Source organism: Dipodomys spectabilis, unplaced genomic scaffold (assembly GCF_019054845.1).
Source record: "Dipodomys spectabilis isolate Male_0828 unplaced genomic scaffold, ASM1905484v1 ptg000141l, whole genome shotgun sequence".
NCBI lineage: Eukaryota > Metazoa > Chordata > Mammalia > Rodentia > Heteromyidae > Dipodomys > Dipodomys spectabilis.
In genome coordinates, this window is record NW_024870818.1 from 2,454,517 (window position 1) to 2,526,605 (window position 72,089).

The window sequence follows — 72,089 nt, forward strand, 5'->3', positions numbered from 1 at the left end:
ATATAATATATATATATATACACACACATATATATGTGTTTCTTTTTACTGTTATGTAAGAATCAATTGAATCAATTCAAGTCTCATGAGAGTTGTAGATTTTAAGGTTTATCTTTGTAACGAAGTAACCTCAGCTTTTTCAGTTTATCATAAATATAACTTAGATTTAACTATCTGTTTATATACCTGGTGATTTTATTTATACCTGGTAAATTTACTGGGTATTTTTTTTAACCATACTTTTTGTTTTGTACTGTCTGAAGTACCTCAATTTTGGGGAGTTTATCTTTGTTTTGTTTTGTTTTTTTTGTTTTATTTTGGGTCGGTCGTGGGGCCTGAACTCTGGGCCTGGGCGCTGTCCCTCAGCTCTTCAGCTCAAGGCTAGCGCTCTACCACTTGAGCCACAGCGCCACTTCCGGCTTTTTTCTTTTTGCTTATGTGGTGCTGAGGAATCGAACCCAGGGCCTCATGCATGCAAGGCAAGCGCTCTACCACTGAGCCACCTTTCCGGCCCAGGGAGTTTATCTTTGAAAAAGAAATTATTTCCAGTTACCAGTGACTCATTCCTGTAATCCTAGCTACTTAACAGGCTAAGATTCTAGGATTGTTGTCCAAAGCCAACCCGGGCAGGAAAGTCCATGAGACTCATCTCCAATTAACCACAAAAAGTAAGAATTGGAGCTGGGCTCAAGTGGTAGAGCACTAACCTTGAGCACAAAAGCTCAGGGACAGTGCCCAGGCGCAGAGTTCAAGCCTCAGGACTGGCAAAAAAAAAAAAAAAAAGATTATTTGATAATACATCTCTCTCATGGACTTTCCTGCCAAGGCTCCACTTTCAGCTTATTTTTGGCAGTAAATTAGAGATAAGAGCCTCATGGACTTTCCTACCTGGACTGGACTGGCTTTGAAGCACAATCCTCAGATCTCAGCCTCTTGAGTAGCTAGGATTACAGGTATGAGCCACTGGCACCCAACTAGGTTTTCGTCTGTTTGTATCTTTTTGGTGCCAGTCCTGAGGCTTAAATTCAGAGTCTGAGCTTGCTAGGCAAGAGGACAATTAGTTAAGTCTTTTTCTTTTTTCAGGTAGGGTCTTATGACCTTCATTCTTCGTCCTAAGGCCTCCCACATAGGTGGAATGACAGATGTGAGCAACCATACGAGCTTGTTGGTTGAGATGAGGATCTTACTAACTTTTGGACCCTCTGGCCTTCAACAATAATTTTCCCAATCTCTGCTGTGATTATAGAGAAAAGCTAGGGTGTTTTTTGTCTTTTTTATATTTTAAGCTTCTTTTTTTTTTTTTTTGGTTCCGGTCATGGGGCCTGAACTCTGGGCCTGGGTGCTGTCCCTCAGCTCTTCAGTTCAAGGCTAGCACTCTACCACTTGAACCACAGCACCACTTCCGGCTTTTTTCTTTTTGCTTATGTGGTGCTGAGGAATCGAACTCAGGGCCTCATGCATACAAGGCAAGCACTCTACCACTGAGCCACCTTCCCAGCCCTATTTTAAGCTTCTTAATGTCTTCTCTGCCACTAAAAACACCAAACACACACACACACCTGAATTTTCTTTGTCAAGCAAAGGTTCTAAGCCCCATGGTAGACTGACTAAAAGGCCACAAACAACAAGAAAAATGAAAGAACAAGTCCTATCACGTACAACCAGCGTTCTACCACTTGAGCCACAGCACCACTTCCAGTTTTCTGAGTGGTTTATTGGAGATAAGAGTCTCATGGACGTTCCTGCCCAGGCTGGCTTTGAACCATGATCCTCAGATCTCAGCCTCCTGAGTAGCTTGGATTACAGGTGTGAGCCACCAGTGCCCAGCTTTTATGGGTTTTTGCCTGGATGTCCCGCACAAAGGCCAAGAGGTTATCCAGGATGTGCTCTTCATAAGCTGGACCTCCTTTTTTTTTTTTTTAAAGGTTTATAATTTATAAGGAAAGCCAGTGCTCCTACTGTCCTTGGGGGTAGGACCATGGAGGACACTGATGCAGTTTTCTAGTATGGCCACAAGATGGAGTCCTTAGAGAGCTACTTAGACTGGTGATTAGCTTGGGAGTGTTTTGTTTATCTGCAAAATAAGGGACCTCACACTTAGACTGGTGCTCTGCCACTTGAGCTACAGTGCCAGTTTATTGGCACAAACGTACATATGCAGTTCAGTCTGGCTTTGAATTCATGAGTCTCTTGCCTCAGGCTCCCAAGTGTTGAGGTTTAAATTGAGCACTGCTAGCAACTTTGAGTTTTTAAAATCTTATCCCTTGTGGGAGGAAAAGTTAGTAGCTCTCCTTTAACATCATTAAACTCAGTAAGCCTCATTTTTTAAAAATTACTTTTAAGTAAAAAGAGCTCATCATTAGCTACTCAGGAGGCGGAGATCTAAAGATCACAATTCGAAGCTAGCCCAGGCAGTACAGTTCATGGAGCTGTGCCTCAAGTGGTAGAGTGCTGGCTTTGAGCATAAAAGCTCAGCTGTAGTGCCCAGGCCCTGAGTCAAGCCCCAGGACCAGCACACACACACACACACACACTCCATATAACATTTCCACACAGGTTTCTGCTGGTGAGAATACACTGTTTAAGCCAGGTCCTGGTGGCTCATGCCTGTAATCCTAGCTACTCAGGAGGCTGAGATCTGAGGATCACATTTCAAAGCCAGCACAGGAGTCCCTTGAGACTCTTATCTCCAATTAAACACCAGAAATCTGGAAGTGATACTGTAACTCAAGTGTCAGAGTGCTAACCTTGAGTGAAAGGAGTTTAGGGACAGTGCCCAGGCCCAGAGTTCAAGGCCTAGGACTGGCAACAAATAACAAAAACAAAAACAAAACACATTACTTTAAATCAAAGACTCAATTTATCCTCTCATATGTCAATCCTAAGTAACCAGAAGTCCAAACATGAGTTTACATCTCCCTTGTTCAAGGGCCTGCTATGAGCGGTGGGTTGAGGAAAGTGTAATTTCTTTTTGATCCAGCTCCACCCCAACTTTTAACTTGGCTTTCAGACCTCTCAGGGCTGTAGGCTGGGAGATGGGAGAGGTCCAGGAGCATTTTTACCTGATGGCACCTTAGTAAGATGGCTTCCTGTTCCTCCAGGCTTGGAGATGTTAAAAGTTGATTTTCTCATAGTGTTCTCTTTTGAGCTCCCTGCTGATTCCTCCTGAGACCCTTTGAGTTGTAGTCCAGCTGTTTCTGTGCTCTCTCCACATATCTAAGCAGTTCAGCCTGTTCTCAACCAATATTTCATTGCTTCTCTAGATGGTCTTATTGGTAGTTGGCTAAGACAACTCCATTATTTATATTTCTACCACCTGACCTTTCTAGATGTGGCTTGAATTGGGCCTGTGGCACACTCATCTGATTCCCCATGAACCTGGAGCCTATCCTGAACAAGTGAAAGCCACTCTTCCCTGCTCTCGATGTCGCTCATGAGCCTAACCCTTGCCTCTGCATTTCCTGAGTAAGGGCAGGATACCCATCTGCTTCCCCCCATCCCCAGAACTATAGATCTTGATAGTTCCCCAGGGGCTCTGGGTGAACCCCTTCTAAAGCAAATTCTAACTAGGGTGCAAGGCTGAGGAACAGGCTCCAACAGCAAATCCACCTTAGAAATAAAGTAATTCTGAAACCAGTTAAAATTTGTACAGCTTATTCATTCATTTACTTTTGATGGCCATAGGGCTTAACCTCAGGGCCTAGGTGCCATTCCTAAGCTCTTTTTTACTCAAGGATAGCATACTACCACTTTGAACCATAACACCACTTCCAGTATTTGAGGGGTTAATTGGAGATAAGAGTCTCATGGGAGCTTTTCTGTTCAGGCTGGCTTCAAACCATGATCCTCAGATCTCAGCCTCCTAAGTAGCTAGGATTAAAGGCATTGTGAGCCACCAGTGCTTGGCTTGTAGTTTATTTGAGCCAAAACACAGTTCACAAATTGGGCCCTTTCTGACACCTAGAGCAGATTTTAAGAATTTCTACCAAAAACAGACAACATCTGTAGACAAATGAAAGTGAGACACCGAGGACATCTTTAATTGGCTATAACCTAGAGAGCCAGTCAGAGGTTACAGCTTAGCTAGTTCATTGCTTACAGCCTAATCAGTTAACTGCAGCCAGCTAAGTTCAGTTTACTGGATTAAATGCTATGTTGGTTTATACAGGTGTTCAAATTCAGTCTGCATGCACAGTTTCCTACAAAATTGTAATACCCTTTCCACTTAGCCTGAGAAAAGGTAGACCCCATCCCACTCCATCCACTAAGAATGTAAGGAGACAGAAATCAATTTTTTTTTTTTTTTTTGGATCCGGTTGTGGGACCTGAACTCGGCCTGGGCGCTGTCCCTCAGCTCTTCAGCTCAAGGCTAGCGCTCTACCACTTGAGCCACAGTGCCACTTCCGGCTTTTTTCTTTTTGCTTATCTGGTGCTGAGGAATCGAACCCAGGACCTCATGCATGCAAGGCAAGCACTCTACCACTGAGCCACCTTCCCAGCCCCTCAATTATTTTTTTAAATTTATTATTAGTGGCTGGGAAGGTGGCTCAGTGGTAGAGTGGTTGCCTTGCATGTATGAGGACCTAGGTTCGATTCCTCAGCACGACATAAGCAGAAAAAGCCGGAAGTGGGGCTAAGGCTCAAGTGGTAGAGTGCTAGTCTACAGCTAAAGAGCTGAGAGACAGCACCCAGGCTCAGAGTTCAGGCCCCACGACCGACCAAAAAAAAAAAATTATTATTAAGTACTTGTACAAAGAAGTTCACAGTTCCAGGGCTGGGAAGGTGGCTCAGTGGTAGAGTGCTTGCCTTGCATGCATGAGGCCCAGGGTTCGATTCCTCAGCCACCCATAAGCAGAAAAAGCCAGAAGTGGGCTGGGAAGGTGGCTCAAGTGGTAGAGCGCTAGCCTTGAGCTGAAGAGCTGAGGGACAGCGCCCAGGCTCAGAGTTCAGGCCCCACGACCGGAGCCCCCCCCCCAAAAAAAAGTTCATAGTTCCATAAGTCAAGTTAGAAGTACAATACACCCTGATCAATATCACCCCTTTGATGTTCCCCTCCATTATTCCCCCTCCTATCCCTACCCTGAAATTATTTTTTTCATAATGAGCATTGAGTACTGACAGAAAATGACATGAACTAGAAACACTCATCTCCCTGCTTGACATCCACTTCTTGAAAAATGCCAGAGCTGCCCTTGCTTCAGACTTTACTGACTCATCTTCCCATCCTCTCTCCCTCCCTCCCCACGCATGCCCTGTGGCTGTACAAGAGATAACCTGTGAATTTAGGGTCATACTGTGTTGACAAGATGCTGTTGAAGCCCCCTTTCCTGGAACTCAAGATGAGATTGCGTCTCCTCTCCATCTCTGCACAGAGCTCCTTCCCTTGTTCCCATCCTGTCCCCCTCCCATGACAAACTTCCCCAGACCCCTCATCCCCCTGACTTTACTCTCTGTGCCTACAAAAAGAGACATTAATTGTAAGGGAATTGTGCCATTTCTTCTCCAGCTGGACTGAAGAAGAATGGTTGCCCTTCTCAGGGTGAATCCACTAGACCTGTTGGCCTATGAGTTTCTTTCTGCCCTTGAAATAGTTCCTTAATATTTCCTAACATTTGGTGCTGAAACCTGGAACTCAAAACCCAGAGCTAACTATTTCCTTACATTTGGTCCCGAAAGCCAGGACTGAAACTATTTCCTAACAAATATAATGACTGCATTTGCTCCCCCTTTTTCCTTCCAAGAAACCAATTATTTTAACTCAGGATTTGACATAAAGAATGGCTATCTACACACTGAAGAACTGAAAAGGCCAAAAGAGAACCAGCCCTTGAGGGAAGTCAAGGCATCCCCTTGGCGAGGGAACAGCAGAGCTGGAACTGCTTCACTGTGGGCGCTTTTCTCTGGTCTACAGAGCTAACACAGGCCTCTGTGCTCACGTGACTAGGCCGGATCAGTGACAGGTAGAAAACTCAATTGAAATCTGCTGCTGTGACAACGATGGGTTCTGTCGAAGAGCAGCAGTGTTGTTAAGGTCATGGTGACATAAGCAGGAAGCAGACAGGAGAAAGCCCTTCTCCCACGAACCCTGTTACCTCCCTCACCGGAAGCAATGTTGGCAAGGAAGAAATGTGGTTTGTGGGGTTCCCACCCTATGGAAGGTGTGTCTGAAGTGGAGAAACCATAGTTTAAGGATGAGCAGTACCTTTCCCTTTTTGTGACAATCCTCCTCCTCCTGAGTGCTGGGACTATTACAGGTGTCCTAGCTGTCCTTTATTTCTCCAGGGAGACTCTTACTTCCAGTTAACCACTAAAAAACCGGAAGTTGAGTCCTGGCTCAAATTGTAGCCTTCAGCAAAAAAAAGCTCAGGAACAGTGCCCAGGCCTTGAGTTTAAGCCCCAGTATTGTTACAGAGAGGGAAAGAGAAACTGCCTTGTTTGTTTTTTCATTTCTTGGCAGAACTAGGGCTGAACTCAGGGCCTGATCTGCTTGAGCCATACCCGCAGTCCCAGATGGGAAATTTGTTTGATTTGTTGAAGTATGGCATGATGGGGTAGGGAAGCGGAGGTGAAAGGAGAGAATAGGATAACTCCTCAGTTGCTGGCCTGAAAACTGAGTTGTGATGAGAAAGGGTAGTGGATGAGGTCAGTTGCCAGCAAATTCCAACCAGAGTCTGAGGAGCTTCCTTGGGCCGGTGCCTACCTCGTCCATTCGCTAAGATGGGGAAGGCAAACAGGAATGAGTGTGCTAGTCTTGACTAAAATTGTTAACAGTCAAAGGAGAAAATAAGCATGTAAGTGATTGAATACAAAGCATATAAGGCCTGTGATAAATGCCTCATTCCAGCACACTAGCCATTCCTTCTTTCTAGAACTGTTCCATATTGCCCTGGAGTAAGAGCCAGTCACCATTTATGACAGAATTGCTGTTTAAAAAAAAGAAAACAACAGCAATGAAAAAAAAATGTATAATCCTGAGATGACTTGTATGACATGATGCCTGCTTTCGTTTTTCTTTCTTGTTCCTTATTTCTTGTTCTTTAGGAGACAGAATTCCACTATTTAGGCCAAGGTAGCTCAAACTTGATATCCTCCTGCTTCAAGTTCCCAAGTGCTGAGATTACAGGTGTGTGCTACCACACCTTACTTGCCTGGCTTTGATTTCTCATTTAATCCGTTACCCTATCATTCTCATACTTTATATAGCCACCCCATGCTACAATAGCTTTTAAAAAATAGTTTCAAGCTGGGTGCTGGTGGCTCATGCCTGTAATCCTAGCTACTCAAGAGCCTGAGATCTGAGGATCTTGGTTCAAAGCCAGACCAGCTAGGAAAGTCTGTGAGTCTCTTACCTCCACTTAACTACCAGAAAACTGGATGTGGTGCTTTGGCTCAAAGTGGTAGAGCACTAGCCTTGAGCAAAAGAGCCCAGGGAAAGGACCTAGGCTGGAGTTCAAGCCCCATGCCTGACAAAAATGTTTTAAATTACTTTACGTGTCTATTTAAAATTTGTTCCAGCTTGATAAGCCATCTGCATCCATGGAAATTTCTCCATGAAGCTCTGTGAACAGACAGAACATCTGAGACACTGATGTCTATTAATTTACTAGTGTAAATTATATTTCTAGATGTATGTCTTAACTGGAGATAAAGAAGTATATGAAAAATGAAGAAATAAAATTTATATTCATTTTCTCCTGTCTTAAAAGATTATTCACTGCTTTTCAGTTGAGTGACTTTGGACAAATTAATTAGCTTTCAATTTCCTGTTAGTCAAATGGCAATTATAACAATTCTGACCTCACTGGTTCTGAGGATTAAATGGGATAATCTGTGTAAACTACTTTGCACAGTGCATGGCACGTGGTAAATCAAGCCTCAGTCACAGTTCTACACATTATCTACACAAAAAGACATGAAGACTGTCTGTAAATACAATCATGGAGTGATCTCCAAGATATAGTGTGAAAAAAAAAAACAAAGTCCAAAAGAGCATATAGCATATGCAACCGTACTTTAAAAAATACATGCATACGCTTACTTTTTTTTTTTTCTTTCTGACGATCGTGGGGGCCTGGGTGTTATCCCTGAGCTCTTTTGCTCAAGGCTAGCGCTCTACCACTTGGAGCCACAACATCACTTCCTGTTTTCTGGTGGTTAATTAGAGATAAGAATTGCTTGGACTCTCCTGTCCAGGCTGGCTTCCAACTGAGATCAGATCTCATCCTCCTGAGTAACTAGGATTATAGGCGTGAGCCACCAGTGCTGGGCTCAGCTTTCCTTTTTTTTAAGTTAAAGCAGCACTAGAGCTTGAACTCAAACTTCATACTTGCTAGGTAGGTTCTCTACCACAATACACTTTTACAAACCAAATTATCATTTTTTTTTTTTTTTTTGGGTCCGGTCATGGGGCCTGAACTCTGGGCCTGGGCGCTGTCCCTCAGCTCTTCAGCTCAAGGCTAGCACTCTACCACTTGAGCCACAGCACCATTTCCGGCTTTTTTCTTTTTGCTTATGTGGTGCTGAGGAATCGAACCCAGGGCCTCGGGCATGCAAGGCAAGCGCTCTACCACTGAGCCACCTTCCCAGCCCAAAATTACATATTTTTGATAGCAGAATTGTTCTGTGATCATTGGGTACGGTAGAATGCTAAAGCAATAAATCTGTTGTTACCAGGGGCAATGAAATCCAGAATTCCTGTTGTGAGAGAATAGAGATATGTATAGAAGACAGAAAAGCACAAGTACCCTGTAGTCCTAGCTGCTCAAGAGGCTAAGATCTTAGGATGACTATTTGAAACCAGCTGAGGAGGAAAAGTCTGAGACTCCAATCTCCAGTTAAACACCACAACTTGAGTTGTGACTCAAATGGTAGAGCACTAGCCCTGAGAAAAATTAAAGCTAAGGGACAGTGCCCAAAGCCTTGAGTTCAAGCCTCAGTATAGGTACAGAAACAAAAGCCATCATCATCAACAACAACAACAAGTAAAAACCCTACAGCCCAAATTTTGTTTGGAAATCTTAGTGCAAATTCAGAATGCATCTCTTGGCTTTTTCTATGGAAAGACCTAGAAACAATGGCCACACCTCTACCTTCTAGATCATGATCTCAATAACTATTTCCTATTAGAAAACAAAAACAGAAGTCCTTGAGGGAAAAATTCATTGAGTCATTACTGAGCAAAAATTATATGATGTGAACCTGGAAGATCTTGTCAGATTAGAGATGGAAACTTTCAAAGATGCCAGGGGTTGTGCCAGAAGGATTTGGGAGCCAACCTGAAAGCCTCTCCTGGGCTGGAGACTGGATGATTCCAGCATCAATAAGGATAAAAACTGCAAGGGATTCAGTAAAACACATCAAGTATATTTAAAAGAAAATGTTGGAGGATGCTAGGAAGAAAACTTGGCTGGGAAGGTGGCTTAGTGGTAGAGTGCTTGCCTTGCCTGCATAAGGCCCTGGGTTCGATTCCTCAGTACCACATAAGCAGGAAAAGTTGGAAGTGGCGCTGTGGCTCAAGTGGTAGAGCGCTAGCCTTGAGATGAAGAGCTGAGGGACAGTGGCCAGGACCAGAATCCAGGCCCCACAACCAACAAAAAACCCTAAACAAACAAAAAAACTTATTTGGAAAACTGGTAGATGAACCATACTACTAGGTACAAATAGGAGATGGTGAATGGTGTTTTCTCTTTAAGGACTGATGATATTAGACTATCTCTTTTATAACCATATAAGTATTATGGGACCTAGGTGTTGGTCATAATAGACTACCATGCACAAAGCACTTCCTGCTGGAAGGTTGCAAAAAATAGTGAACCTGAGCCTAAAAGAGCCTTTGGTTATAATCAGCAATTTATTGGAATCTGAAGGAGAAAAGAGAGCAGCTATAATTGGCAAAATCTAGACCGTGAGGGATTCTCTAGGCCAAATGCCCTGCTGAATTCAATAAAAAAATTATTTTTGGAATTTTTGTTTGTTTTTGTTTTGTTTTTTGTTTTGGCCAGTCATGGGGCCTGAACTCTAGGCCTGGGTGCTTTCCCTCACCTCTTCAGCTCAAAGCTAGTGCTCTACCACACAAGCCATAGCGCCACTTCTGGCTTTTTCCACTTATGTGGTGCTGAGGAATCGAAAACCCAAGGCCTCATGCATGCAAGGCAAGCACTCTACCACTGAGCCACCTTCCCAGCCCTCAATAAAAATTTTTTAAAGGGCTTGATGATTTAGGAAATGTATAGCTTAATTGCAGATTTGGATTTTTTTTTTTTTGAGGCAGAGTCTCTTTTTTGAGACAAGGATAGCCTTAAGCTTGAGATTTCTGCCATATCCTTGGATATGCTGTGATTATAGACACCATGCATAGCTCGGTTTCTGATTTTTTTTCCTAAATTTATTCCAAATGCCATAGTCTGAGCCCTTTCCAGCTTTTCTCATATATTCCCTCTAGGTCCCTGATTCTTATGAAAAGTTTTAACTTATCACATCCAAAATAATCCAGGTTTCCAGGCCTCTTTGGTGATGGGATCTCTTACTTTCCCGGCTGGTTTCAAACTCCTGAACTCAATTCATTCTCCTACCTCAGCTCCTGCAGTGCTGGAGCAGAGACACATGCCACTGAGTTGGCTTAAACTGAAACGTAAGGTTTAAAACTTCTTAAGGAAGTGGAGATTTGAACTCAGAATATGTTTGCTTATATTCAATAAGAATCATTACTTTATAGATATAAAAACTTGGGAGCATATATATATATATATATATATATATATTTTTTTTTTTTTTTTTCTGGTTGTGGGGATTGAACTCATGGCCTAGGCATTGTCCCTGAGTTCTTTTGCTCAAGGACAGCACCACTTCTGGTTTTTGAGTGGTTAATTGGAGATAAGAGTGTCACAGTAACTTTTCTACCTGGGCTGGCTTCAAACTGCAGTCCTCAGATCTCAGCCTCCTGGATAGCTAGGATTACAGGTGTAAGCCCCAGTGGAGCCTCTCTCCTCTCTCTCTCTCTCTCTCTCTCTCTCTCTCTCTCTCTCTCTCTCTCTCTCTCTCCCCTCTTTCTTTTTTAAAGAGTTCTTAGCAGTTAAAATGTATAGTAAAATAATTATGGACAAAATTATATGATAGATGGTAGATGAAATTTGTTTCAAAATAATGCAACAGATGATAGGAGTGGTATTATACACCTATCATCCCAGTACTGGGGAAGCTGGGCAGGAAGATTGTGAGTCTGAAGCTAGTCTGTTCTACATAGACTATGACTAGAACTTTCAGACACATTTACATAGCATTCTATTCTTTTCTTTTTGGTCTGTTGTAGGGCTTGATCTCAGGCTCTGGATGCTGTCCCTGAGCTCTTTTGCTCAAGGCTGTTGCTCTACCACTTTAAGTCATAGCATCACTTCCAGTTTTCTGGTGATTAATTGAAGATAAGAGTCTCATGGACTTTCCTGCCCAGGCTGGCTTTGAACCATGATCCTTAGATTTTAGCCTCCCGAGAAGCTAGGATTACAGGCATAAGACACCAGCATCCAGCTGTTCTTATGGAAATGAAAATCTAGATTTAATTAATAATTCAGACAACTAAAAAATGTCCCCTTAGCCGGGCACTGGTGGCTCATACTTGTAACCCTAGCTACTCAGGAGGCTGAGATCTGAGGATCACGGTTCAAAGCCAGCTGGGCAGGAAAGTCCATGAGACTCTTACCTCCAATAAACCACTAGAAAACCGGAAGTGGTAGAGTGCTTGCCTTGAGCTGAATTGCTGAGGGACAGCACCCAAGCCCAGAGTTGAAGCCCCACGACCGACAAAAAAAAATAAAGTCCCCTTTAAGTTAGATGCTAATTGTTTTTCTATAATGTCTTATGTCATTGATTGCTATAAGAAATTAAGTTGCTAACGTCTTCACTTTTTTTTTCTTTTTAAAAATTTTATGAAGCCTCAGACACTGTCCTGGCTGTAATATAGCCAAGAAGACTATTTAATTATCTGGTATTACTACTTCTCATTCAGAACCTCAGACTTCGTTCTCTTCTAGATGGAGAGCTTCTGTTTCCTCCTTTATTGCTGCAGTCAGCCTGTCTGGTCCCCAGCTTGCTCCTGGAATTGTTCATCCACTCTGCTTTCCCTGTTTTTGCTCATGTAGGTGACAAACAGGATGTCCTTTTAGGCTGCGCACAGCAAGCATCCAATAACCACTTACTGAATTAGATCAAGCCAGGGAAGACTGGGTGGCTGCCAGAGGAAAGCGAATAATTAAACTTGTTAAATCATTAACCTTAATTTTAGACACATCCCTTAAGCTCTTGAGTGTGGTTTGGGAATTCATACCTGAGTTCCAAATGGTTGAAGTTGTCAGGAATCCAGCTGCTAAATAGAAGTAGGGTTCTATTATATATTAAAGTGTATGTTTGCAAGCATGAATAATTGTGGCCAATTTGTAAAGAAGGAAGAATAAAAGTAGCAAACTGATAAAGGAATCCTATTTTTACATCTATAATAAAGAAGAGCCCTTATAGATGTTACTGTGTAAATATTGTCTTTGAAATTTGATGTTATTTGTTGAAAGTCAATTTTTTAAAAAAAGAAAACTATTTTATCTAAAACAAGAATTACATAAGTTGTGTGAAAGCAAAAAAATCTTAATTTCATTGTGTTAAACTGTGTTAACCATTAAATATCACTAAGCTTTATGAGACACATTTTAAGGTATCTGTAGTAGTCATCTCAAACCCAAATATAGTTTTGCTTAGGCACAAAGCCTTGAAGTCATAGTAGAGACATGTTGGTCTCATCTCATATCCAATTCATGCACAAATCCAGTTCTACGTTCCACATCTACCCAGAATCGATCTCACTGCCTCCACTGCTGTGCCCCCAACCCAGGCCCTCCACTTTGTATCACCCTCTCATCTCCTGCCCTGCTTCCACCACTGTCTGATCTCTCTCCAGGAGCTGGAGGGAGTATTTACAGAAGACAGTCAAATCCTATAGTCTTGGTCTCCTTATCTACATATCCTGGCTCTGGCCTACCTTTCAGAACTCATTTCTTCCATTCTACCATTTTTCTCCAATCACATAGAACTTCTTGCTTCCCTTTAAACACAATAAATATGTGTTGAATGAAATACAGTAGCTGCTAAGTAAGTAAATTATATATTAATCATAATCAGTTAAAATTAGTATAGGTGGTTTTGCTAGCCCAGTGGTTCTCAATCTTGGTATCAGAATCATGCAGAGAGTTTGTTAAAACTCAGATGGGCCAGGTGTTAGTGGCTCACACCTATAATCTTGATTACTCAGGATGCAGATATCTGAGGATTGTGGTTCAAAGCCAGCCTGGGCAGAAAAGTCTGTGAGACTCTTATCTCAAACTAACCAGCAAAAAAGCCAGAAGCAGAGTTGTGGTTTAAGTGGCAAAGCACCTTGAGTGAAAAAGCTAAGGGATAGCACTCAGAGCCTGAGTTCAAGCTCCAGGACTGGCACAAAACCCAAACAAACAAAAACCCCTCAGATGGTTGAGTCTTGCTTCTAGAGTGTTTGATTCAATAGGTCTGGGATATGACATAGGCATGTACTTCGGTTGGATGATTGTAGCTTGGAAACCTAATTGGACATTCTAAGCAAAATATTGGCAACTTTTGGCCTACTGTTCTGTTCCTGTGTGTGAGTGAAAAAATTATAGTAGACCCCATTCTCAGAGGATATGTTTCAAGGTCCCCAATGGATGCCTGAAACTACAGATAGTACTACTCCCACACTTACTGGTTGTTTCTTATCTATACTTGCTAATGTTTTTCTTTTTCAAAAACTTTAGGGGTTTGTAAGATGGCTCAGTGGTAGAGTGCTTGCCTTGAGCTGAAGAGCTGAGGGACAGTGCCCAGGCCCAGAGTTCAGACCCCATGACTGACCAAAAAAAAAAAAAAAAAATTGTCCGGGTGCTGGTAGTTCATGCCTGTAATCCTAGCTACTCAGGAGGCTGAGATCTGAGGATCATGGTTCAAAGCCAGCCAGGGCAGGAAAGTCTGTGAGACTCTTATCTCCAATAAGCTACCAGAAAACTGGAAGTGGTGCTGTGGCTCAAGTGGTAAGAGCGTTGGCCTTGAGCTGAAGAACTGAGGGACAGCGCCCAGGCCCAGAGTTCTAGCCCATGATGGGCAAAAAAAAAAAAGAATAAAAAATTTTAAATTGTTGTTATAAAGGTGATGTACAGCAGGATAAAAATTTACAAATTAGATGTGATGTTCATAACTAATAAAATGAATAGGGGCTGGGAAGGTGGCTCAGAGGTATAGCGCTTGCCTTGCATGCCTGTGGCCCTGGGTTCGATTCTTCAGCACCACATAAGCAGAAAAAAAAAAGCCAGAAGTGGTGCGGTGGCTCAAGTGGTAGAGCACTAGCCTTGAGCTGAAGAGCTGAGGGACAGCACCTAGGCCCAGAGTTCAGGCCCCAGGACCGGACCCAAAAAAAAAAAAAAAGAAGAACTATCACAATATACTAATATAAAAAAATGTTAAACTTACATATTAGCCAGGATTGGTGGCACATGTCAATAATCCCAACCCTTGGCAGGCTAAGATCACAAATTTGAGGCCATCCTGGGGTACATAGTGAAGCCCTTTATTTCTTGAGATTGTTTTTGTTTTTTGCCAGTCCTGGGGCTTGATCTCAGGACTTGGGCACTGCCCCTGAGCTTCTTTTGCTGAAGGTTAGTACTCTACAACTTGAGCCACAGTGCCACTTATGGCTTTTTCTGTTCCTGTAGTACTGAAGAATCGAACCCAGGGCTTCATGCATTCTGGGCAAGCACTCTACCATGAAGCCACATTCCCAGCCCAAAGCCCTTTAGATCTAAAAATTTCCATTTAGTATTTTTTGGGGTAGCAATTGATCATGATAACTATGATAACTGGAACGTAGGAGAGAAAAATCATGGGTAAGTGGGTATTGCTGGTGTCCTAAGCAGAGGACTGCTTTTACACAGGGTCGCAACAAAACAGGTCTGACAACTTCCCCTAAATACAAAAGGGAAAAGTAAGTGTGAAAGGAAAGAAGAGCAGGAAAGGAAGTGACCAGTACAGGGGACTAGTATCGTCAGCCTATTTTGGGAGTGAGGATTGGCTAACAAGACCTCCAAGATTATAGTAGGAATGTGGCATGATTCAGGTAGTCTTGGTTAACTATACTCTAGCTGATCATTATCTCAGCACTGATTGGGCCAAAGCTTGTCATAAGAAAGTCACTGTTGCCGGGCGCTGGTGGCTCACGCCTGTAATCCTAGCTACTCAGGAGGCTGAGATCTGAGGATCCCGGTTCAAAGCCAGCCCGGGCAGGAGAGACCGTGAGACTCCTATCTCCAATAGACCACCAGAAAACCGGAAGTGGCGCTGTAGCTCAAGTGGTAGAGCGCTCGCCTTGAGCTGAAGAGCTAAGGGACAGCGCCCAGGCCCAGAGTTCAAGCCCCAGGACCGACAAAAAAAAAAAAAAAGAAAAAAAAAAGAAAGTCACTGTTACATAGACTGGGTGCCAGAGGGGTAATTTTCAACACTGGTCACAAGATGTTTATTTATCAGACCTATAGTTCCTGCAATCCGAGGTGACTGTAGGAGAATGGCTCAGAAAGGACAATTCAGGATGAAGGCTGAGATGTTAAGCCTTTCATTCTGTTTTTAATGACTCATTGGGCATCTGTAGACCCAGGTGAAGAGACAGTGCTTATAGCAAAATAGCTTCTTCATTCTTCTTCTAGAGGGACTTTTATAATTGCAGAATATCCCAGGACCTTTTCTTTTCTTTTTGACATTTAGCCACAGGGTGGCTCTATAACTCTAGAAATTATTCCACTGCCCCCTAATTAAAGCATCGTTTGTTATTTGGAGAGGTTTCAAGGCATTTCTTTTTAAAGAAGTTTACAAGACCAGCAGTTTGTTGTCCACACCAGGTCAGCTGCTGCAAGGGACATACTGGTGTTTTTCTCAGCAGCATGCACTGTTGGAAGTTACTACTGTTACTCCAGTTGGAAATGACACCTGAAAGCAGATTTGTAAGCATAGGTATTATATCAGAGATGGGACACAGTGGTATATGCCAGTATCACAGTTATGTGGAGGCTGAGGCAAGAGGATAGAAAATTCAAGGCCAGCCTGGGTTACATAGTGAGACCTCATCTCAAAACAGACTGGAAAACAGATGGACAAAAATCTCCAAAAAGGCTGAGGATGTAGCTCAGTGGTAAAGCATTTGCTTAGTATACCTATGGCCTTAGGTCCACTCCCCAGTGCTACAAAAAATAGCAAAGTCATATGTCAAAGAAAGATGTCTTTTTAACCACCCAAAAAGGAATCATACTCAGTCATGACCCCATTTCATCTTGCAGGCTGTTTATCAGCCAGAGGGTTTCCTGCACCCTACCTGACTGCTGATTTTCACCTTCATTTTCCACTTTTCTTCTCCAGTTCTTTGGAGGAATTCATATTGGCCTGACATTGCCTGGCATGTGTCCTTAATACTTCATTTCCTTCCTCCTTCCCTCCTTTCTTTTTTCCTTTCTTTTTCTTTCTTCTTTCTTTCTTTTCATTCTCTTTCTTCCCTCCCTTCCTCCCTCCCTCCCTTCTTCCCTCCCTCCCTCCCTTCTTCCCTCCCTCCCTCCCTCCCTCCCTTCCTTCCTTCCTTCCTTCCCTTCTTTCCTTCCTTCCTTCCTTCCTTTCTATCTTTCTTTCCCTTTTCCTTCCATCCTTTCTTTTCTTTCTTCCTTTTTGATAAGTATTACCACAAGAAGTACACATATCAACTTGCATCGACTCAAAACCAAAGAACAGAGCTCAAGTGTACATTCATCAGAGCTCCCAGTATAGCATGCCACGGGGGCTCTTAGTGGAGGATAGCATGAAGTAATACTAACTGACTAGTGGATTTGTGTGTGTGTGTGTGTGTGTGTGTATGAGTGAAGGTACTGGGGCATGAACTCAAGGCGTTGTGTTCTTGCCTTTTCACTACAACTTGAGCCACACCTCCATTTCTGACTTTTTTTGGGGGGAGGGGTCCAGTCATGGGACCTGAACTCTGGGCCTGGGCACTGTCCCTCAACTCTTCAGCTCAAGGCTAGTGCTCTACCACTTGAGCCACAGAGCCACTTCCGGCTTTTTTCCTTTTGCTTATGTGGTGCTGAGGAATGGAACCCAGGGCCTCAGGCAAGGCAAGCGCTCTACCACTGAGCCACCTTCCCAGCCCCTATTTCTGACTTTTTGCTAGTTAGTTGGACATAAGAGCCCACAAACGTTTCTGTCTGGACTGGTTCAAACTGTGATTCTCAGATCTCAGCCTCCTGAGTAGTTAGGACTAAAGGCCTGAGCCACTGTGCCTGGCTAGATATTATTTAAAAAATAGTGTTCTTTCTTCAGTGTGTAATTTTTCCTGTGAACAATACTGTCTGCTTTTCATAGAACAATACTGCATGGTATACTTTCATTGCACAAAAGAGCAGATGGCAGGAAATTGACAGTAGGGAAGTTGAAAGGCACCGAAGCAGATAGTAGAGAAGGCACTTATGTTATGGAAAGTAGCTTGCCCCTTGCAGCCTTGGCTGCACATTAAAATAATCTGGAGGTTTTTTTTTGTTTGTTTGTTGTTTTAGTGGTGGTCCTGGGGCTTGAACTCAGGGCTTGGGCATTGTCCTTAAGCTACTTTTGTTCAAGGTTAGTACTCTATCACTTTGAGTCACAGCTCTACTTATGGTTATTTCTGTGAGTAACTGGAGATGAGTCTCAGGGACATTTTTGCCTGGGCTGGCTTTGAACTGCGGTCCTCAGATCTCAGCCTTCTGAGTAGCTAGGATTACTGGTATGAGACTCCAGTGGCATTTTTGTAAAATGCCAATATTCAGGTACCAGCCTACGCTTTTTGGATAGAGGATATTTTTGAAGCAGGATGATTGTAATGAGACTTCGAGGCTGAGAACCACTGGTTAGAGCTTTCTATTCTGCACTACTTATTCCTGTGAATGTGGCCTTCTCCTTCCTTCACAGGTGTCCTTTGATGCTTGCAAACAAAGCAGCCACAGAGCTATTTCCAGTTGGCATCTGTGACAGGAGGTCAGCTTCTCAGTCAAAGCCTGTATCTCCAAAAAGAATTAGAGTATGGCTCAACTGGTAAACCACCAGCCTACCAAGTGCACAGCCCTGAGTTTAAATCCTATACTGCAAATAAAATGATAAGGTAAGATAATATTGGATAATAATTGACAAAATAAAGTTGGGAATTCTTCTTAATGGAACCATGAGTGTCAGAAAGATGAAAAATGAATATGATAATTCTGTAATGTTCACATGATTAAAAAAAGAGCAAAAATAACCGAGTATGAACTGTGTTGCAATCTGGTTTGGAGTAGGATGTCCTCCTTGGTAGCCTGACCATAAACAAGAGCTGATTCTCACCAGGTGCCCGTCACTCCCGTCTGTAATCCTAGCTAGTCAGGAGGCTGAGATCTGAGGATCGAGGTTCAAAGCCAACTGGGAAGAAAAAAGTCTGTGAGACTCCTCTGTCCAATTAACCAGCAACAAGACGGAAGTGGGGCTGTGACTCAACCCTGTGTAAAAAGGCAAGCAAGAGCTTAGGCCCTGAGTTCAAAACTGGCACAAAACCAAAACAAAGCAATAAACAAAGAGCTGAGTCTCCTCAGATGACGTCATTTACACTCATGCTAGGTAGAAACTTTGGGGAAATTACTTAGAAAGGAATTTTCTAGCAAAGACTATGACCCACAAATGCTGAAACCTAGGCCTGAATTTCTCAAATAGTCATATACCTAAGTATTAGCAGAGAGTTTATTAAATGCAGAATTCCTTAGGCCCACCCACAGGGCCACTGACCCAGCCATGATCAATTTTGACCTCATTCTGGAACTCAGGGTAGCTTTAGAAATACTTAAAAACATCAGAAATGTTATTTGGTTGGGGTATAGTCCGGTATGGAGATTTTCTTCAAAGCTTCCAGAATAGTCTACAATGTAACCAACCATTGGTAGCCACTAGCAAGAAAGTGCTCTGTGGAGCCAGACCTGGTGGTACACTTGTGTAATCCCAGCGTTTAGAAGACTTGGGCAGGAACATCTGGAGTTCAAGATCCAGCCTAGGCTATGTAGCAAAACTCTGCCTCAAAAATAAAAGGCTATTCTGGACTTTTCCTCTTGGAAAGTCTTGCTTTCTGATTTTCTTTTACATTCCATGAGTTGAGGAGAAGAGACTTAGAATTCATGGACTATCTAGTCCAGCCCCCTCAAAGTAAGATGAGGAAACCAAGGCTGATGAAGTGAAGGCAGCAACCCATGGACACAGCTAATGTGAAGCTGGCCCCTTATCAAGTTGTCTGTTGGGAAAGAGAAGGGAGTTTGCATGAAGTCTGTGCTATAAAACATTAGAATTGGGATTGATGGTGCTGTTACTTAGTCTCTTAAAGCTCTTTAAACTTCCCAATTGATTTCTAACTTCATATGGCTTCCATAGTTAAAATGTGACTGTGAGGACCTAGGGGAAATTGCTCGTGGTCTTGCCAGGCCACAGACTTTCTAAAAGTAGGCAAGCTCTTGTCACTGACTATCATTCTCAAAGGCAGCTGATGGAGAGCTGAGTTTCTGGGAAAGTATCTTAGCCATTTATTGTTTTCTGTGCCACCTGGAAAGTGCTTGGATCAGGGCTCCCTGGACAGCTTCTCAGCTAGCAATGGTTGAGGAAGAGGCCTGACAAATGACCACTGGTGCTGTGTGGTGCAAGGTCTGTGTAGTTAGGGAGAACCTAGCATGTTGGTGAATATATATTGTTATCCTAAGACTCAACAATGTCCTGACAGTCTTGACACCTCATTTTGTAGAAAAAGGTTCATCTTGTTGAGAACAAAACTGATAACAGAAAACCACCGAGCCATTTCTGCCATTAGATTTTAGCCATCTGACAGCACCCCTTCCATGGCCGTGTCTGTGTGAGTAGGGCTCCTTTGTCCATGCTCATCTTGTCTACTTGGCGCTCATTGTGTGCATATTATGTCAGAAGAATGTGACATAAACTGTTTAAGGATTCAGCCAATCCAAGAGAGCAGGTGTATCTTTTCCTGGAACTTGGAAGCCTTGCCAGGTACTCTCTGCAAACAGAAATTAGCTTGGTGTTTAAATGGAACATTAATAATGCATTATGAAATGATAAATTTGTTGTCCTCTACCAGTATTTAAAAACATGCTTGAACATAGGGTACCCATAAGCTCCCTCTTGTAATCTTTGCTATTTGAGAGGTCAAGATCTGGAAGATAGCAGTTTGAGGCCAGCCTGGACAGAAAAGTCTATGACTAGGTTAACAGAGGGAAACTAGACATGGCAGCACATGCCTGTCACCCCTGTGATGATGAGAAGCCTGAAACAGGCAGACTGCGGTCCAGGCATACACCTGGGAAGGAATAAGACCCTATCTCAAAGCTTCCATTCTGTGTAAAACAGAACTGAAGTTGTAGCTGAGCAGTAGAGCACCTGCCTAGTAAGGATGAAGCCCTCAGCTCAAACTCCAGTACTATTAACAAGTAAAAAACTCCACATATTTGATTTTGGAATTAGAAATATACGTTCTATAGGAAGAAGCTCATTATTTCAAAGACCTACTCAATTTTGACTGCTACAATAAAAAGAACTTTACCTTCTGAAAAGGAAAACCCAAAATCTATAATCAGTTTGTATATAACTGGATGAGAGAAAACCCTGCTCAAGTCTCAAAAATGTCCAATTTTAAGGGCTGGGAAGGTGGCTCAGTGGTAGAGCGCTTGCCTCACATGCATGAGGCCCTGGGTTCGATTCCTCAGCACCACATAAGCAAAAAGGAAAAAAAAAAGCTGGAAGTGAGGCACTGTGGCTCAAGTGGTAGAACGCTAGCCTTGAGCTGAAGAGCTGAGGGACAGCGCCCAGGCCCAGAGTTTAGGCCCCACGACTGGAACCAAAAAAAAAAAAAAAGTCCAATTTTAATTCAAGAAAAGAATACAGCTTTATATTTACTCAGTCTTTATGCTGGGAATAGTAAGAAGGTTATAGAAATCACCTCTGTTTCTATACTGATTGCACAGTCTTGTTTCTTTCCTGCTGTGATAAACTGTAGTAGGGCGACTCCTGAAGTTGTAGTTGTCTGAAGGCTTGACTGGACACACACAACCTTCTTCCAAGATGGCACACCCACGTGGCTTCCAAGTTGTTGTTGGCTTTTGATAAAGGCCTAAGAACCTCCCCAGAACAACCTCTTCAATAAACTTCCTGAATTCTCTCAATATGTCCAGTAGTGGTGAATCATGCCTGTTATCCTAGTACTTAGCTATGCCAGAGGCTAAGATCTGGAAGAGAATCATGTCAGAGTCAGCCTAGGCAGAAAAGTCCCAAATAACCAGTGAAAAGTTAGATTGGAGGTGTGGCACAAGTGGTAGAATGCCAGATAAATAAGCAAGCTGATCATGTATGAGACACTGGGTTCAAACTCCAGTACCACCCCCTTCCCCCGCAAAATGGATACTGACCTCCTGTGAAGTGATTCATGCGTAAGCAAGATAGCACTACATACAGGCATGCGCACGTGCACGCGCACACGCTCCCCCCCCCCCCCCCCCCCCACACACACAGTATATCAGATGCCGCAAAGTGCCTGACAACAAACCTGGGTGCTTTGTCACACCACTTCACACGAGAAGAGAAGCTGACTAGCTAGGAAGGTCCTCTTGATCATAACATTTTTGCCTCTGAGACACATTATTATATACCCTTAACAGGTCGAAAACCTTACCAATTTCACAGGGCAGACAAACTCAACATGCTTTGTTTGAATGTAAGTTAGACCTTTTAATTGCTGCTCACCTCCACAGTCCAGGGCTGTCATTTACAACCATAAAGGTGGTGTACTGCTCAACTCCTGGGCATGCCATTCATATAGAATGTGGCGCAATTGTGCCTCTTGCAGCTACTTAGCGTGGCCACTCCACTAATGTTAGCAGAATCAGTTTCCTGGTTCAGACCATATTTCCCTTTTGTTGTTGCTCGTTCCAATTCTGGGGGCTTGAACTCAGGGCCTAAGCACTTACCCTTAGCTTTTTCACTCAAGTCTGGTGCTCGACCACTGGATCCATAGCTCCACTGCCAGCTATTTGGTGGCTAATTAGAGATAAGAGGTTCATGATCTTTCCTGTCCAGGCTGGCCTTGAACTTGGATCCTCAGATCTCAATCACCTGAGTAACTAAGATTACAGGCATGAGGCATATATGAGCCACTGGCACCTGGCCAGACCATACTTAACTTAGCACATGCTATAGATCCATAGACCTTCATCAATTCTATGTGCTTCAGCAAAAGGCCAATTTTTGAGGTCTTTTGACACTAAACTTTTCTTTAAAGTTTGGCTGGATCTTCCAACTTTTCATGAGATGTGTGGCCTCCAGGCAGAATACAGGTGTAGTTAATTCCTGGCTACCCTGTGTGAATCAGGAAACAAATGCAGGGTCATTGTCACTTTGAATGAAACAGTCTCCTGAGGATGATTTCCTTAAGGAACACATTACTTCTCTCTCCTGGCTTTTGCTTCCCATTAATACATAACTGCTTCCTTACTTTAACAGTCTGAGTTCAGAAGGGGCTTGTCGGTCAGGTCAGACTCGTTAGCAAAGCTTTGTAAGGCCACTTACTACATCTGAACCCGAAGAGGGGGCTAGATACTCTGGAATGGTAAAGAATTTATGTGAGAATATCTGATCTCCAATTTAGCAAGGCAAGTGAGGGGGTGTACTTTAAAGGGTTTGTTTTCTTTTGTCCTGGTGTGGGAAGAGGGGAGAATTTCCTTCACATATGGGAGTAGACCAAGTTGCCCTCACATTCAAAAGAATGGAATTTGCTTACCCAGAGCATTTGTGATTATTCAAGGCTTCTCTAGGGAGATGGTCAGTCTCTGTCAAGGACATCATGGGCCTCCTCATGTCACTTCTGTGTTCTTGTGGCTAAGGTCCTGGCTGGCTGCACTTTTTGCTGGGATCAGAGACAATCTCCAATATCATGCTTCCCCTTCCATTTTGGAGCAGGAGGGATTTAATATTTCCCTTCTTATGTGCACCTTCACTCACTGAGAGTCTCAAGCCAAGGACCTGCCAGTCAGGACTGTAAGGTTGGCAGGCAGACAGAACCTGACACCTACCCATATCTTCAATCTTCTCTGAGTGATGGCTAAGGACCGAGCACAGAACAAGAGAGTTAAGTCCCCTTGTGGAAGATAGTGTGTGGCTGGAGGGGTCTGCAGTCTGGATTGGCACTTGGAAAAGAGGCAGTTGTGAGTGGAAAACTTTTTATGAAGCAAGGACATCCAGTGCATCTCCTACAGGGGCCCCCCAGGCCACTGTTCAGTTGCTTTTTCGAACACAATGTTAAGCAACAGACATATTCCTATACACGCAGGCACAGATGAGCAGAGGCTCACAAGTTGAGACAAATCTTCCTCTCTGTTTCTCCAGGGGTAAAAGGCTCAAACACACTTGTAATACTTGTTGGGCTCAGGCCAAAAAGGATTCAGGCTGGTCAGAAACCTTTCTAGCTACTGTGTCTGGTTTAAGAGCCAACTGTGGCACAGCACAGTCCACATGTCAGGTGCTTTTCTGAATACGTAACATCTATGAACTTGCTTCATTCTCACAAGAGCCTATGGCATTGCCAGTTATCATATTTTAGCTGGAAGAGGCTGGGGAATGGAGAGATAAAGGTCACACATAAGTAAGTAGCAGAGATGGAACATGCTCCTCCTGGCCACAGGATTTATACTGTTCATGGAATTAACTGAAAGTTCTTTTGAGCAGGCTTCTGACCCGACAGACCTGTGCTCTTCCTAATCTAGTCACTTGCATGGAGGTAGCTTGAACAAGTGGACTTGCTGTCCTTGAAAAACTGTCTCACTGAGTACTAGTCCTGCCTCCAAACACTCCATATGGGAGAATACAACCATCCTCCAGGGGAAAAAATCCAGAGTTTTTTTGTCATCAGCCCCAGCTGTGCAAATTCTCCTATCTTGTATGCGTTAGCCAGAAACAAAAACCAGTTCTACGTGGTATAAAGAGCTGGAAATGTCCACGTCAGAACAAGGATCAGCTTCTTCAAAACCCCAGGGTTTAAAAACTGCAGCTTCCAGTATGAGCTTGCAGAATAATCCAATCCTAAGAGGCTCTAGACTCCCTAATTGGGGTGGAATGTAGTGTCATTGAAAACAAGATTACAAAAGAGAATAGCTATGGTAGTGACTATGATAGAAGCATGAGCAACTGCCCACCTGCAGGGACTTTCCCAGTAATTCTATGGCCTCTGGGCTTTCTTCATTACTTCTGCTTTGTGCTTGGCTTACCATAGGACTCAGTTAAGGCCTGTCAACTTATCTGTTCTGACAAGCCTTAATTTTATGGATGTATGTGTCAAAACCATACTTTTTTCAAGAGTTTTGTTAATGAGGAGTGGGAAGGATATGGGTAGCTTGATGTTCACTAGCTGGGGGTAGAGGCTACAGATAACTTGGTGACCCAGGCCCCAAGAAGTTTCGCCTACCTCAGTGAGACAGCCCTGCCTCAGGGGCTCATGCTGGTTGGAAAGAGCAAGAAAAACTCAACTCAGTCACTTTAGGCCATCCCTTCGGAGAGCAATAGCTCTATTGAGTCATCCCTCTTCCACCATAAGACGAATCAAGGACAGGCAGGTCCCCATAGAAATATTATATTCTCCTTTGAGGACTGTGCTACATTTTAAGGCAAGTGTCATATGTACAAAACATCAGAGAGGGACAATGTTTATGAAAAATGTTACAGAATGACAGGGGAAACATTTCAGACAATTGCAGCACAATTGTTCCCAGTCAGAACCCTTGGTCTACTGACATCTATGTGGACTGAGAAACAGGGAGACATGGCACCTTTTCCCTCTTCCAGCCACACTGAAGTACCCTTCTCTGGACCACAGCAGCACTTCCTTTAATACAGGCCACTGGTTGGGATGCAAGAGCTCAACCAGTGGGTCTCATTGCCAGCTCTGAATTCCAAGCTTTGTAAAATTCATATTTAGAAATGGAAAAATCAGAATACTAAAGACATACTGCTTGTAGTTTAGTTCTCCTCTATCCAAACTTAAGCTTGTTTGGATTAGAGGTGAAACTTCACACACATACTTACATGTATGTGAATATATACATTATTTTATGTATACATATATATACATGGAAAAAAAAGTTAGCAAAGTCTGAAAAATAGTGTCTATTTGCAGTTGGTATGCAACAATGTGATTGTCTACTCTTTAAGGTATTTGCTTAAGCTCTGGCCAGTGGTAGAAGGTTCTGTTAAGCTCCTGGCCCTCAGGCCTCACAGGATACTGGAGTAGGATTTAGCTGGCTAGAAGAGCTGGGTCCTCCCACTGCCAGGTCAGCTCTGGGCCTTATGGCTCCTCCTCACCCCTTTCAACTCAGGCACAGCCCTTCTCCCCACATTTAAAAATGGTCTCTCCCCTCTTTATACCACCTTTACAATAACCATACATTTTTTTTAAAAAAGGTCTCACCCATCGGCACACACATCCTAAAGGTGTTTCCCCTGTCTGTAGGGCCAGGTGACATACAACAGGGATAATAAGAAAATGAATGAGATGGTGCACTGTGGACTTTAATGGCCTATGTGGGCTGTGTGGCAAAAATAGTGCTTGGACCTGGAGGTCACAGCAAAGTCGGATACATAGAGATGTGATGGAAGGTAAGGAAGAGGGTGTATTGGATGCTATCAAATGATTCATAAAGAATGAATGGCCCAATGAGTTCTGATTCATAAAGAGAACAGAGCCCCATTCAGGAAAGCTGCCCTTACTACAAGCCGCCACTTACATAAAGATAAGCACATAGCAAGCTGGGTGCCAGTAGCTCACATCTGTAACTCTAGCTACTTCGGAGGCTGAGATCAGGAGGTGGAAGTTCATGGTCTAGCAGTTCTGCCAGGAGGGCAGAAAAGCTTGCAAGACCCCTTTTCAACAGATAGCTAGTTGAATGCAGTGGTACATGCCTGTCATCCTCGCTAAGACAAGAAGCCTACAGTAGTCAGATCCCAGGCCAGGCCAGCATTTGGAAAGAAAGCGAGACAACTCAAAAATAATCAGCACAAAAAAATAGGGCTGGAGGTGTAGCTCAAGTGGTAGAATGCCTGTCTAGCCATGTGAAGCCCTGAATTCAAACCTCAGTACTGAATTAAAAAAAAAAAAAAAAAAGGAAGTGTATGGTAAGGTTGTCCTTTTCACAGATTTGCAGTTTGCCTCACCAGATCTCTCTGAGGTAGGTAAGAGGCAGGTGACATCGGCATAAGACTTGCTGCAGGTCATACCATAAACATTATCAACAGCCTCACTAAGTAAAATAGCAGATTTCAAGTTCTAAAGGCTTCCTCCCCACCCCCACTAGACTAACACTGGTATACCTGGTGCTGGAGGCATGTGGACCATTTCATTAATAAACTTCTTAATGAAAGGAGTCCACATTGGTGGAAATCAGCTAAAGCTCAGGAGTCTGGGAATGGGGCACCATATTTAGTACATGGGTTCCTTTTGAAAGGGTTGTTTTTGTAATTTTGTTTTAGCATGTGTTTTAAGGATTCTCATCAAATTATAATAGATTCATACACCCACATAGGTCATGTAACCTCATCATCTCTCCTCAGAAGATGTGGTCTTCTGGCCAAATCCTAGTGGTTGGACATAAAGGTGAAATGTTAGCAGAGTCTAGGGCCCAGAAGTAGACAAGTACTCCAGGACTGGGAAGGGAATGAGGACAACAGTGTGTATCTTTCCCAAGTGAGCAATCCCCTCTGGACCTCAGAACTTAAATGGTTTACTTAATGCTCCTGACTGTAGACCCAGCTGTGCTGATGCCAACCAGAGTATTTCTAAAGACATTGACAGCACTTCTGGTCCTCTAGAAGCCACAAACATTTAGCTGGAATACAATCCTTTAAATACCCGAGTCCCAGCTCAGCAAATTCCAGTCAAGGCTGAGAATTTGGTCATTTCTCCAATGACTACTTTTCGGGAGACAATAGGACAGGTGAACGAAAATCCCCAGGGTTTGCCCAGAAAGCACCTGATGCAGAGCTGCTGGGGCAATAGAGAATACATGTGGGCTTTCTCCATCTCTACCCACAGACTCCCACCAGCCCAGAATCCTTCTACGTGGGCAGCTCAAGGAGGTATTTCCACACAGAGCCTTGGGGCATCCACAGCTATGCGTGGACATGGAAGAAGCCAAATGTCAGAGTGTCCTGGTCCTTGGTCACCAGTTCCCACTAGGGAGCCCAACGCCTGGGCTGAAAAGTCATCATTAAACTGGTGACTGGGCCACAGAATTGCTCAGGAGACGCAAAGTCCACGAAGGCTGTGCCTATGTCTAAGTGGGCTGGCTAACCGGGCCCTCGGCCCAGCTCCTTCACAGCACTGACTCTTTGGATTCCAGTTCTGGGGCACTGGCTCCAGGGCCAGCGGGGTTCTGGTGTGTCACCAGAGGCGAAGTCTCCTCCTCAGCCTTGCAATTGGGGATGGCTTCTACCTTCACTTCTCTCAGCTCCTGCTCGTCCTTCTTCATTGCCTTCTGATTCAGGTGGTGGAGGATGCCGGCTCCCAGGGCATCCCCCTCTACATTCACCACGGTGGTGGTCCTGTCCCTGGCAGGGAAAGAAAGCGGTAGGTGTCATGTTCAAGGCCATCAGGAAAAGAGCTGGGAGGAGCAAGGCTTTGTCTCAGGCGATGGCCATGGGGAAGTTGTGACTGGAGGGATTTTGTTTCCTGGAAGGCATGTCACTAAGAGACTTGCCCTAAACTGATTTTCTTTGAACAATCTTTTACTCTCATAAAAATATATAAAAGTGGTGCACACGAGAATCCAATGTATAACCTACAAAATTAAGAAGAGTGAGGGAAAGAATGGGGAGGGGAGGGATGCGTGAGGAAAAAGGGTGACAGTGATCAAGATAAATTACGTGCATAATTTTTTTGTGAAATGGCAACTCCTTTGTACAACCACTTAAAAATTAAAAAATGTAGAAGCCTGGTGCCAGTGGGTCATGCCTGTAATCCTAGCTACTCAGGAGGCTGAGATCTGAGGATCATAGTTTGAAGCCAGCCCAGGCAGGAAAGTCTATGAGACTTTTACCTCCAGTTAACCACCAGAGAGCAAAAAGTAGAGATGTGGCACTACCCTTGAGCAGAAAAAGCTAAGGGATAGCTCTCAGGTCCAGAGTTCAAGCTCCAGTATGGGTCACATATGAGTATGTGCGCATACATATATGTGCATATGCATATGCACACACACTAGACCTTTGTTGATAGAAAATTTGAAGGAAGAAGATACAAGCTAATGCATATTTCACAACTCTGAGAGTTCTTTGTGGTGTTTCTCTATGCCAGTGAACATCATCATATCATATTGTATGTAACTGGAGAAGAAAGTAGATGTAGTTTGGCATCCAGCTCTCTTCTCCTTGGCATTCTCATTTTGGCCATGCTTCACTCCATGACACTAATCTCCCATGCATTCATTCTATGGCTCTGGAAAAGCATCACCTCACAGAAAGCCTTTCCTGGTCTTTCCAGAAGCTTTCTTGCTGCAAGTTAGCCCAATGGCCACTCCTGTCCCTAGAGCTTGGAGATAGTACTGTGCCTTTTTTTTTTCTGGGCCTGAGTGCTGTCCCTGAGCCTTTGTTCTCAAGGCTACTTACTCTTCTACCACGTAAGCCACAACTCCACATCTGGTGTTTTGTGGTTAATTGGGGATAGAGTTTCATGGATTTTCCTGCCCTGGACTGCCTTTGAACTGTGATCCTCAGATCTCAGCCTCCTCATAGGTTGAGCCACTGGTACCCAGCTGTACTGTGCCTTTTAAAAGAAAAGAGAGATAATGAACTCTTCCTAAAGGATGCCAGAGGGCTGAAGCCATTGCAATGAGACTGGATGCTCTGGGTAGCTGCGGGGACCCTATTTCCCTCCCAGCTAAGCACTCCACACACAAGGGACATGAGGGGTAGGAAAGACATAAGCATATAATACAGCTCTGATCCGGTCTAAGCTGCCAGCTTAGGGACAGAGTTCCCTCTGATAAGGTGTCTGGACAATAGGAGTCTCTATGGGATACTTCACCCTTATTTCTCTAAGGGGCCCCCAGGATTCGGAGTAGTCCCTTTGGATACAGGTCAACCCATGGCAACAATGAGATGTACAAGACGTTATGTCGATAAACAAACTTTACCCTTTAAACCATTCTTAACCCAAAAGCCTAGTGCCAGGCACCTTGGTTCAGGTTCTCTCCTGTCTGGTTGTGACTAGCCCCACAGGAATGCCTTCTTTGCTAAATAGTTATTGAATGCTCTCCTCTCTGTCCAGGATCTGTGCCCTGGGCCCAGCAGAACACAACACAGAAGAGTTCACATTATATAGCTGCTGCATAGAAAAGCTAGGACTTGAGTCCAGGTGCTGTGTTCCAGGGCTTATCTCATACCTATATGTTCTGCTGTGTGAACATCACTACTTCAGGTGGTCTTCACTATATATGGGTGTTATTTATACCTGCAAATGTATCACAAGACTCAAGGAATCAGCATCCAGAAACTCTTCTGCACCATCCCAGGAGGCCTGGAGTTGTTGGTCTGGATCACCTCTTTGCCTAACTTTGCTTCTCCTGAGCCTGAGGCCCAGTCATTCCCATTAGCAGAGCTCGTTCTCTCTTTGTACGGAAATCATCCTTCAGACATAGCCAGAGTAGGGACAACCACTTTCAAGTGATCACTGCTCTGATTACTTAGGATTCCGTGCAGCCAACAATCATAGGCCTTTCACCCCTGCGTCTAGGATGAGGGCCTTGACCCTGGCAAGTTTTCAGTAATAGTACCTCATCATCACTCATGAATGTTCACAGACACTTGAGCTCCATATTGCTTAATGTTTCCTGTCTACAAATCTGGCCCTGCCAGCTCAGTCTAGGCTTCTTCACAAGGCAGAGGTGTTTTAAGTTTGTCCTCATGCCCCAGGCTTAGCAGAGTGTCAAGCACCTAAGGAACTCAATAAGACTTTCTTTCTCAGTGTCCTCAGAATTTTCTACTCACACAATCCAGTCCACAGCAAGGATCAGAGAGAGGTCATGAGTGGGCAGCCCGATGGCCTCCAGGATAATGGCGATAGTGAGGACCCCTCCAGCTGGCACACCTGCTGCTCCAACGCTGGATGCCGTGGCCGTCACGCTAGGGGATGGCAAAGCAATGTCAGGCACTCTCACAGAGCACAACTGGGGCAGAGGGAGCACAGAGACATGCAGCCAGGCTTAGAAATGAAAACTACTCTACCATCGATTCTAGGGACTCAGGAGACAGACTGTACTCTCCCACATACAGTCATCCCGCCAGATCCTCAGATTCAACCAACGATGGGTAAAAAATATTTTAAAAATGTGTCTTAACTGAACATGTACAGACTTTTCCCTCTTGTCTTTGTGCCCTAAGAATGCAGTGTCACAACTATTTACATATCATTTAACTATAGCAGGTGTTACAGATAATCTAGAGAGGATTTAGAGGACATGGGAAAATGTGAGTCGCTTATATGCAAATGTATAAGGGACTTCAGAATGGGAGGACAGGGAGCTCCTGGAATCAATGCCCCCAAGATAAGAAGGATGATGGTAATGAATGCACACTGTCTGCATTTACAAATGAGACCCAGAATTGTGGTGAGATTGGCTTTTCAAAGGAAATCACAAGCCAGGTGCAGTTATCCAAGCCACTCAGATTCTGAGATTGGGAGAGCAGAGTTAGACTCAACCAATACACTGGGCAGGGTAGTTTGCTCCTGTTAACTCAGCTATGCAAGAAGTATAAACAGGAGTATCCCATGTCTGGACATCTTAAGACAAAAAAAAGCAAGACCCTATTGAAAAACTAAAACAAGCAAGAAAGGAAGGGAGGAACCTCAGGTTTTGAGCCAGGCCTAAAGATGAGGGAAAGAACACCAAGCTTACAGAATTGTGAAAATCTGTCCTGCATTCAGCTCAAAGTTGTTGAGCTGGGCGATGAAGACTGCAGCCACACACTGGAAAATGGCTGCTCCATCCATGTTCACAGTGGCCCCAATGGGGAGGATGAACCTGCTGATGCTCTTGTCCACACCATTGTTTTCTTCAATGCACTTTATCATAGAAGGCAGGGTTGCTGAACTAGAAATGGAAAAATAAAACACCGTCAACCCTCAGAGTAGCCTCTTCTCAGACTCTGGGACTGAGGGGTTAGCAGCATTTGAGTTCCTATTTTTCCTTGAAATATGGGGAAACCCAGAATTGTTTCAAAGTTTCTAGTGTAACAGGAGGCTTTAATAATTCCCAAATTATTCACAATTTGACTTTCTGGATTTAGATGTTGTTGATTTACCTGTTCTAAATTTCTCAAGATCCAATGTAGCCTCAGGGTAAAATGCTCCCCAACTAAAGCCTGGTAGTGCACCTGCCACTAGGCTGCCCGGTTCTATACCGATGTGGCTCAGAGCAGCTAAGGCCACCCCAAGCCCACTCACCTGGAGCAGGTAGCAAATGCTGTCGCAAATGGTGTGAGGAGGCCCAGGAGGAATTTGAATGGGTTTTTGCGTGTGAAAGCAAAATAAACTAGTGGCAGAACAATTCCTCCATGAATAATGTGGCCCAATATGGATGCGAAGATGTATTTCCCAAGGCTGGTCACTAACACGACAATGTCCTTCATTTCCACAATCTTGCTTCCAACCAGGAACATAATGCCCACAGGGACATACCTAGGGTAGAAGCACAAGGTACTACTGGTCAGGACGGTGAGGAGAGGCTGAGAGATAGACACAGAATACAAGGACTTTCAATTAGGCCATCACCTCACTCTAAGATAATCCTGAGGGGCTTGGAAGTTGGCTCAGTGGTAGAGCGCTTGCCTTGCTTGCCTGAGGCCCTGGGTTCAATTCCTCAGCACTACATAAGCAAAAAGGAAAAAAGCCAGAAGTGGCGCTGTGGCTCAAGTGGTAGAGCACTAGCCTTGAGCTGAAGAGCTGAGGGACAGCACTCAGGCCCAGAGTTCAGGCCCCATGACTGCCCCCCCCACCCCCCCAAAAAAAGATAATCCTGAGCACAGAGAAGGACTGGGGTCAAACATCCCCATTTTATCAGTCATGAGACTAAGTGAAATAAAGTACTAAGGGTACTACTTCCCTTGGACACATGGGTTGTTTTTGTTTGTTGGTTGGTTAGTTTGAGGCAGGGTCTTTCTATGTAGCCCATCTTCTTGCTCCACTCTCCTGAATGCTGGGATTATAGGCATGTACCAGAACACCTAACGCTACCAGTGTATCCGATGATAGATGCTACCATGTACATGAGCTTCCAGGCAGAAAGGCAAGGGACCCAAGATCAAAAGCTCTGAGACTTGTGAACTGGACTTTCAGTTCTGCTCAGCCTTATTTTGGGAACTTAGAAACAGGAAAGACTAACATCTATTTCACAGAATTGTGATACAAAGCTGGGACTTGTGTGAAGTTTTACATTCTTTGTGGTTTAGAAAACATGATCCCGTGGGAAAAAGTCATTAACAAAGACTCTCTGGGAGCACTGCTAGAACGTGAAGATTTTTTTTAAAGGCAGAAGAGGAAGGAATAACTTTCGGGAGCTACAGAGAACAAAAGTCAGTTGTTCAGAATGTAAGTCAACTCAGGAAAAAGTTTATAATGTGGATTTAACTTGTAAATTTCAAGGGGGTACAACAGAGTAAATAGTATGAAATCTTTCTCACATCTGTTCCCCAAGCTCCCAGAGTTCTCCAATGTCACTGGCTTCTTAAGGATTCTTCCTGGACATCTTCTAAGTGGTATTATTAATTTCAAATCTCATCACCATACATAAAAATACATTCTCTCTTCAAAACTTAAAACATTATAAACATGACCAAATTCCTCTTTGGACATCAACTACTCCTCTGCTTACATCTACTTATACTTTTAAAGCATTTATGTATGTAGGAATGCATTTTAATTCTACGTTTGTGGGGGGGGGGGGAGGAGGGTAGATGAGAAGGGAGGGTAAGGGGAAACAAAGGAGGAGGCAACAATTCTTGATAAGAAATGTACTCATTACCTTGCCCATGTAATTGTAACCCCTCTGTATGGTATTTTCACACACACACCAAAAAAATCTACGTTTGTTTCTCACCCTGATCACACCTTTGAGATCTTTTCCTATCAGTGCCTAGAAATCTACACTATTCCTTTCATTACTACGGTGAAATGTACATAACATTGAACATTTCAGTCACTTAGGTATCAGTTCAGTGGCACACTGCTAGATGGCCTGCATCACTTCCTTTCTCCAGAACCACCTCCTTTCTTTTCTCTTTCTTTTGTGCCTCATAACTGGGGCTTGAATTTGGAGCTGGGGTGCTGTTTCTTAGCTTTTTCACTGAACGCAGGCACTGTATCACTTTGAGCCATAGCTCCACTTCTGGCTTTTTGGTGGTTAGAGACAGAGTCTTATAGACTTTTCTGCCTGGGTTGGCTTCACACTGCAATTGTCAGATCTCAGCATCCTGAGTAGTAAAGATTACAGGTGTGAGCCACTGGCTTCAGAACATTTTTATCACCTAGAAACTCTACCCATTAACTAGAACTCTCCCCTTAATTTTCTCTTTTACCAGCTTGTGCCTTATAACTACTGTTGACTTTCTATTTGTCTACAAATTTGACTGTTCTAGATATGCAAAAGTAGAATCATATATTATTCCTTTTGTGATGGCTTATTTCACTTAGTATGATGTCTTTGGGGTTCATCCACATGTAAGAATTTCACTCTTTTTTAAGGCTCAATAATACTCCATTTTATATATTCCATATACCTTTTAGCCATCCATCCACTGATGAACTTTTGGGTTGTTTCTATCCTTACCTTATTACTTAAAAATATTTCTTCAGAATGAATAACCTGTAGAATACTGTAGGTTGTTTTGCTATTGTTGTGTTAATGGTCATTTAAATTGATTCCAGCTACTTATCATTATAAACACCATTGCAAACAGATCCCTCTGTGTCCACATACCTGTGTCCTCTGACAGGGGATACCAAGAAGAAGTGCAGGGAGGGGGGGGAGGCAGGGGTGTGTGCACACTTTAATTTTAGTGGGTACTGCTGACTCAGAGTGGCTGCTCCAATTCTCATCCCCACCTGTGGTGTAGAGGAACATAGTCCTCCTGTACCAGTTCACCAGGGAAGATTTGACCCCAGGGAACTCCCGCAGGTACCTTGAGAACAGCTTTGGCTGTTACATCATAACTATGGCGGCCTGCTGCTAGTGGCGTCTAGATGGAGGCCAGGATGCCACCCCTTCCCCACCCACTTGGCCTCCCCCACACACAACAGCCCTTCACAATAAAGAATGGTCAGCCCAAAATGTCAAAAGCACTTTTCCTTACCCTTATTAGTACCTGGTAAAAACCCAATGCTCATTCCTCTGATTTCTAGTGAGATTGGGCAGTTCTTAATATGCTTACTGCTTACTTAAGTCTCTTCTTCTATGAATTGCCTCCTCATATAACTTTTACATTATTCATATACATTTTCCATATTTGGTCTTTTTTAGTGAGTTCAGTGAATAGTCAGGTGTGCTAATTTTTTTTTTTGGGGGTCTAGTCATGGGGCCTGAACTCTGGGCCTGGGCACTGTTCCTCAGCTCTTCAGCTCAAGGCTAGCACTCTACCACTTGAGCCACAGCGCCACTTCCGGCTTTTTTCTTTTTGCTTATGTGGTGCTAAGGAATTGAACCCAGGGCCTCATGCATGCAAGGCAAGCACTCTACCACTGAGCCACCTTCCCAGCCCCACTAATTTTTTTTTAAAGACAAAATCTTGCTATGTAGCCCAGGCTGATCTCAAACTCATGATCATCCTGCATCCACATTCTGAGATGCTTTGGTTTCAATGTGTGTATTTGGAGGAAAAAAAGAGTTACTATTATTGAAAATTCTCCCAAACCTGGTTGAGGTTCTTTAAATGTGAAGGCATTTAAAACTCCAATTTTAGGCAGAATGTGTTGGCACATATCCATAATCCCAGCACTTTGGAGGTGGTGGTGGTAGATTCTTCTGAGTTCAAGATCATCTACATAGTGAGCCCCTGTCTCAAAAACCACTCACCCACCCAACAAAACCCTCTAAATCTGTGTCCTGTGTACTTTCTGGACAATGATCTCCCATTGCAGTCAGATATCTGCCTCCCTGTTGATGTAACTAACCAGGACATCAGATTGAACACTAAATTGATTTTGGGATTGAAAACAGATGCTCTAACCAGGGAGTACTACTTTCTTGCATAAAGTTTATTTTATTGTAAAGTTGATGAACAGAGGGATTACAGTTGCATAAGTAAGTTAGTGAGTACACTATTTTTGGGGGGGGGGGTCGGCATCATGGGGCTTGAACTCTGGGCTTGGGAGCAGTCCCTCAGCTCTTCAGCTCAAGGTGAGTGCTCTACCGCTTGAGCCACAGCGCCATTTCCAGTTTTCTAGTGGTTTATTGGAGATAAGAGTCTCACGGACTTTCCTGCCCGGGGCTGGTTTTGAACCGTGATCCTCAGATCTCAGCCTCCTGAGTAGCTAGGATTACAGGCGTGGGTACATTATTTATTTATTTTTTGCCAGTCATGGGGCCTGAGCTCTGGGTCTGGGCGCTGTCCCTCAGCTCTTCAGCTCAAGGCTAGCACTCTACCACTTGAGCCACAGCACCACTTCTGGCTTTTTCTGCTTATGTGGTGCTGAGGAATCGAACCCAGGGCCTCATGCATGCAAGGCAAGCACTTTACCACTGAGCCACCTTCTCAGCCCAGCGGGTACATTATTTTTAAGTGTTACTGCCTCCCTCATTTTCTCCCTCTCCTGTCTCCCAACTCTCCTCCCCCCAAGATGTAAAGTTCATTTTAAAGTGTCTAGTGAGTTTCACCCTTCGTCCCACCATTTCTGTGGTTACCCTTCCCTTCCCTAAATACAAGACAAAGGGTACAGAAATAAAAAGTGATAACAGGGAATAAACAAAAGGAAAAAAGAAAAAGAACTGCAAATAGCACACTTAAAAAAACCCTCATTTCCATTTCTTGGCGTTTATTTCAATAAGTATCATTTTATATGGTCATATGTACCCCACTCCTAGGCATTTACCCAAATGACCACAAACAAGTCCACACTAAAGCTAACAGCACAACCATATTCATTGCAGTATTATTTACCATAGCGAAGATATGGAATGGATCAAAAAAATGTGGAATATATACACAATGGAATTCTATGTTTCCATCAGAAAAAAATCACATTGCCCCATTTGTAAGGAAATGGAGACTTGGAAAAAGTTATATTAGGAAAGTAAGCCAGACCCAAAGAAACATACTCTGCATGGTCTCCCTCATTTGTAATAAGGTTTTCTTTAATCCACACTTTGGGAGGATTTTATACTGAAAAAAAAACAAACTAAAAAAAGAACTTTCTATCTGATGAAATAGCTTTCTCCTCTTCAAAAATACCAGTTCTTAGCCCAGCTCATCAACAGTCCTGTGAAGTGGCATGTTTACAGTACAAGAATGAAGCTCTGGAATATCAGATTGAGCAAGAGGAATGCCATGAGGAAAGTGTCGATTTGGCCTCTCACTTAGTTTCAAATTTTTAACATCAATCCAGCTGGCACTCAATGCCATTGGAAAGAACAAAGTTCTGGGATCTTCAAGGGTTGACAGTGAGCAAATACTCTGTGCATGAAAACATCAGCTAATTCTTAATAACAAATGGTTATCAGCTAAAAGCCACAGAGGTCTGGTATGGGTGAAATACCATGCAAAGCTTACACAGGATGAACACTGGAATTGCTCTGAGGGAACTGGTCACATTTTTACCTTTTTTTCTTTGCCAGCAATTAATCTAGTGGTTTATATTGAGTAATCATCTTTTCACTGCTATTGTGCAAAGGAACATTAAGGAAATCAAAGCTTACCTACAAGACATCACAAGTTATTCCTTCTGGCTGGGTGGAGATGGGTTGTCCTTGATGTTGTGAAATGATATAGTGAGGGACCTCCAATCATTTTAGGATACATGAACCTTAGTTTATGCAGCCAATAGCACAAGGAATTCATTGCTTTATAAAATGATCTGGGCAGCCCATATAATATGTGCTGACAGTGGGTCAATGTGGACGCCAAGGAGGGCTGGAAACTGTTGTATCTAATTCTCTGAGGTCCTAGACAAGAGAAGACATGCCTCCACCTCCATCACCTCCTCTACTGAGACTGGTGCCAATAACATACAGAACACTAGGCCAGGTGGCTCCTGTCCCAGGTAACCTAGAATGGCAGACAGGTCCTTTCCAGGATGTCAGGGGAAATGTGAGGGAAAGGAGGCAGCAGGGAGACAGACACTCACCACATGATCCACGACACCAGCACCATTGTTGCCTCATTGAAGGAATTGAAGAAACGGATGAGCTCTTCTCCCTCAGAGCCTAGCTTCTTTAGGGCCACCCCAAGCATCAGGGCAAAAAGGACCAATCCTAAAATGTTCATCCCTTCAATCTCAGTGCTGATGGGTACCTGAAAAGGAAACGGATTCAGCATAGTAAAGCAGAAAGTAGTTTGCCATTGATCCAAGTTCTAGTTCTGGCTTGCATATTAACTTCTCTTCCTTTAGGTTCTCCATCTATAAGAGAAAGTGAGTTGGACTCAGTAGCTCTCAACAGGTTGGTTTTAAAGTAGACCTTTTCCTTTAGGGGTTGAGCTCCTTTGTCCTGGGGTGAGAGGTACATGTGTGAGCCGGGGAGAGGGCAGAAGTACCTCTTCACTCTGGTGACAGACCTACCACACAGCCTGGGCTGGAAAATCCCTGAGGATCTCTTGTCCCTTTCAGCTCTATCATGAAGGCTGGGGCCTGGCCTGGTGTCTGGTAAATGGGCACTCAAAATTAGTACATACATGCTGTCTAGGGACTTTGCTAGTTTCCAAACTAACTGGAGACTTCCAAGCAAAAGGTACAATGAACATGAATTATACCAAGGACTTAGAATTCAAATACACAGTAAATACTGGTTCCTTTTTCATTTTTCTTTTAGCTTTTATTATGAGAAATTTCAAATCTAATAGAAAAGCTGAAATACAGGATGGTGATGCACCAACTACACAGCTTTTGTTTCTATTGATATAGAAATTACCAGTAATACCTACATTACTTATAGAGGAAGAATATTTGGAGCCTGACTCCCACTACTTCTAGCTACATGAGGTAAGGTAAATTTCTTAATCTCTCTGTGCCTCAGTTCCCCATCTATTAAATGGGAATAAAAAAGTAGCTGACAAATATTTGTTATGATGACTGAGTGCACTTATACATTAAGTACTCAGACTATCCCTGGAAAATGAAAAATAAAAAAAGAATTAGCTGCTATTTTGTTATGGATATTGGGTTAGAATTCAGTCTATGCTTGCTTTATCTGGAGTTTGTTCTTCTCTAACGTTATGATAAACCTATAGACAATAAGACTTCTGAACAGCACTATTTTCTCCCAAGACTTGGTCTATTAAAGCTGTAGGGGTTAATTAACTATGGAGACATTAGATTGGATTTTAATGCTTCCTCTACTGCTAGCTTTTAAGGAAGGTCACTAGTAAAAGTCAACAGGATTCTATGGGGTGTATGGCTAACACACAGGTTTGTCCACTAACATTTTATTTTGTCAGTAGTGCAGTTTGAATTTAGGACCTTGAGCTTGCTCAGCTTGCTTGCTCACAGCTGGTACTCTATTACTTGAGTTATACCTCCAACCCAGCTTTTTTCTGCTATTTTAGAGATGGAGTCTTATGAACTTTTTTTGCCCAGTCTATTTTTGAACCACAGTATCCTCATGAATAGTTAAGATTATGGGCATGAACCATCAGCATCTACCTTTTACATGTTTGTTTTTTCCTCTTGATCCATGTTCTGTGTCCTAACTGGAATTGACAGTTAAGAATGGATGCAATCAGAAAACTTATGTACTGAGCAAAAGTTAGTTTTAGAAGTCTGCAATTCTAAGGTATGGTGTTTAAGATTAGGCTTTTCCAGAAAAGGAAATGACTTTCTGACTTGAGGCAATACCAGTAATTTCTCCAATGAAAATATTCCTTTCTGTAGAGAAAGCTGGTGGCAGGTGGGTTTAGAACAAGGTGTGCTGCACTGCAATACACTTAGAACCTTGGCATTGACCATAAGCTAAGAGAGCTACAACCAGAGCTGCGTCCTAAGCTGTGCTTTGTATACATATTCTGTTCCCAATGCCTATACCACTCATTCCCTTCATTAGGAGTTCTGCAAGAGCAGAACTTTGCCTTATATATAGTGGCTGCCAAATAAATCAGTTTACTGAATTAATGATTGAATGAAAGCCTAGGTAGGAGTTGTGCACCTACAGCAAGTTATTACTTGGGATCAAAGTAAGCATGGAAGAGAGCCATGGGGCAGGGGCCTTTCCATGTGCCCTAGGGCCTCTGGGCTCCACTTCTCACTCCATCCCTGGGACAAGGATTACTCCTGCTATATCTTTATGTAATCTTATAGCCTGGAAGCAGTGAGGATGCACTGCTCCTCCTGCGGCTGGTCTTCTTGCAGTCCTAGCTAAGTTTACAGCGAAGACAAGGGGATAGCAGCATTGCAGTGGGGGAATCAGGGCAGCTTGGAGAAGTCATGATGCCAAACTCCAAAGGTATTGCAGGGATAAGCTGTGTTCCAGCATTGCTGCAGCATTGCTCTTGGCTTTGAATGGTCATGCTCATCCTCAGAAGACCGTCAGCTAGAATCATTTACAATGGGGATAGTAAGTCCCACCAGAGCAGGCTGTCCCAGGGTTCAAATGACATGTCAAAGGAGAGTGTTGACTTCATTTTACACATAAATAGCTTTTTAATGCAATGTTTTCATATACATTGCATGTTCCAAGAATATCAAATTGATGTTAAACACAAGAAAAGAAACATGTATTTTGTTGTGAACTTCACTCTATGTGATTTGCCATTTTAGAAAATGTATCACCAAGACAAAGTGCTAATAGCCAAGTCCAAAGGGCCTGTGTACACTCTACAAAGCCTACTGTCAACCTGGAGTCACAGCAGGGATGGTCAGGTGATTCTATGTACAGATTCAAAACTGGCTACTTAGCATGCAATTCAAAATCCCCCAAAAGGGGAAAATGCCAACATTTATTTTATATTTTTAGAGACAGTCTTGCTATATTGCCCAGGTTGACCTGAATCCTTACACTCGAGTGATTCTTGTACCTCAGCCTCCACGTAGCTGGGATTATAGGTATACAATACTATGTCCAGCTCAGTTCACTGATTTGAAATCAAAATTTATTCATTCCAAGTCTATACAAATACCTGAAAACTTGGTATAGCTTTTAATAATTGTGCATTTACATAGCAAAATATGGATTGTTTTATTATTTATTACTTTGATTTTTAAACAGTTATGTGTGTATGGGGTGAATTGCAACACCTATTAGTTATATTCTAGGATAGTAGAAAAGATGTTAGAAAGTATTTTAAATATTCTCTGAAGATTTGGTGGCTGTGGTGGCTGTATTGGCATTTGGCCATAGTGACAAACTACAGAAGCAAATCTAATTCACAGGCTTAGAATAGTCCATTCAAACTATGAAGGTGTTGACTCTACTAAGAAAAGATTTATCACATATGTTCCTTACATAAGGAACATTGTACACTTTATACACTATTTCTTCACAAGAGACTTTATAAAGAACTCTACCTTCTCACGGGTCACATTTCCAAAGTTGTTGGTGCGGTTCACCACGTCATAATCAGTTGCATACTGTGATAAAGAAAAAAAAAATAACCCAGGTTAATGCCCAAGTGAAAAACAACCAGGGAAACTGAGGCACATGTGACCCTGTTGCTGTTCTGGCACTGTTCCCAGGGAGTGTCCTGGGCATACCTCACTAGCTTGGCTTGATGAGAGCCTCTGAGAACTGGATAAAAATTCCACCAAGACCAAGCCATCATGTACTTCGAGAGGACTTTGGGTTATTTAGGGACCCAATGAAATAGAGAAAATTCCCATCTGGTGCTTGGGCAATGGTTTGGAGAAGACATGCTGATAATATGATTTCTCTCAATAGCTGATATTTCAACTTACTTGGCAATATTTCTATAATGTCAAAGTTCACTTTTTAATGTGAACTTTTTCACTTTACTTTCATTCATTTCTTTATGCCTCACTTCATTCCAAACTTGTTTGAGCATGATTGCTCTTTAACATCTGTTTCTAATCTGGCTAAAGCCTCCACTCTCCACAGCAAGAGCAAGAGGGCATGAAGACATCTCCCCAGGCTTGATCCTACAGTTAGGGTGACTCCAAATACCTTTACAAGGTGCTCACAGTTATTTCCTGTGGCAGTCCACAGTACTGGTGGAATCTTTTCACTCCTACTAAGGAAATGTGGACCTGTGGAAATCTAGAACTGCCAGAAAGAGGCCACTTGGAGATAGAGACCAGAACCTGCCGTGCATCTGCCTTGGATGAGCTCTGGCTTCTCTCTGTTTTGATTTACCAGGGTTTTAGAAATGCAGAAGACTTCTGTGTCCACATACAGATTAAAAAAGGAGAAGTTGGGGCTGGGAAGGTGGCTCAGTGGTAGAGCGCTTGCCTTGCATGCCTGAGGCCCTGGGTTCCATTCCTCAGCACCACATAAGCAAAAAGAAAAAAGCCGGAAGTGCTGCTGTGGCTCAAGTGATAGAGCATTGGGCTTGAGCTGAAGAACTGAGGGACAGCGCCCAGGCCCAGAGGTCAGGCCCCACGACTGGACTCCCCCCCCCCCCCAAAAAAGGAGAGGTTGTAAGTAGAAACAGAAAAGACTTTGCTTATGAAAAGCAATCAGGTTAGACCACTTTATCTAGTCCATTCTATCCCTTCCCTTTGTGAGAATGGCCACAGGTTGTTCTTTGGTGCATTGTTAACAGGGAAAACTAAAAGCAACCTGAATGCCCACCAACAGAGGACACATGGGAGGGAAATGATGTTATCCATTTAGATTGGCACGTTCTACAGCCATTAACATTATGTTGAAGGATTTTTACCTCTCTGGGAAAATGTTCATAACATACTGCCTTTAAAACAGTAGTTGGGGTACATATTAACAATATGTATGGCAGACTTTTGATTTTTAAAACATATAAGAGAAAACAGCTAAGAATGCACACAAAATGTTGATAAGGGGTATCTCTAGAGAATGACTATAGGTGAGTCTTTAGAACACTTTAGAAAGTTTTGGGTTTTTTGTTTTTGTTTTTTGGTCTTGTTTTTATTTTATCCCAGGTGTTCATCTATAGAAATCTGTGCCAAGGTTATCAAGTTTGGTTAACAATTTGATCTTCCCTATTCTATCTTATGTAACTATAGCAGTAATTTATATATTCTCCCTCCCCCCATTAAAGTTTCATATATTTGGCAAAGTATAATGCCTTACCGTGCGGAAAGCTGCGACCACAAGATTGGAGGGAAACAGATTTCTGTAGGAAAACAAAATCTTTCATCACTCTTAAAACCCAGTTTACCAATATTTTGCTTTGCTATGCCTAACTCCATGTGATATCTCCTACTTCCCAGCAGACACTTCGGTCCTTGCTTGACCTAAGTACTCAAAATGTACCTCAACTGCTCCTCTTAATCAGCATTTTTTTTTATTGTGAAAATACCGTACAGAGAGGTTACACGAGCAAGGTAATGAGTACATTTCTTACCAAGCATTGTTGCCTCCTCCTTTGTTTCCCCTTACCATCCCTTCCCATTCCCCCCACCCCCAGCGCCAAAGTTGTAAAGTTTGTTTTTCAACATAACATCTTTTTTTTTTTTTTTTTTTGGCTCCGGTCGTGAAGCCTGAACTCTGGGCCTGGGCACTGTCCCTCAGCTCTTCAGCTCAAGGCTAGCGCTCTACCACTTGAGCCACAGCGCCACTTCTGGCTTTTTTCTTTTTGCTTATGTGGTGCTGGGGAATCGAACCCAGGGCCTCAGGCATGCAAGGTAAGCGCTCTACCACTGAGCCACCTTCCCTGCCCCTCAACATAACATCTTGTACATCTCATTGTTGCAATGAGTCCACCTGTATCCCTATTTAAACAATTTGTTTTTTTCACTTCCCCTCCCCAAATTATACCAACATCAAATACAGTGAAAACAGGGGTTATACCGTGGGGGAGGGACATACAAAGCAGCAAAGAAATCATCTTATAAATATGTTAGAAACAATAGCAAGAAAGAAAAAACATTTGAGTCCTTATCTTGGGGTTCATTTTGTCTAACACCAACTTATCTGACCGTTTCTGCTTGTCTCAGACATATACTAGTTATTGCAAATAAGGGAAATCATGGGACCTATGTTTCTTTGGGCCTGGCTTACTTCACTTAATATAATTTTTTCCAAGTCTTTCCATTTCCTAACAAATGGGGCAATGTCATTCTTTCTGATGGAGGCATAGAATTCCATTGTGTATATATACATGTTTTTGTTGATCAGCTTTTTGAGTGCATCATTTTTATACTCTTCTCCCAATGCTTCTCTTTTTTCTTCATAAAGATTTAATTGCCCCCGCCCCCCAATCCCCACAGGGAGGCTGCCCGGCCTAACCCTCAGAAGGCTGAGCGGGCACCTCAGGCCTGCAGCCCCAGCCAGCATCTGTGGTGAAGAAAGCAGTATCAGAGATTAAAAAAAAAAAAAAAAGTTTTAACTGGGTCCAGCCAAACTTAGTAACTGCCTTGTTTTCTTTTAATTCAAGTTTATTGTGGTGCTAGGGATTCAACTCAGGGCCCCAAGCTACTACTTCTGCCCAAACAAGAGTTACTATTGCAATAATTGAGAGCCACTTCTGGAATTAGAGGAAGAGTAGGGGAGAGGGGAAGAGACAGGTCTGAGACATTTGTCTCCACAAGTACAGCAAAGTTCTGTACGGTGAATTTTCTCAAAGTCTTTATGGTCCCAATGTCCTGCATGACATGTCTTAAAGACCTTATTTATAGTTACCTGAACTTGAACTAACTCCAACATAAGTGTGTATGTGTGTACTGGTCCTGGGGCTTATACTCAGGGCCTGGGCGCTGTCCCTGAGCTTCTTTGCTCAAGGCTAGCACTCTACCACTTGAGCCACAACTCAACTTCCAACTTTTTAGTAGTTAACAGGTGATAAGAGTCTCACAGACTTTCATGCCTACGCTGGCTTCAACCTACAATCCTTATATCTCAGCCTCCTGAATGGCTAGGATGACAAGTGTGAACCACCAGTCCCCAGCTTTGGGACTTTTTTGGGGGAAGAGGGGATTACAATTTGAACTTGCACTGACTTTTTCAGGAATGCCATTTCAATGTAAATTATGGGATGATGATTTGCTTTGTTCAGAAAGTTCCCAAGGGGCTGGGAAGGTGGCTCAGTGGTAGAGTGCTTGTCTCGCATGCATGAGGCCCTGGGTTCGATTCCTCAGTACCACATAAGCAGAAAAAACTAGAAGTGGTACTGTGGCTCAAGGGGTAGAGTGCTTGCCTTGAGCTGAAGAGCTGAGGGACAGCGCCCAGGCCCAGAGTTCAGGCCCCACAACCGACAAAAAAAAAAGAAAAGAAAAGAAAAGAAAAAGTTTCCAAGAATTGTTCATCTTTCTAGAAAATCATACCGTTAGTACTTACCCCCACACCTCCTTCCCAAGCATCAGTATATTATAGCTAACTCATTGGCAGGTGTGTGTGTGTGTGTGTGTGTGTGTGTGTGTGTGTGTGTATGTGTGTGTGTGTGCGCGTGCGCACGCGCACGCATGTGTGAATGCATATGGCGTATGTGGGTGTAGGGGTGGTGGTACTGGAATAGAACTCAGAGCCTCACATATGTGAGGCAAACACTTTCCAACTAAGCTACATCCTCAACCCTCATTTATTCATTCACTCACTCACACACTCATTCTTTTGTTTAGAGGCAGAGGCCTCTGTCTCTGTCTCTAAGTGCTAGGATTATAGGCATGTGTCACCATGTCCAGCTATCAGTGATTATAGATTTAAGGCCAAGAATCCAGTGTTGGAAAGTAGCTCAGTGACAAAGTGCTTGCTTAGCAAGTGCAATATCCTGGGTTTGATTCCCAGTACCAAAAAAGAAAAGACAAAAAAACCCCAACAAAACAAAAACCAACTAGAATCCAATTTCTTTGTTTTAATTTAGAGCACTTAAAAATTGAAGCATGCTTCATTAGAATTATTTTCTTTGGTCTTTCATATTAGTTATGCCCTTCTGATGCATTGAACTTATATATGTAAATTCTATTTATGGATTCATTTTAGAATGGATTTTTATAAAGGACTTGTTATAAAGGAGGGCAATAGAATTGAGTGAATCCAAAATCTATCCATGCCAAGTGTTTTGTTCTTTCTTTAGGTCAGGAGCTATGTAGGAAGACAGTCTTTATATACGAGTTGTATTCTAACTAACAGTCCATTTGTTCTATATACCTCCTATAAGAACTCTGGAAGAGCAAACAACTCAGGACTGTCTTTTATGTATTGTGCTAGACCTGTCCTTAGATTCTTCTGTGGCTGGACTGCTCATTTAGCAGGCAACTATGTGTAGCATATTGGGTTTCAGATGTAGGTAGGTATGGTTGTAATTTAATGGCAGATAGAATCTAAAATGACTTCCTATTTTCACTTACTTGTGTGATACTTTCCTTGAATGCTGGTAGGGCTTCTGACTTGTTTCTAACAAATAGAATGCACTAACGATGAAAAGATGTTCTTTCCATGACTCTACCTTCTAGTAGACTCTCCCAATTGTCTTCTGGACTTGCATACTTTAGTGAAGCAAGCTGCTATTGGAAAGGCCCATATATCAAGAATTGCAGGTAGCCTGTAGCCCTAAACCAACTTGCAATCAAGGTTCCCAGTCCAAACTTCAAAGAACTGACTTCTGTCAATAATCATATGATCGCTAAAATGAATCTTCCCCAGTACAATTTTCAGATGAGACCCTAGCCCTGGCTGACCCCTTGATTGAAACTCCGTAAGAGACTTCAGAGCAGAATACCAAAACTCCTGACTACGGACAACTCTAAGATAAATGAATGGTGGACTATAAACTACAACCTTTGTAGGAATTTGTTATACAGCAGTAGATTGCTAACAAACCAGCCACTAGGACTGAGGAGATGTACAAACACTTCATTAGCATTCAGGGTGCTCTCTAGGATAGCCAGAATTTAAAGACTAAAATACAGCATTGCAGGGCTGGGAAGGTGGCTCAGTGGTAGAGTGCTTGCCTTGCATGCCTGAGGCCCTGGGTTCGATTCCTCAGCACCACATAAGCAAAAAGAAAAAAGCCGGAAGTGGCGCTGTGGCTCAAGTGGTAGAGTGCTAGCCTTGAGCTGAAGAGCTGAGGGACAGCGCCCAGGCCCTGAGTTCAGGCCCCACGACTGGACCCAAAAAATAAATAAATAGAATAAAATACAGCATTGCCTGAGATTACTGGTCTTGGGCACCTGAATTGCTTTTTAACATATGCTAACATATGTTGACGAGAATAGCAGCAGATACAAGCCTGCATGCAAGCAGAAAACAATGTTAAATTGTGTAAAAATCATAATCAGAAATTTGATTCTTATCATGGGTAAATTTGCTTCTAAAAGAAAAGGTAGCATCTTGCATTGTCTAGGCTTTGGTAGAGAGGTAAGTAGTAACAGACATTTGACTATTATTTCCATTGCAAAGCAACCTTCTTGCCCATCTCAATCTTCTGGGCCAGGTTTAGACTCTCATTTCTATTTGCCAGAGCTGTCAGAAGCAGAAAGAGCCCCATGCCAAAGTTTCCCTGTTCTACACCACCACTTGCCAACTGTCAGTATTGCCAGTTCCATCTGGCCACACCGTTTTCTCTGTGAGGACAGGAAAGGTCAAGAAACAGCCAAGTTAGAAAACCCCTACCTTCCTCAAGGGGAATGATTTTCTCATCAATACCTCATACTCATCAGGGATTAGCGGCTTCCTTGATGAATGCATGTACAGGCTTTCACACTATTTGGAAATGTACTCTCTTCTAAAGAACGCAACACTCTAAATCTTTGGGCCCATCCTGGTCTCTTTATCACTAATCTGATACTATCTCACACAGAATGAGCCCTAACCCCAGATCTCTCTTCAGATCATCTATAAGATCCAATGAAAACAGGGGTACAGGCAATACTGAAAGAGAAAGGATAACTCCTTCCAGAAAAAAATTAAGCTCCTAAAACACAATGATTTTGGCAGTTCCTGATCAAGTTAAACATACATGTTTCATATGACCTAGCATCTCCACCCAAGAAAAATGAAAGCATCCTGAAAAGAGAGCTCTAGGTAGAATAGCCCCTAGCCCAAATGTCTATAGATGATTAACTAAGCAAGCATTTATCTATGAAAGTTTTATGTGATAAATCGGATTGTGATGATTCTATATAATGGAATACTACTTGTTAAGAAAAAGGAATCATTTACTGATATACACAGTGACATGGATCACCTAAACAACACTGTGCTGAACAAAAGAAGCCAAAGAAAACTGAAACTCTAGAAAATGTAATTGACAGTGATAAAAAGCATACCATCACTTGAGACTGCTGTGGAGGGATGGGTAGAGAAAGCAATGTTCAGTGGTTGTGGTCTTATGAGTTGAGTTGCCCATTTCTTGAACTGACTGAATTATACCTAATGTGTATGCTTCTTATTGAATATTCATCAATCAAAACTGCTTTTAAAAAAAAAAGAAGCTGGGTGTGGTGGTTCATGCTTCTAATCCTAGCTGAGAGTTTGAGCTTAGGAAGATCACAGTTCCAGGGCAGCCCTGGGATAAACATGAGATACCCATCTCAGTCAATAGCCCAGAGGTATATCATGGTCCAAACCAGCCTAGGCACATACTCAAAACCCTATTCAGAAAATAGCAAAAGCAGAAAATCTGGAGCAGTAAAGCACCTGCAAGAGTTCATGGCCAGAAGGTCCACCCCTAGTACATATGAGGAAAAGAAAAAAAAATACAGCACAATTTTCACTCCCCAGAAAGGTGTGTTAGCTAGCTTTCACTATGCCAGTGTTCAGAGGGTTCAGTACATCATGATGAAGGCATGGCAGAATAGTTCACATCTTGGTAGATAGGGGCAAAATACAGTCCCCCCTCAAAAAATATGCCTTTAGTGTGCAGAACCCACCGTACCGAATTCTACATCTAGGGGGCAATAAGCTATTGCTCAGGTACCACCAAAGCATCTCTAACTCTCCTTTGGCTTTCCAACACAGATACAGTAAAGAAAGCCTGGCTTACCCTGACTCCAGGATCAGCTGCCCGGAAGGCAAGAAGTGCTGTTACCCAGAGTTCTGTCTTTGGGAACATTTCCCAACTGCTCACACTTACACAGAAACTTGGTGGGCTTTCAAAAGGAAAATTAAGCTGGGAGGAATACTAGAGGCAATTCCTCATTTAGTGTAGGAGATCCCAAGGCACAGGGTTATTGACGTTGGTCCATCCATCTGCATCTAGCTCAATCTGGTCCAACAGAAAGGTACTTGCATTATAGTGGTAGCCATGTGGCTATGTAGAAGCTGAAATGAGGCAGGTGCCACCGAGGAACGGAATCTTTAACTTCATTTACATTTAATAATTAAATTTAAACAGCCACATATGGCTTGTCTATATTCCCACTGGACACACATATGTGTAGTTGTGAGATTCAGTCTGAAAATCAGGACCAAGTGTCCTTCACAGACTCACCTTTGTTAATCCTTTAGTCTCCTTAGGATGTTTTCCTTTTCTTTTGGCTAGCACTGTGGCTTGAACTCAGGGACTTGCACTCCTCCTCAGCTTTTCCACTCATGGCTGGCATTCTCCCACTTGAGCTTAACCTCTACTTCCAGCTTTTCGCTTGCTGTCTACTCAGGCTAGCTCCAAAGTGTGATTCTCAGACCTCAGCCTTCTGAGTAGATAGGATTATAGGTGAAAGCCACGGGTGCTGGACTCATTAGCGTGGTTTAAACCTGAGAGTTCTTCAATTTATTCATGTCTGAAAATATCTCTTCTTTTTGCTGCTTAGTCCTGGGAAGTTTACTTGAATTATGTCACATATGCATTAGACCAAAATGTCTCACATATGAGTAGTCCATAAAATCAATTTGTTAGCTTTCCTTTTCCCCAAGGATGGAGATCATATCCAGGGCTTTTACTACCTCTGAGCTATATCTCGAGCCACAGTTTATTGGCTGTAACAGTATTTTATAGAAGACCAAACATATTAGGCAGAATGAAAAATAATACTTTATGGTGAAACTTGTTTTACTTCGTATACATAAGGGTGAGGCGTATATGTGTGTAGATCTATACTGAATAACCTATTTCTTATTGCGAGTCAAAGTAAAAGTCATGTGAAAATGTCAAGACTATATTCCTAAATCCCCAAATTCAAGTCAGACCAAACTAGGACAGAGGGAATGGACAAGACTTTCCATTTCAGTACTGTAAGAATAAAACAGTAAGACAAGTAAGAGTCATGGCTGGGCCCACAAACGCAGAGCTCCGTTGCAGGTATTGTCCAGATTACCACAGCTCAGTGTGAAAAACTTCAAAAACATTTATTCTGTATACATCTGGGGCTGTTTGCTCCTCTGATGCTATTGTCAAGGGAGGTATGTATTTTCCTGCCCTGTATTTGAAGAATGCCATAGTGTACTTTTGCCTAGGTATGGTTTCTTTGTTTCAAAAGTTGTTTCCTTTAAGTTCAAAAATGCATTACTAAACCTATGAAAATCTCAAAGACTCCAGAACAGGATATGGCATGGTATGCATACCTGATAAATATTTATTAACCATAGTGTTTATTGTTTCAGAGCCAGTTAGCTGGGGAATCTTCCTTTAAATCTTGGTACTTCCTACAAGGCTGAAAGGCAAGGAAGAGCTGGGGGTAGCAGCTCACACTCATGTTGATGGTGGTGGTAATATGTGTACTGTGTCAGCCAAAAGGGTTGGAGTTAAATCCCCAGGGGACTTTGGAAAAAAGCAAGGTGAGTCAGTACAGGTGACTCATACCTGTAATCCTTGCCTACTTAAGAGGCTAAGAGCTGAAGATTGCAGTTCAAAGCCAGTCCAGTAGGAAAGTCTGTGACACTCTTCTCCAACTAACCATCAAACAAAGCTAGAAATGGTTCTATGGCTCAAGTGATAGAGTGAAAAAGCTAAGGGAGACCTGCCCCGCCTCTCTCCAAGATTGGGACACACTAGCGTGCTTTAGAGCAAACTTACAGTCCTCAATCGAATTCTAGTAATAGGCATTACTTTTAGTCTCATTTTAAAGATAAGGAAACTAATGCACAAGAAGGCTAAATGACTCATCCACAGCTAGTGAAATGGTAGAGCTAAGATTTAAACCCAGGTGCTGGTTTTAGTACCTGCTCTCATTCAGAGTCCAGTCAGCCTCCCTTGCAGATACTCCTTTTCAGTGTTACTCACCTATTCACCTGGGTAGTAGAAGGAGTAGGCAAGAGTTAAAACCTCTATTGTTTGGTTTTGTTTCTAATTTCAAGATTCTGTTCCTTCCCAACCCCTAACCAGTGTCTAGTTAGGCAGAGAAACCTTGGTTAAATTTGGATCTCTGTTAGATGTGCTAAGAGTTTTTGTGTTACTTGTGGAAGTGAGTCATAGGCATAGTTAAAGTGACTTGTCGTGGTCACTATCTCAGAGAAATTATTCACAATTCACTTCCTTGACTATGCAATTCCTAGTTAATGCTGGATCCCTGCCTCCAACAGATTTTTCTATTTATTTATTTACTTATTTATTTATTGGGTCTGGTCATGGGGCATGAACTCTGGGCCTGGGCGCTGTCCCTCAGCTCTTCAGCTCAAGGCTAGCGCTCTACCACTTGAGCCATAGGGCCACTTCCGGCTTTTTTTCTTTTTGCTTATGTTGTGCTGGGGAATTGAACCCAGGGCCTCAGGCATGCAAGGCAAGCGCTCTACCACTGAGCCACCTTCCCAGCCCCTCCAACAGATTTTTTTTATACTAAATCAAGAGATAATTTCTTTGCGGTTGACAGGCAACACACACATTTGTGCCAAAACTTGAGCAGGCTAGTAAATCTAATCACCTCTTTCTCAAGCATTGCCTATTTAGAAAAGGGGAAAATGCCCAGAGAACTAGGTGACAGACTAAATCCTAATTGTGTCTACCAAATAATTGGCAGCACCCTTCCCTGCTGCTCAACTGCAAGAGAGTAGCGCTAGGCCAGGTGTGGTTCTTCCCTGCCTCCTTCTTTGTAATCAGGAGCATCTATTTCTCCAATTGAAAACTACCATCCCCACCCCCAGGAATGTTTAGAAAACAGTTGTTTTAATCCCTTCAATTTATAGCTAAAACAACTGAGGACAATTTGGGAGATGGTAAGCAGGAACCCATGTGGATTTCTGGCCATTTCAGAAAGTCTCTTCTGTGATAACTTTCCTCCATTTATTGTCCACAGAGTGATTCTGTTAATCACTGTTTGCTTCTCCATACACCATGCAGTTCCCCATGTATTCACAGTTATTACAGGTCATCCCCAACAGTCCACGTGAACTGGAAAAAATATCGCAAGTGTGCTGTGGTCTAGCTCTGTTCTAAAGGTGTGGCAGACATAATACATTTACTCTCAAAACAATCCTATGCATGAGGCCCTGGGTTCAATCCTATAAGGTAGATACTTCCATGATAAAGATAAGGAAACTGAGGAGTGGAAAAATTATGCTCATGTTTACAATGGCTGTTCATGGCAGCTTACACATGCAGTTCCAACTTTCAGGAGGCTGAGGCAGGAAGATCAAGAGTTTGAGAATAGCCTGAGCTATATAGTCCCCTAATGCCCCCCCCACCAAAAAAAGAAACCTAAACAGAAACAAGGGAAAAATAAGGGAATGCCCCAAATTCTACCTTGATTAGTTTACTGATAACCCATTTCATTTGGGGTAAGTCACAAGCCAGTCACATAGGTCACACATAATTCACGAAGTTCTGTAGCCTTTCAGATTCCCATAGAGAGCGCCTTGGGCTGCTCAGAAGACTGAATCTCTTCCACAGGTCAGCTGCACCTAACATTGCTTCTAATAGCAGTTCCTTATTCCAATTCATCATTCTACTTTGTTAGTTGTGGTCCGTTATGTGTTGGAAAATCATACCATTCACCAATAACATTTTGAATTAAAACTAAAAACTCATTAACACATGCAATGGATACCTATTACCCTATCTAGTCCCATCTTTAAAAGGTAAAACTTGCATCTGATCATATAGCATTTATCGAAATGAACTCCAGGAAATGGAAATGAGGTTTTTTTCATGGTGGTTGTTTGTTTTCTGTTTGTCTTTGTTTGTTCATTGGTCTTTGAGAGGGTTAGAGGGAGCACAGAAATGGAGGGACAAAGGTGAACAAATGCAGCAGTGGTACTCACTACACACTATGTTGAAAATGAATGATGTAACTTGTGGGTGGGGTTAGGAGGGAAAAACTGGGAGAGAGCCAGGGAAGGAGTGTCATTGTCCAAAAAGAAATGTACTCTTTACCTGACTTATGGAACTGTAACCCCTCTGTACATCATCTTTATAATAACAATAAAGCAATTTTTTTTGTCTGTTGTGGGGCTTGAACTCTGGGCTTGGGCACTGTCCCTGTGCTCTTCAGCTCAAGGCGAGCGCTCTACCACTTGAGCCACAGCACCACTTCCCAATAAAGCAATTTTTAAAAAAGGTAACTTAGCAATCACAGAGACCCCATGGGGTTCTAAGGCAGCTACCATCAGGAAAGGGCATGGACTTGAGCACAAAGCCTTGGCAGCAACTATGCCAACTCATCAAAAGCTTTCTCACTCTTCTAGCTGTTTGAGTACTGGGTGGTTACCAGGTGAGGGTCTAGAGGTATGTACTGGTGGTATGGTTTCATTCACATGCACACAGATAGAATGGTCTGGCCCTGCCTTTGCTAAAAAACATGCCCAGAAGTCACATGAAGTTTTGCTGCAGGAATGTTTTTTAAAAAAATTGGCCCAGAGAGTCTTTAGTCCCAAGGGCATTTACAGGTGACCCTGGTTTCCTGTCACCAGCTGCTCAAGAGGCAACCAAATCTAAATAGGTGCACTAGCACTTACCTTCACTTAAGGGGTCCAGTCTCAGTGCCTGGCAGGGATAAAGTGGCAACGACCCCAGCCTGGCAGTAGCTGACCTGGGTCCTCTTTCACCTCAAAGCAAACATTTCTAACAGTATACTAGGAATGTGACCTCATTACTGTAGCAAGAGCAACAAGAACCCTGATCCGTAAAGCAGAAAATTTCTCCCAGTCCCTCTTTTGATAAGTCTTAATCTCATTTTCCTCAAATGTAAAATAGAATCATGTCACCTATCCTGCCTTTATCCTGAAGCAGCTGGATTAAATGAAGTTGGCTGTTGGAAGCATGATGAAATATTACCTTTCCTAACAAGCCAGGACAAAGCTGCTCTCTGCTATCCTATGCAGGTATGGCATAAGTCACTAGAAAGTTGCATCCACCCTGACTGCTAAGCTGTGACACTGGGTCACCATTCACTTCAGAAGCAGGAGCTGACAGAGCTTGAATGTAAAACCACAATCCAGAAACAAGTCCTTTGGGGGGCTTTATATGAGATATTTCTACCTCAGCCCCTACCTTCCATTATTTTGTCCAGTCCCTCTTTTGGAGTTAGTAGAACATTATTAAGGCTCCCTGGCAGTTACCAGCAGCAGGAGTTGACCAGCATACTCCCTCCATAGGCCACAGAATCCTGCAAAAAAGAATCCTTAGATCCCGCATTTGTCTCTCTCCCTGCAAGAGCTGAATTAAATGAAGGTAATAAGCCAAAGTTGCTCTCAATTTTAGATTTTTTTTCAGTACCAACCTAAAAGTTCTCAAACTTTCAAAGTCCCCAAATATTAAGCTACCAGATAGGAAACAAAAGTTGTGATACTCTCAAAGTCTGAAAAGGGTAGGCCATCCTAACCTACCCTTTTGGCAAGAACTTTTGGGACTCATTAGTTTTTGGTTTCTTCAGTTCCCCCCCCTCCTCCCCATAAAGGTGTCCTGGATTTTTCTTGCTGTTTTAGATGAACAATTTCTTTAAAAGTGGCAAATAGCTGTCATATTCTCCAGATGGAGGAATGGCAAGAGAAGAAAGGCAACTCACTCTGTCAAGTTTGGTGCTTTGCACAAGCTCAGCAATGAGGAGCTTTGCCTCAGTGACTTAAGACAATGCCTATCTCCAAGCTCAGAATCTAGAATTAGCAGAAAGCTGGAGTGGGAACCAGCTGGCCTCCTGTCATTTCAAATGAGCCTGGATGGATCAGAAAACTCCTGCAGGCTGCAGTTTCCCCATCTAAGAACACTGGATGAATGAAGAAACTAAGAGAGTAGCGACTTTGGAAACTACATGATACCATAAGAAGGGATAAAATGCAGCTTCTAAGAGTCACAAAAAGCAAGCAAAGCTAAGATGTGTCTCTGCCTACTTTCCCACAAGAACAGCCCTTTGACACTCAGTTATCCTGTTCCAAGCTCTCAGGAGAGGCGTGTTTCTGGGAAATAGGCCTCACACAATTAACTCCAGGTTTATTATCCTTGGATCCATGGGCAACTTTTAAAACACTACCAGCTTCCTTCGAGCCCCTGGGCTAAATTAGAGAAAGCCACAGATTGCAAGCCCATGGCCCAGTAAAATGTAATAAATAGTGAGGAGGAAATGGTGTGTGTGTGTGTGCATGCGTGTGAAGATGTTGGGTTGGTTGGTGCCAACTTTTTTTTTTTAAACTGGTGAGGGCAACGGGATAGGGAATGTAAGGAGTAAAGTAGGGATGGGATGTTAGACTTCCCTAACATCCACACCCCTAACAGCTAAGACTGCCTCTAGCTAAAAGATGTGGCCCTGCTCTTTGACATTGTGCGCCTAAGCTCTAGGCAAACTCGTGGTCAGCATGCAACCATGCAGGCATTGTTTTGATACTGAAAGGGGAAAAAAAAATGTCAAAAGCCACCTGCAGCCTATTAAGGGTAACTTCAGGATACCTGCGTGCCTGAGTACCAATGGAAGGGCGTTAGAAAGCTGGTGTCTCCCACTACACCTTTGGCAAGGTGAAGAGCATTACCTGACCAGGTCAAGGAATGAGTCCACCGTCTCTTTGGGGACCGCTGGAGGCCCCGATTCCTCCAGTCCCAAGTCGCTGGACTGAAGAACCTGCGCGCCCGACCCTGGCTTGATGATGAACGCCAAAGCGACGGCGAGCGCCGAGGCACTCAGCGTGGTGAGCCCAAAGTAGGCGACGGCGATGCCGCCCAGACGCCCGAGGGAGCTGGCGTCCAGAGAGGCGGCGCCCGACACCAGGCTGCAGACCACCAGCGGCAGGATGATCATGCGCAGCATGCGGAGCAGCATCTCCCCCGGGAAGGCCAGGTAGGTGATCTGCGTGCGACTGAGCTTGAGCTCGCGGAGGGCGGCGCCCATGCCCGCGCCCACGAGCACCCCAGACACGGTGAGCAGCACCAGCGCGTTGCGCCGCAGGAAGCCGGCGAAGCGCTGCGCGAGTCCCGCAGTGGTCCCGGGGGCGCCGGGCCCCGGCTGCGCGCCGTCCAGATAGCCGTTGGTCTCTCTGCTCTTCTCCATGGCGTTGTCCGCTGCTCCAAGCTGGAGGAGTCAGAGGACTTGGGGTCTGAGGAAAGACAGACTGCCAATGAATGGACGTCGGAGCTAACGGTGTCTGCGAGCCTCGTCTCGCAGGTTCGGGTAGAAAGCACCTCCCCCCTCCACACACACCCCGAGGGTCTTCAGGCCGGCGCAGGAGCAGGATCGAGACAGGGCAAGGAGGGGTGTTGGAACGTGGGTCGGAGCCCCGAGCAGAGTGGATCGTGCCGCTCCTAGCTTCCTCCGAGGAGCCCCGAGCTGGAGATGATGCAACTCGGGAGGCGCGCGGTCGGACGCAGACTGGGCAGGAGCGAGCCAGCCAGGGCAGCCCGAGCCCGCCCCTCCGCCCCTGTAGCCCCGCCCCCAAGGGCTCTGACCAATCAGAACAGGGGAATCCCGCCGCCGCCAGCCCCGCCCCCGGTGTCCAGCTGGGCGGGAGGGCCCGTCTGGGGCCGCGGGGCGTGCTGCCCCCCTTCCCACACACACACCAGGCCCAAGCCTGCTAAAGGAAGCCGGCGGCTGTCTGACCGGAGACTGGGTTTTCGTGGTACCCACGGGGACCTGTGGGGCCAGTTGGGGTCCGGGAAGAGGTGGAACGCCGAGACATTGTTTACCCAGGGGGGGTTGAGGAAGGAGAGGAAGACCCTCCAGGCTGGGTGTCCTCGCCCCCACCCCTCGTGGCCGGTCGGTCGCGGGATGCGGGGGGGGGGGGGTGCTCAGGGCTGCCCGCCCGCCCCGTCTCCCTGCGGAAGATCCGGGTCTCCCGGGCGCCGGTGGCTTTCGGGCGGTAAAGGACGTCATGATGCCCGGCGCAGGCCGCTGGTGGAGACAAAAGCAGGATGGTGGTTGGGGGCGGGGGACGAGCCAGGCTTTATCACGTGCTCATAAAGGGCCGAGGTTCCAGCGTAAGGGACGGGAGCTCGCGGCGGCCCGATCCGCGCCTGGCCGGGCGCGGGCCCGCGGCCTGCGGGGCCGGGACACAAAGCCCTGCTAGACGACACAGAGCCGTCACGCCACCAGCCGCCTTTGCGTTTCTGCCACGTAACCTCAGCGAAACGGCCGCTCGGTTGTTAACCTCTTCAGCCCCGGGGCTCCCCGCGGACGCCTCCCAGGTGGCTCCTTCTGGTCCACGTTCCGCTCCCTGTGTTCCCTGTGCTTCCAGGTCGGAGGCAAACCTCTGCTGGGTCGTTTCACTCGGCCGTGCTTACTTAGGGTTTACATGTTCCCATCGTGCTTTTGAAAAGAAAAAAAAAGAAGTTGTCAGATGTCTGCGAAAGGGAAGGGGAATCTTCGGGGTAGCTAACCTAGATTAGGCAGGCAATGTGTTATTACATTGCAGAAAAGGAGCCATCCCAGCACATGGCATTAGCAGACACTTGGGCAAATCAACATGCCTTCATGAGCACTTGTAAGGAGCTGTCCAGATTTTGAGACCGTGAATTATTTGAAGCCGGTCGGCTATTGGCTAGAGCTTGTAGGGATCCTTTGGAGGGGACGGGGGTTGGAGGGGATTGAGGGGGCGAGATTAGGTGAAGAGCCGTACCTGTTTCCATCTGGTTTTCCAGGACAAGGTTCACCTCTTTATGTAATTCCTGTAGACACATGTTCTCTTTTGCCCATCAGTTCCTCCCTTGGAACAACTACTTGTATACAAAAGACTCTCCAGTCCTGTTCAAGAAACTGACTTTCCAGCTGCCTGCTTTATCCTGCAGTCATCTCAACTCAGCAAACTCAAGTCATCTCAACTCAGCAAATTTAAAACAAGATTGATGGTTGCCTTCCTCAGGCTTACTCATTCATCTGACTCCCCTGTCGCTATTACTGATATTGGTCATTGATGTCCAAGTTACCACTGTGTGAAATTTCAAAGTGACCTTTGAGTCCTCCCTTTGGTGTCTGCTGTCATCTGATCCGTTGCCAAGTCTCATAGATTCTCCTTTCACAATATCTCCTCTCTCCCCATTGCTACTGCACTCTGCCAGTTCTTATTTCCTCATTTCTTATGTGGGCTATTGAAATGTTGTCTAATCAGTTTTCCTACTTTTCTTTTTTTGGGGGGTGGGGGGTAATTGGGATTTGCTTTAGACCTACTTGCTGCCCATAGTGTTTTGTTCTGGCATAGACCAACCAGTACCTCAAAACAGAGTGGCATGCAATGCCAATCTTTTTTTTTGGGTCCAGTTGTGGGGCCTGAACTCTGGGCCTGGGCGCTGTCCCTCAGCTCTTCAGCTCAAGGCTAGCACTCTACCACTTGAGCCACAGCACAACTTCTGGCTTTTTTCTTATATGGTGCTGGGGAATGGAACCCAGGGCCTCGAGCATGCAAGGCAAGTGTTCTACCACTGAGCCACCTTCCCAACCCGCCAATCATTTTCTTATGTTAATGGTTTAGACAGCATAACAAGGGATCTCAACTCTGCTCTGTGGTGGTGTCTCAGTAGCTAGAGATGTCTGGAAACAGCTCAAATGGGGTGGTGTGCCTGTGTACTCCATTCTGGCTTTTCTATAGGATCCTTGGTTCAATCCAACTTTACATCTTCTGAGGCTGAATACTCAAGATTGCACCTGGGTTAGAGTGGTTGGAAGAGCTTCCACTAGTTGGACATTTCACTCTAACTTAATGTGGTTAGCTGTCACTATGGTTAGAATGAGTGTTTTAGGCTTGGGCACCTATAATCCCATAATCCTATAATCATGGTTCAGAGCTAGCCTGGTAGAAAAATCCACCAGACTCTTCTCTCCAATTAGCTAGCAAAAATTTGGACCAGAGGCATGGCTCAAGTGGTAGAGTGACAATTATGAACAGAAAAGCTGAGCTAAGTGTGTGAGACCCTGAGTTCAAGTCCCAGTACCAGAAATCTAGGTAGATATATCCAGTAGAATACAATTTAAATTTAGCTTTTGATAAGAAAGACATATGGTCATTTACAAGCTGGATGAACCTAGAAGTTATTATGTTAAGTGAAATAAACCAGGCACAGAAAGACAAATACTGGGTGATTTTGCTAACATGGAATCTAAAAGAAGCTTAATTCAGTCAAACAAGGTCAAATGGTGGTTCCCAGGAACACTGATCTGGGAGATGAAATGACACAAAATTTTTGTCAGACTGGAGGAATGACTTCAAGAGACCTATTGTATATGTAATGCAACTATATTTAATAACAACATATGCAACTATAATTAATAACAACATATGTGCTTGAAATTGCTGGGAGAGTACATTTTAAGTGTTCTTAAGCTAAGTAATACATACATTGAATAGATTTAACCATTCCACAATATGCACATACACAAGACATCCTATTGTACATCATAAATATATGTTTCACTTGTCAATTAAAAATTCAAAAACTGGTTCCTTTGGGAACATTTAAATTTTTATTATTATGAGATGATTAAAAGTGATTAACAGAGGGGTTGCAGTTACATAAGTCAAGTAATGAGTACATTTCTTTTTGGACAGTGTCACCCTTCCCTGGCTCTCTCCCAGTTTTTCCCTCTCATTCCCACCCACAAATTCATTTTTTTTAAATTTTTTATTGTAAAGATACTATACAGAGGGTTACAGTTACATGAGCAAGGTAATGAGTACACTTCCTATTGAGCATTGTTACCCCCTCCATTGTTTTCCCCCTACCATCCCTTCCCTCCCTACCTTCCCCAAGGTTCTTTTTTTTTTTCACAAATTCATTTTTAACATAGTGTCCAGTGAGTACCAATGCTGAATTTTGGGAACATTAATTTTTTATTATTATAAAGGTGATATACAAAGGGGTTATAGTTACATAAATCAGGTAAAGTTTCTTTTGGTACAGTGTTACCCCTTCCCTGGCTCTTCCAGTTTGGGAACATTTTTTTTTTCTTTTGAGACAGTCTTGATATGTAACCTAGGCCTGCCTGAATTCAATCATCCTGTTTCTGCCTCCAGAGTTCTGCAATTTATCACTGTGCCCAACTCCATTAATTATGTTCTTAAAGCTATGAATTTATGACTCATCATGAGGAAGAACTGATTTCCCTCATTAAAGCAATGACTATAGATTTCCTACTCAGAATGTGATAAAAGGGTTGTTACCTTATCAAAGGGACTGTTTGTCACTCAAAGTCCTTCCTTCTCTTCCTTCCTTCTTTCCTTCCTTCCTTCCTTCCTCCCTCCCTCCCTCCCACCCTCCCTCTCTCCTTCCTTTCTTCTTTCCTTCCTTCCTTCTTCCCTCCCTCCCTCTCTCCCTCTCTCTTTCTCCCTCCCTCCCTCTCTCTCTCTCTCTCTCTCTGTTTTTTTCCTGGGTTTGAACCCAGCGCCTCACATATGCTATAGGCAAACACTGTAGTACTGAGCGATACCCTCAGCCTTAATATATTTGTACATCTAAGAATAGTTTGCTTGATATCCATGCACTGGCCTCTGCTGGTGGGAATTGATTAGTTCCACCTTATTAGCTGATGATTGTTCCATATTTTCTACCTTATTTCACTGGAATCCCTAAAAATATCATTGGAATAGCCTATCAAAAGGATTATTTTTCTACCATGTATGGATAAGAAGAAAAGAAAATGCAGCCTTCATTAGAGGCAAATTTAGAACAATTCTTCACTGAGAGACAGACATCAGATGCTTTAACAATAACATTAGGAAAGTAAATGTCAGTTTAGTTTGTTCCATGTTTTAAAAATAGCCATATAGGAAGTACAATATGATAAAAATTTATTTTCCTAAGTATATTTGACATACAAAGCCAACAAAGTAAAAGTCAAAAATAATAATTGTTTTTAATTTCACAGTGTACAACTTAGTATAAGAATGTACTACAGGCTGCAATGCTTGGTAAGAAATGTATGCATTTTCCTGCCCATGTAATTGTAACCCCTCTGTACAGTATGTTTTCAAATAAAATAAAATAAAATAAAAAAAAAAAAGAATGTACTACACAGATTTCTGTGTAATCTAGAGCTCTTTTTTGTTGTTACTGTTTTGTTAGCCTTGGGGCTTGAACTCCGGTCCTGGCCACTCTCTCTGAGTTCTTTTGCTCAAAGCTAGCACATCTACCACATTGAGCCACAGTTCTACTTCCAATTTTCTGGTAATTAATTGGAGATAAGAGTCTTACAGACTTTCCTGCCCAGTCTGACTTTGAACCACATGATCATCCGATCTCAGCCTCCTGAGTAGCTAGGATTATTGGCAGGCTTGAACTTGTGCCTAGCTTAGAGCTCTATTTTTAGGATCCTCTCAGTATTATCTCTACCCACCAAACAGAATAGTAATGTGGGGATAGGAATGGGTATGGAGAGGGGTGTAAAATTGCCCTTAGAACTAAAGACTCAGGAGCAGAATCTGAGTCAATAGGTAGGGAACCTGGTCAGAGTAGGATCAAAAGGCAAGATGAAGCAGAAGAGCTAAAATATGCTTAACTGATGTTACTTAGAGAAGATGAGTGAAGTAGGAACATTGAAAGAGATGAGTTCAATGTTCAATGTAAATAAGGTTGATGCCTATGTTCCATAGGAAGAGTAGAGATTTAATTCCACACAACAAGATGTTTGTGAAGTTGCTTAATAAAAACAGTGTCCTTGCTGGGTGCTGGTGGCTCATGCCTATAATCCTAGCTTCTCAGGAGGCTGAGATCTGAGAATTGAGGTTCAAAGCCAGCCCAAGCAGGAAAGTGTGAGAGACACTTCTGTCCAGTTAACCACTAGAAAACCAGAAGTGGCACTGTGGCTCAAGTGGTAGAGCACTTGCCTTGAGCTGAAGTGCTCAGAGACAGCACCCAATCTCAGAGTTCAGGCCCCATGACCAACAAAAAAACAAACAAACAGACAAAAACAAAAAAACAATGGCCTCTGCAAGACACTTAAAGTTAATGTAAAAAAGGAGAAAAGAGGGCTGGGAAGGTGGCTCAGTGGTAGAGCGCTTGCCTTGCATGCCTGAGGCCCTGGGTTCAATTCCTCAGCACCATATAAGCAAAAAAGAAAAAAAGCCGGAAGTGGCGCTGTGGCTCAAGTGGTAGAGCGCTAGCCTTGAGCTGAAGAGCTGAGGGACAGCGCCCAGGCCCAGAGTTTAGACCCCACGACCGGACCCAAAAAAAAAAAAAGGAAAAAAAAAGGAAAAAAAAAAAAAAAAAGGAGAAAAGAACTACAGTTCTAAGGCTAGGAATGTAGCTCAGTGGTAAAGTACTTGCTTCATATATGTAAAGTCTTGGGTTCAGTAACCAGCACATGCAAAACAGAACAACAAAACCCTGCACAGGAAAGAACTTCTGGGACAATAGGGCAGTGTGCAAGCATGCATTCCAGCCAGTTCTTCCCTCTTCTCCCCGCTCCATTATTCAGTCAAGAAATACAAGGGTATTAGATTAACAAAATGAAAATACAAGGGTATTAGATTAACAAAATTTAGAATTAAAGAGAGGTCTAAGATAAAGTCTAGGGTTAGTGTGTGTGTGTGTGTGTGTGTGTGTGTGTGTGTGTGTGTGTGTGTGTGTGTGTTTTGTTTGTGCTTGTTCTTGGGTTTGAATTCAGGGCCTGGGTGCTGTCCCTAAGCTGCTCTTGCTTAAGGCTAGCACTCTGGAGGGTTATGTAGGGAACTCAGAAGCTGAATTGTGAAACCTGGAAAAGGTTTGAGAGGTTGGAATGCTGCCTATGCAGCACTCGGAATGCTGAGAGCTGGCTATAGAAGGGTTTAAACAGACAGCTCTGGAGAGGGTTAAGAAACTGAAATGCTGACCCCAATCCTTAGTGCTGGAAAGGCCTGGAGCTTAGCCTTGAGTGCTGGAGACCTGGACAGTTTAGCCTGGGGGCTAGATAGGATCCACTTCATGTCTGGACTTTCCCTGGGCTGAAGCCTCCAGTCGCAGAAGTATAAAGGGACCAGTGTCTGTCACAAACTCTAATAGAGATGTTTTACTGTTTGCATGTATCCCTGGTAACCTTCCTTATGTGAACTCAAATAAATATGCTCACCTCTGGGAGCTTGGGGCCCAAGTGCAGGGAACCCCTGTTTTCCCCCCTATCTCTCTGTCTATGGCTCTATGTTTTTCTAATTTTCTTCAGCTCTGGTATCATGTTCGCTGCCTTGGATTGCAATTAACAACAGTGTTAGTTTTTTATTTTACAATTTAAAAAAATAATAAAGGCGATGTACAGAGGGGTTAGAGTCATATAAGTCAGATAGTGAGCACATTTCCTCTTAACACAGTGTCACTCCCTCCCTCATACTCTCAGTTTTTCCTCTCCTGTCACGGCCCGCCCCCCAAGTTGTATAGTTCATTTCCAACATAGTGTCTAGTAAGTCTCAGCTGCTGAATCGGCTCACCCTTTGTCCCACTGTTTCTGTGTTTCCCCTTTCCCTTCCCCAAATCTGGTAAACTTATATGCAAGGCCAAGGGGACCAATATCAAAACAGTGATAAAAGGGAATAAACCAAAGAAAAAAAGGAAAGAAAAAAAAAGAACAAAACAGCACAATGAAAAACCTCTTGCCTGGTGCTGGTGGCTCATGTCTATAATCCTAGCTACTCAGGAGGCTGAGATCTGAGGATCACAGTTCAAAGCCAGCCCAGGCAGGAAAGTCTGAGAGACTCTTATCTTCAATTAACCACCAGAAAACTGGAATTGGTGCTGTAGCTCAAGTGGTAGCGTGCTTGCCTTGAACTCAAGAGCTTAGGTACAGTGCCCAAGCACAGAGTTCAAGCTCCACAACTGACAAAAAATAAAACACAAAAAAATACCTCTCATTTCCATTTCTTGGAGTTCATTTCAATAAGCATCATTTTCTATGGTCATATGCACATAACTATTGAGTCCTTGTAATCTTCTTCTAAGAATATCCTCCTTTGTTCTCACTGTGTATATATAGAGTGCTGTTTAATTAATCATGTCCAAGTGTCATTATTTGTTTTTTACTATCCATTGAATTTACCTGTAGATTTATAGACACATTCTAATTATTACAAATGAGGGAAAACATGCTACCTGTGTTTCTTTGGGACTGGCTTATCTAGTAAAAGTTTTTCCAAGTCTTTCTTTCTTTTTGTCGGTAGTGGGGCTTGAACTCTGGGCCTGGGTGCTGTCCCTCAGCTCTTCAACTCAAGGCAAGCACTCTACCACTTGAGCCAAAGTGCCACTTCTAGTTTTTTGGTGATTTATTGGAGATAAGAGTCTCACAGACTTTCTTGCCCCAGCTGGCTTTGAACAGTAATCCTCAGATCTCAGCCTCCTGAGTAGCTAGGATTACAGGCGTGAGCCACAGGCGCCTGGCCTTTTTCCAAGTCTTTCTATTTCCTTGAGATTCCATATCACCCCAGTTAGAATCAGGAAAACTAACAATAATAGATACTTGTGGGGATGTGGCCAAAAGGGAACACTACTATACTGTTGGTGGGAATATAAACTTGTTCATCTGCTCAACTCTTTTAAGGAAACTCAGTCCCAAGAAAAAGAGAAGCTCATTACCTAAAAAGCCAAATTATGAGTCTATTGGAGAGCCAGAGGACTGCTGGTGGACTCATGTCTCAAAGACCAGCAGCCCCAAATGCAGCTAGCACAAAGCTTATATGGGCCTAAACCACACAAGGTGTGTGGAATCAAACCCAACTAAAGTGTCATACATGAGCAAAGCAAACCAGATGAGGACAATTAAACCTAATAGAAAAGCAAACCATCTAGGGAAAAAAAATCAAGAAGTCAAGGGCCAACTATCTAGGGAAAGCATAGAGCCAATCTTCTTACTTCACAGCCACTCTGAAAAGTGTATGTTGGTTCCTCAAAAGACTAAACATAGAGCTTCCCTAGGACCCAGAAATTCCACTCCTTGGCATGTACCCAAATGACATAAAACAGGCTTCAGTAAAGCCACCATCACAACCATGTTCATTGCAGCATTGTTCACCATAGCTAAGATATGGAATTAACTTACACCTCAGTGGATGAATGGATCAAGAAGATGTGATACACACACACACACACACACACACACACACACACACACATACACACACACACACACACACACACACACTAGAATTCTACACTTTCATAGTTAGTTTTTTTAAAACCTGGTAAATTGAGTCCCTGTTTCTAAATGCATGCTAAAAGGTGAGAAGTAAGTGAGATTGGATAGGGAGTGGATAGAGTAGAGAAAATATGGATATGGGAATGAGTTATAGATCTCACAGAATTAATTTTGCTTAGCCTACGAATTCACTGAAGTGGATTAAAGTCTATCTGGGGAATTAGACATGGTCTCCTGAAAGGTAACTTCATGAGTGACCTAGTGGTTCCCAGCTTGACTCTTACCAGAATCCTTTAGAAGAACTTGAAACTGACTAATTCCGGGACTCTGACCTGAAAATGTTTGGTAACTCTGGGGCAGGACCCAGCCCCCCAGCCCTCTCACACACACATATACTCTTCTAGTTATTAATTTAATGAGATATCACTAACAACCACATGCAATGGAGTCTGGACTGAAGAAAGCTAGGACTCTAATTGTGCAATAGGAAAACCTATCTATGGCCTGTATGTTGAATTTAATGACTTTTTGTTTTTTTTTAAAAGATGTGGCAGTGGTGTTCTAGATCACAGGACAATACCTTCCTTCTTGAGAGATGGTAGAGTAGTATCTAGGGTAGCGTGTCATGATGTATAAATACCTCTGTCAGCTGGATTGACAAAAAAAGCATATGCGTAAATATATAGATTGTAACACTGTGGCAGAGGCATTCTTTTAAGAACTGGGGAAATGACATAAAAGTTTTAGATATATTTATATGTTAAATAACTATTTAAATATGAAACATTTTCTGTATGTTTCAGCAATGGGTCTTGAACTGTCTTAGTTTTTTTTTTTTTTTGCTCAAAGCTGGTGCTTTACTACTTGAGCTACAGCTCTACTTCTGGCTTTTTGGTGGTTAATTGAAGAGTCTCCTAGACTTTCCTTTCCTGGCTGGTTTCTAACTACAATCCTCATATCTCAGTCTCCTAAGTAGCTAATATTATAGGCATGATTCATCAATACCCAACACAAAATAATTTCTTTTTGTCAGTTATGAGGCTTGAACTCTTGGCCTGGGTTTTATCCCTGAGCCACAGAGCCTTTTCTGTTTTTTTTTTCTGTTTAGTTGGAGATAAGAATCTGATAGATTTTCCTGCCAGGGCTGGCTTTGAACCTCAATCCTCAGATCTCAGCCTCCTGAGTAGCTAGGATTACAGGCGAGAGCCACCAGCGCCCAGCTACAAAATCATTTTTTACAGGAATAAGTGGTAGAGCAAAAATAAGTGAAAACTTTTGATTTTGTTGCACTGCAGAGTCAAGCAACCTTAGTAGAGAGGTAGGCATTATAAAAGCTTGGAGCAGTGAGGTTACCATGGCCTTCAGCTGTGGTTTTCCATTTATTTCCACACATGACAAGTGATGCTTATAGAAAGCACCCACAGCCCTGGGTGGGCCCAGGATTAGAAGCAATTCCTGACTACTGACCTGGAACACACCAGACTTTCCTCCCACTTAAGAAAGAATGTTGGCTTGTGCGTAGTTGATGTTATCACAGGAATAACTTGGAATCTATTGGATTTCTTTTTAAAGTGAGGATGTCCTAACCTTTTTTTTTTTTTTTTTGGAAGGGGTTTTAAATTCAATAAACACTGGTTTATTGAATATTTTGTATTAACCAACCAAAAACTTTTGGTGAATAAAAATGTTGGTAAACAAAACATTTTGTTCACCAATAAAACATTTTGTTCACCAACATTTTGTTGCACCAAAAATATAGCTTCCTTTCTACCTAATGTTCGCCCCCCGCCCCCCCCCATAGGCTCCCACATAGGGGCACTATGTGGAGAGAAAATGGCTTTAACTCACCAATGACTATAATGAAATTTCTTTCTAGTTTAATTAATGCATGACTCAGAGACTTGTGGTAAATACTGAGAAATTCAGACTTCCTCGCCATAAAAAATAAAGGTACAATGCTGTGATAATAGAAAGTTGAAGGGTGGTTACGATTTTTTAATTGGGGAAGGGTTGCACATTCCTTATGAGAACATGTACAGACATTATATTATAGATGATAAAAATAGTCCACTCCTTAAGACTTCCAATGTCCTGACCCTTTATTATGTTACTTTTTTTATTGTAAAAATACTGTACAGAGGGGTTACAATTACATGGGCAAGATAATGAGTACATTTCTTATCAAGCATTGTAGCCTCCTCCTTTGTTTCCCCTTCCCATCCCTTCCCATCCTTCCCCCGCCCCCCTGTTATGTTACTTTTAAGGCCTCCCAGCTCTGAATTAGGGCTCATCCATATGACTTTCTCTGACCAATGGGTACAGCTAACTTGAGAATAAGGTTTCTTTTCTTTTCTTTTTCTTTTTTTGGGGGGGTTGGGGGGTTGGGCCTGAACTCTGGGCCTAGGCTCTGCCCCTCAGCTCTTCAGCTCAAGGCTAGCACTCTACCACTTAAGCCACAACGCCACTTCTGGCTTTTTTCTTTTTACTTATGTGGTGCTGAGGAATCAAACCCAGGGCCTCAGGCATGCAAGGCAAGCGCTCTACCACTGAGCCACCTTCCCAGCCCCGAGAATAAGATTTCATATGGCCTTTTACACTGGGCTTATGCTTTGCGTCTATGCCCTTTCCATGAGACCAGGCCTAGGCTTACCTGCTGGAGAGTGAGACATATAGTTAGTTGAGTCCCCCAGTTATTATTGTACAGATCATCTAGGCCAAATACCAACCATTCTACCTGCAGTTATCAGAGTAAGGCAGCAGAGTAGTATGGAGTCATCAGAACTGTCCAGTTTTTGTCCCCAATCCATGAGACCCAAGTGATTAATACTGTTGTATGCTACAGAGTTCTTTGATACTGTATTGGTTCAACTTCTCCAAAATGCAGCTGCCAGGGTAGAACAAAATATCCACAGATTTTATTTTATGAGAAAAATTGGAAAGTCTTGGGCCAGTACATCTGTCAGAAGGCAATGCTGGTCTTCCTTCAATAAAGGAAGGAGACTAAGGGAACACATCTTGGACTATTTTGTAGTCGAGGAAAGGGCAGTTATTAGGGAGCCTTGAGCCAAGTCAGTTGTCTAAGAAGCCTTGAGCCTCCTAGAACAGTGTGTCTTTGTGACTCCCTCATGCTCAGCCAACTTGGCACTCATGTGGCTGTGGCTTTCAGAACACACTAATTGATCAGCTCAACTACTAAGTCTGCAATTGCTGTTCCATCTCTGTCATAGTTGCATAGCATTGCGTGTGTCGGGGGAGGGGAGTAAGGCTTAGCTGACACAGACATGTATTCACTTCCTGTAGAACAGCTGTTCTTCATATGTGTAGTGCATATGTAATACAAAATGCCTCCTAAGGGGGATTTTGGAAACATCCAGAGACATTTTTTGTTTGTTGTCATGCTTGAAGAATAGAGATTATGGACCGTGAATGGAATAATGTATAGAGTTCCTACAGATATGGGATTGTCTGATTTGTGAAGAACAAAACTACTGAGGGGTACAAGAATAGAAACAGGGAGACCTATTAGGAGGCTACTGTGATTATCCATGTGAGAGGTCATGTAAAATGAAGTTGAAATGAGGCACAGGAGATGATAAGACCTTTGCATATACTTGGAAGGTAGAGTCACAAAGATTTGCGAAAGGATTGGATATGGGATGTGAGAGAAGGAGATAGAGGCAAAGATGATTATCACATTTTGAGCTTGAACAATTAGTGTGGCAGAAAAAATATTCAGCTGAGAACTGAGAGGCTGAGTAGAGTAAGGCTTTTATTTTTTTTCAGAGAGGATAGAAATTCAGTCATGAGACTTATGTTCAAAGGGTCTGTCTAGTCATCTGAGTGAAGATGTTGAGTTGGCACTTGAAATCTATTTCTAGAGTTGGGAAGAGAAGCCTGTGATGATGAAGATTAGTCAGGATGGGTAAGGCTGAGCTGCAGTAACACACAATGGCAAAATCTCATTGCATTATTCCATGTATAAGGCTTCACTCCATACTATTTTTCCTCTGAAGTACAGACAAAGAGAGGTTTTATTACCTGGACTACTGTTACAGCAAGAGGAAGAAAAGAGCTACATCTCACCCTAGCGATGAAATATTTCCATGACCACAGTCCGTCACATGTCCACAGTAAATGTCAAGCAATTGAGGAAGTGAAATTTTGCTATGTATTTGCAAAAGGAAAACCAGATTGAGCAAACAACACTAAAGTCTGTTGGATATAGAGATATACAATAGGAAGTAATTGGCACATAGATGATATTTATTTTTATATGTTTTATTGTAAAAAATACTGTACAGAGGGTTACAGTTGCATGAGTAAGGGAACGAGTACACTTTCTATTGAACATTGTTACCTCCTTCTTTGTTTTTCCCCTGACATCCCCCGCTGAAGTTGTAGAGTTCATTTTCAACATCGTGTCTTATACATCTCATAGATATTTAAAGCCATAGACCTGACTGAGATGATCGGGGGTGAGTGAAGAGACAATGAGAAGTTCAAGAACTGACCTCTGGAACACTCAAGATCTGGCATTCACGACCTCAGTTGCTATAATAAGCTTAAGATGGTAATGATGTTCCCCTTGGTGACACAAGCTCCAGGATGAATTAATGTCAATAGCATTGACAAGGGGCAGTTAAGTCAATTGTGGTTATGTAAATACAGTAACAGGGTTTTTGAATTACTCCTGTAGTTTTTCTTTATGATACTTTAAGTGATTAAGATAATCCAATTATTTATTACATTTGTAAATGTGCTTTGTAAGACTTCTGAATTGCTTAATTAGGAAGGCTTTACTTGCTAGTTTTATATGTTAGCGTTCAATGTTTGGGGTTCCTAAGAGAATGCAGATATGTTTGTTTGTGGTTTGAAATCTCTAAAAGAATTTACTGTTTACAAACGTTTCACTGTTTAGAGAGAAAGCAACATCAAATATATAAGCTTCGGGGAGGGGAGGAGGTGGGGAGGGAAGGGAGGGAAAAACAAAGGAGGGGGTAACAAGGCTTGATAGGAAATGTACTCCTTACCTTGCTCATGTAACTGTTACCCCTCTGTACAGAATCTTTACAATAAAAAAACATGTAACATATATAAGCTTACTGAGAACAAATTAAAAAGTGGAAGTGGGTGATTTTAATTTTAATAAAAGAAATTACTAGAGACCAGGAGGAAAGGAGCTACGACTAGACGCCTAGGGGCCTAGCGAAGACCAAGACACCTGGACGCCGCAGCGTGCGCCCCAAGTGGTGAGGATCATGATACCTCCACCTGGGACGCAGAGTCCAGCCATTACCCCCAGTTTAAGCCGACAGTTTCTCTTCCCAAACAACCCGAACAAGAAATTAAAACCCTGGAGGAAGAGGAAGAGGAACTTTTTAATCTGCAGGGCCAAGCTATTTCTATCTGCCTCCCAGAATGGAAGGAGCGAGGCACTGGCGATGTCAAGCATGAAGAGAAAGGCCACCACCACATCACACCAGTGGTGCGGCCGGAGCTGGCGGTGATGGCTCCTGCGCCTGGGGCGCCCAGGCCCGGTTGGCTGATGTGTGCCCAGAGCCGGAGCTGCTGCGCGCCACGCGCTTCCCAAGTGCCCGGAATGCCCACGAACTCAGAGCCTCGCTTGCAGAACGCAAGGACAGAGATCAGGGGAGGATGAGACCAGACCCGCCACGGTGACGATGCCGAAAAAGTGGCTGAAACGTGGCAGCTCTTCCCGGGAAGGAGGCTAGAGACAAGCTGGAAGAGATCTTCCCTCCTTCGTTTCTTCTTCTCGCTTTCCTTTTCTTTTTAAATCCTGTTTGGTTTTTACAAGGGACTTTACATAAAGAACTGAACCCCAACATTCAAGGGTTTGTTTTTTTTTCCCCCCTAAGGTTCTTCTTTTTCCCCTACTGAAGAGGACTTCTGAAAATCCATTCCCCAGTCCTGAAAATGTACTGTGCTAGCTTTCTTTTCCCCAGTGGAAACACTTATAGTCATCAAAATGGTGAATAAAATCGCCTTTGAAAGCTGGAGGGAAAAAAAGATCTTTAAACAAAATTTGCAGAGCTTAAAAGCTTTAGAAGTAATTAGATTTCTAAATGGACAAGCTAATTGATATCAATGAAAACATCAACCATAGCTGGTGTTCTTTTCCATATGTAGTAGCACTGCATAGACATCGCAAACCCATCCGGTAGTCTTTCTCCTCCTCTTCTTAATCCTCCTTCTCTTCCTCCTCTGCCTCATGCTGGGGAAGGAAGGGCACCTACATGCAGTGTTCCCTGGGCCCTTGTGACTCTGTCATTGGGATTCTCTCAGGCTCATGTCCACTTCTCCTGGTTTTCTATAACTACCATTTTTCTGATTGTCTTCTTTCAGCCAATGGATGGACTCCTTTTACCTATGAATTGAGATTGAACTAATCACCGAGTATTGTGAGTGTTGTTGGTTATTTTGGATTATGGTCATGCTCCAAGCCGTATCCTTTGGCTTCAAAGTCATCACAGGCTCAAGTTCTTTATTTTTCAACTTGCTGCTGGGGACACTGTTGACACTGCTGAATAGCTCAAACAGTGTGGCAGTGCGGTGTAATGATTCACCATACTATATAGCAGTGTGGGCAATGTGCTGACCATACTGATTAGTGGATGAGTGCAGCTCTATGGTGTACTTGTGTGTTAGACAGCACATCAGTGGTGTAGTTGGTTTTTGAATATGTAGCAGTAAAAAGGAGTGGCTTGTTGAATGGTACAACAGTATGGGAAAAGGAGTCAGAATGTGATTAAGCCCTTCTCTACCAACATTAGCTATATGATCTTCTGCATGATATTTAGTCATTCTTTTTTGTGTTATTGGGATTTAAACTCAGGTGTCTTGCTAGGTTAGCACTCTTCTTCTGAACCATGTCCCCAGCCCTGTTTTCTACTTGTTAATTTTAGGATCACCGCCTTTGGAATAATCTTGCTTCTCACCTTGGCTGGTTCCTAGATTGTGATAACCTGCTTTAGGCTTCTTTTCATTGCCAGGACAGTAGGTGCAGCACCATGTCCAAATTCCCTTCATCAAGATGGGGTTTAACAGACCATTCTATTCAGGCTTGCCTGGAGCCATGGTCCTACCAACCTCTGCTTCCTGCTTCCCAAGTAGCTTAGGATGACAGGCGTACACCACTGCACTCAGCAATGAATTGGGAATGGATGTTGTGAACTTTTCTGCCTATGTGGCCTTGAACCATAATCTCTCCACTATCAGCCTCCCAAGTAGATAGGATTCCAGGTGTGAGCCCTGGACTGCTGCT

General features: G+C 43.3%; 1 protein-coding gene across 1 annotated transcript; it reads right to left on the bottom strand.

Annotated features, from left to right (window-relative positions):
* Positions 1-26,614: 26,614 nt before the first annotated feature.
* Positions 26,615-56,080, bottom strand: Slc1a4 (solute carrier family 1 member 4). The gene is made up of 8 exons (XM_042691265.1): positions 55,266-56,080; positions 42,570-42,612; positions 40,853-40,915; positions 37,484-37,650; positions 31,595-31,828; positions 31,047-31,241; positions 30,139-30,273; positions 26,615-27,705 (listed from the first exon to the last, which is right to left on the bottom strand). Exons 1-8 carry the CDS (start codon positions 55,778-55,780, stop codon positions 27,471-27,473), a joined length of 1,587 nt encoding a protein of 528 aa, XP_042547199.1. The 5' UTR covers positions 55,781-56,080; the 3' UTR covers positions 26,615-27,470.
* Positions 56,081-72,089: the final 16,009 nt, after the last annotated feature.

Coding starts and splice junctions, on each gene's coding strand:
- Slc1a4 (XM_042691265.1), bottom strand. CDS start 55,780: ATGGAGAAGAGCAGAGAGACCAACGGCTATCTGGACGGCGCGCAGCCG. Junction 42,613..55,265: donor TCATTCCTTGACCTGGTCAG/GTAATGCTCTTC, acceptor GTTTTCCTACAG/AAATCTGTTTCCCTCCAATC. Junction 30,274..31,046: donor GGACAGATTTTCACAATTCT/GTAAGCTTGGTG, acceptor GCCATCCCCTAG/CGTGACGGCCACGGCATCCA.